Below are 72089 nucleotides of genomic sequence, written 5' to 3'. Positions count from 1 at the left end.
ATAGGGGTTCCTATTTGAAAACTCGGACTTTGTGTTCATTATCCTTTGATACCTATGTTGATTGTAGGGTTCATACACTTGTGGTTAAAAAAAATTCCCCGACTTTTCCAGGTTGTTTTTAAAAAAATTCCAGGTTACTCACTTCATTCAAAATTACGTTTAAATAACAATATTTTCAAAATAATTAAAATTATTAAAAGTAGCACCGCGTAAGAAATGAAACTTTAACTTTCAAATTTTTTTAAAAATCTTGGAATTTTTTTTCTTTTTAATCAAAAAATTTCAATTCTTTTAACATCTTGCTCAAAATTGTTTTCATTTGTTTAATATTTGTTGAAAACAAAGTATTTTCAACTTAATAACGAATAAATACCTTTGTGCTGAAAAATAAATGAATCAATTAACCAATGTTTTGAAGCGTGCTTCAAAACGTTGGGTAATTGATTCATAAAATTTACTTTCAACTTATTTTAGCATTTTGCTGAAATCATGCAGCAATATTTTAGCATCCGTTTTTGGTTTACAATACTTCTTTTCATTTTCTTATTAGTATTATTAGAATATAACACAAAACATTGAGTAAAATACAAAGCTATTTTTCAGTATAAATATGATTAACATGCTGCATCAATCGGCATACCATATATAATGCATAATAACAACATCTGTGGATCATAGGCCAATGCCAATAATCACCAGTTCATTCTTTTGCATATTGAAAGATATTAAAATAAAAAAAAAATTCTTTTCCAGAAAATAATTTTTTAAAATTCATAATTTATTGCCCATTTTATGCTACTTTCAATAGTTTAAATTGAGATAAACATTCAATCGTTTTTGGAAATTTACATCAACTTTCATCTTCCAAACAACCAAATGTGCCGACTAAGTGAAAAATTGAAGATAGAAAAGTAGATTTTTGAGTTTGTAGCATAAAAAAAGTTATAGATGATTAATAATCCTTAAAAAACTACAATTAAGACAAAATAGCTAGTTTTTAGCACATAAGCGTCTAAATCATTTAGGATAAAAAAAAATGTACTAAAGATAAAATTTTGTGTTTTTCGAAAAAAAATTATGAATTATTTGAGATAAAAAGGGGCAAATTTTGCATTGTTTCAATAGTTTGCATTACAATAAACATTCAATGCTATTTTCAGAAACTTAAGGCACATAAAAAGTCTTGTTTCTTCTATCTTGTGAATGACCAAATATGGTGCTATGCCAAAAATTAAGGAATAATTTTTTGAATTTGTAGCATAAAAACAATTTAAAAATGATAAATCTTCATTAAACTACAATTGAGTTGAAAATTTTTAGCACATTGGTGGGATAAGATAAAGTTATAAGAGAACAAAATTTCTCCATTTCCCAGGAATATTATTTTAAAAAATCCAAAAAAAAAATCTATAATATATTTTGCATTATTTTTATTAGTTTTCAGCACAAAAAAAAAAAAAAAAATTCTGCCTTGTTTTTGGAAACTTAAGGCATTTAAGTATTGTGTCTACTTCCATCTTGTGAATAACCAAAAACGGCGGCTACGTTTCACACTTAAGTTGAAAAGACTTTAAAATCAAAGAACGATTTTTCCCGATCGAACCTCTCATCCTCAGGCTTGTGCTTCCAAAGCAGTAAATTGTCTTCTCCCGTGTTGAATTTATGCATAATTCCTGTTCACCCGAGGAATTTTTTTCTAGGGAACTACTGATGGGCAAAAATGGCGACTGCAGAAGTTTTTTTTGTTGGATCGCCTCTTTTTTCATTGCCGTCATTTTGCTTCAAAATTTTTACAAATTTTTTCAGGAAACATCGATAAAAACTAAGATTAGATTTCATGGAATGAAATTCCCTGTGAAAAAAATTTTTGAGGGGCAAAATTGGAAAATTCCGTGACATTTTTAACTATGTCATTTTTCCTGACAATTCCAGGTTTTCCTGGAGCGTACGAACCCTGTGATTGATACCTTTCTTTCTTTCCATAGATTTATAATAGCCAGATAATAAAGAGTGTTTAGTTCTTTTACTTAAGACTGCACTTCATGCCAATTATATCGAAAAGTAACAAAAACCACACTCCCACTAATATGAAAATATATTAATTTCTCATAGCCAGGGAAATGACATTTACCCTCTCCTCACCCTTCTAAATGACTAGTCGAACATGAGAGCATTTTTTTTCCAGCACAGAGCTACAAAAATAATAATAATAATAATAATAATAATAGAAACAATAGTGAAAAAAAGAAAAGTACTTTCTGTGTCTTTTTTAAGATCTAAGTGAGACAAAAAAGTTAAGTCTTTTTAATGGTTTTTAAGAATTATATGAACACTTCCTCTTCTCAAAGTTTTTTTTAATTGTTTTAAATTTAAGAACTGTTAGCTTACTCTCTTCAAGCTTTTGCAGCCTGCAGCAAAATTATTTCAATTTTTGAACAGAACATGATTCACCCCTCTATATAGGACACATTCTGCTGATATTGGGTAAAACTAATCAGAAAACAAACTTCTACTAAAACAAATACTAATTTTTAAATCAATATAATTTATTTTTTATCTTCCAAGTGAGTACTTTTATGTTCATTAAATGCAATCACGCTACAGAACTGTTTGGGACAGTAAGGGCATGTAAAACTTTTTTGTTGTAAATGGTTGCGTCTGTGTACAGACAGCAAGCTCATGCTGATGAAGACTTGAGCGCAAAAGTCACATCTATAGACCGATGTATTGTTGACACGCTGTGCACATTGATTTTTTCCAACGCAATTTCTGCCACATCTACATGCGTTTTCATCCTCTGTAGCGTTATTGTTCATGTGAGCACAAGTCCCTTTTTCCGACACTTCTTTGCAAGGGCACTGACGACAGGAATAGCCACTTCCAGCTTTTTTCTTGCGAGCGAGCAGCCGGCAACCTACAGGAATAAAAGTTTGAGCATCATGTTTTACGATTTATTATTTAACCGGTATGCTACTGCCCTGAAGTCAGGGCTAAAGCAGAAATACATTCAATCAGGGTTAGAAATAGGGTTCAATTTCTAGGGGGGAATGTCCCCCTTTACTTTAGATTCCAGGGGGGATTTTTTGAATTTGGGGGAAAATTTTTATAAGTTCTGACAATTTGTTTAGAATTTTTTAATAAATCATTTTTATATTTTATTTTCCATTTATTCATTTTTAAATTATAATTTTTTAGTGCAATATCAACCCTATTTTCAAAAAATTATTCAATAGTTTTGCAATTTTATTTTATTATTTCATTTTTAATAAAATATTTTACAACTAACATACACATACTCAATTATTTTTTTAAATATACCATTTTCTGGATCTAACCATCCGAATGACGTTCGGTTCCCATTGATTAGAATAATATTTTTACAGAACAAAGACTTTTTTAGACGATCAAAAAGTTAAAGTAAAAAATTGCCTATATACCTATTGAAAACGGACTGTCGTTTCCAGCAGTTTTCGGATCGCATTTCGACCGGCGGATCGGAATCGGTTGATGTCGGTGGATCGGAACCGGAACGATTGGAATCAGTTGATGTCGGCGGATCGGAATCGGTTGATGTCGGCGGATCGGAATTCGTTGATGCCGGCAAATCGGAATTCGCCGATGTAACTTGCATTGCTTTGAATTGACGGACGCTTTATTAAATTTTTTCCATCTTTCCAAAATGAAAATGGATTTTGAAATTTTTTTTATCTTCTCCGCTTTCCCGGTCTGGGGTTCGGTATCGAACTTAAGAATTTACGGGGGAAAATCCCGCATGGACCTTTGGATTGCGCGGGATTTGCCTATTTTATGCGCGTTTCGCGCAATCCCGCGCTCTATTTCAAACCCTGCATTCAATGTATCGACAGCCCAATTATGGTATCCAGAGACTGCAGTTTGTCCTTGTTATGGACTCATGAGTCTGCCTCCAGTTTGGCTATTGACTATTCCAGAATGGTGAGTCCATAACAAGGACAAAACTTGTGCCTCTGAAGGTCACAGGGATCACGGCGACTAATTCACAAAATATATGACATTTTTCAAAAAAATATAGGATGAAAAACAAAGTTTATAGTGCAGTCATATTAGACATTAAAATCGCAAAGTGTGATTTAGTTCTGATTTTTTAACATGTTGTTTGGGTCAGTTAGAGTAGTGTAAACCTAAGTTTGCAGTTTTCGAAAACCTGTGCTCGTTCTGTAATTTGCGAAAAACTGCGAAATTTCCAGACTTTTTTTAGTTTTTGATTTCTAACTCCTAAACTATGCAACTTGTGAAATAAATGTGAGTACATTACCAGTTTTAAAGTACAATAAATTCTGAACAATTTAAGCTAAAATAGCGCTATGTAAGACCAATAGTTTAGAATATATCGTACTTCAAAAATTGGCCATTTTTCGTGAAAAATGAAAAAAATATGCTTTGATCCAGTGGTTGGAAAAAACTACATTTTTTTTGTAGTGAGCTACAACTACTTGAGTACAAATGTAGTTAACTACAACTACTTTTGAAATGTAGTTGCTACATCACTACTTTTTAAAAATAAATAAATAAAAAACACACATACACACCGTTTGAGATTGAATGAAAAAATTCAAAAAATTGTTTGGATTGATATATTTTCTCATTTGAACATGGAATATTACTATAAATTATTTACTCTTTTTTTCCTTTACTGAGCCAATTCATCAATCCAAACAGTTTTTATGATTTTTACGAACATTCTCTGCAAGGAAGGATTTAAAAGTGGAAGGAATTCAACTTTCAAATTTTTAATCCTTTTCCGACAGTAAATATTTCATTCAAGTAGTGTAACTCGGCTACTTGAAATTGAGATAGATCCAGTCATATTTTGATTCAAATGTTACATAGACATACATACATAAAATTGAGTTAGATAGTGAAAAGCATATTTCAAACAAGAGAAAAACTTTAATTTTCATTATAGGAGTTAATTTTGAAGGAACTTATATTTCATAGTAGGTAATAAATTGCTTTTGAGCTTCAAACTAGGGGTCCGGACCTGGACACCATTTCTTTTCTTACGCCCCTGATAAAATGAAATAAATGCATTTTTGAATTTTACCGAATGTTGTGTGTTTAGCGTTAAGGGAAGTTCCGCTGCTTAAGTTTAGCCTTGCTCTGAATTGAATAATAACGCAGACGATTTATACAAAATTAGTTCGTGGGCCGTAGGTTGGAGAGTCCTGGTGTAATTAAAGATGTGGGTAACTATTTCCATAAAACTGATGACCTAATGACAAAGCTGAAACTCCGCAACAGAAAAAAGAATACTTTAACGGAAAGCATGCATTTTAGAGATGGTATGAAATGGTAATGTAGGAGAATACAACTTTTACCTTTTTAAACAATCATATGATTGCAACACTCCTTTTAAAGAAGTAAACATAAATCGCAACTTGAATCCAAAAGCAAGCTTGGGGGACATTTCCATTTCCCAACTGTTTGAAAAGACAGGGGAGTTATCAAATGAAAAAAAAAGAAAATCCAAAAGACCATCTACGATTTATCCCGAAAGAATACAGATGGTACTACAATCTACTTATTAATGAAAATCCATGCGATTGAGGCAAATTCAAGTTTTTATTTTATTACTTTAATTGACCAGCTTAAATAAAACTGGTTTAATTTTTTTTTGTTTTAGTCAAATATTTCAAGTTATATATGCTAAGATATTTTGGTTTTGTTCTGAAATGCGTTACAATGATTGAATTTATTTACATCTTGCCTCATTCATTTCTTAAATAATTTACAGATTTAAAAAAAAAAATGTTTGTTGATGAAGGGGTTATGTACACAAAATGTATTAAAATATATATTATGGATATTGGTAAGAAACTATAACTTGGTATATTAAAAAATATTCGTCATTTGACAATTTTCATATGCTCACTTAACGACAAAACCAGAAAACAAAAAAGTTGCAAAAATAAAACTTTGAACAAAATTACTCTAAATTAGGATTTTGCTACATAACCCCTTCATCTCCCAAGCCCTTTAATTATAAAAAACCCTTTTTTGTGCATGTATAATGATCACCTTTGTGGAAACAAGTGTTAAAAATGTTACTTAAAAACTAAGCAAACCCTTATTGAAAGTGTTTTAGAATTGGAAAAAAAAGTGAAGTTTTTTTTCTTATAATTTTAGTTTCATTTACTAATAATTCAAATTTACATTTGTTAAATCAAATTGAAAACATTTAACTATTAATTACTTTATTAAACCTGTTATTTTATTATAAACTAATGCTTAATTATGATATTTTAAACTATTCTGGTTATGAGGTCACTCCGGCTATGATGACACTTTGTTGACAATCCCAAAGGTGACGCGATAACGAGGTTCAACTGTTATAGACTTTTTATCTACATGGTCATTGAAAAAACAATCTCATTTTGCCAGATTCATTTTCCTCTGTCCCAATAAATTTTTTCTGATTTCATTTACAGCCGATTTTTTATCCTCTTAAGTCAATATTTCTACTTTTCCTTGACATTTGGACACACCTAGCTTTTTATACAATTTCAGAGATTAAAACTTTATGCATCAAAATGAGACTGCTAATTTGAACTTAGGAGACAATTCCAAAACAGGTTAAAACCAAAATTTTCAATCTTTTTTCACAATTCAAAAAGATTGCATGTTTCAACAGGTAGGTACTGTAAATGAAATAGAAACTGACAATTAAAAACAGCAAGAAAAAGCGTAGAAAAAAGGCAAACACCGAAAAACAGGGTTATTTTTTGAGTTCTGCAAAAAATTAATATTAGACAAGTTTGAAATATTTTGAAATAATTCAAAATGCAGGACATTTTTTGCACTTGTTAAAAAATATATAGGAAATATGCCATACCATATACAGTATACTCTTGATAACTGAACTTTGATATCTCAAAAACCTTGATGTGACGAAAAGTTATTTTTCCCTTTGATATTTTGCGTATTTATCAAATGTTATTTTTCATTCTTTTGTCAAAGAGTTTTTAACCAAAACCTTGTTATGTCGAATATCTTTTGAAATCAAACGTAATTTTTCCGGAAAAACTGCAGTTTATTGTCTTGAAGCAACTCGAGAAATATTTCTAAATATATATTTCTCACACACTTCATTATTTCTCTCAGGGTTTCGGAATGATTTGGAGAAGCTTTTCTACTGTCACTTTCATTCTAGAGCCTGGAGGTGTCCAAAAATGTAGGTACTGAGAAGCCCAAAAAACCTTTCGCCTCCTTCTCATGCTATTTTGTTGGACCTTTTGATCCTATTTTCAACTCCCTAAAAAGGGGAGTTGAATTTTAAAAAAAAATCTTTAGAGGCACCTTGAATAGTGCAATCCTTTGTCTAACTTCTTTTGTTCCGGGGTGCTAGAAACTCATTTCAAACGTTCTGCAACTTTGGCAATCCAAATTTTTGATAAATTTAGTCATAGTAAATCACTACATTTTGCTACTTCACAAGAGCATTTTTTTTTAATTATTTTTTTTATATATATATTTATGGTTCATTTAAAAATTTAAAAGTTTTGTTATTGTATTAAGACTTTTTTTCAACTTTCATTATAAGTTTTCACTTATTTTTAACTATTGTGACTAATTTTTAGAATATTATTTTATTATGATTATGACCTTGTTATCTTGAAATGACCTTGTTATCTCTAATTTTTTTTACCGTCCCTTCGACTTTGTGATATCGAGACTATACTATACAGTAAAACCCCTCCTAACGGACACCCCTCAAGTGCGGAGACCCCTCTTATATGGACATTTTTTAATTCCCCAATTCCAATGCAAATAACATTATTAAACCCCTGTCCTGCGGACACCCCTCTATTACGGACAAAAAAATTTGTCCCGTTAGTGTCCGCATTAGCAGGGTTTTACTGTATATAGTTTTTTCTTTCAAAAGAAGTTTCATTTAATTTTTTTTTTTCAAATTAACAATTGAAAGCAATATTGATTTTGAATTTAAGAAAATTCTTTTTGCAAAATGTAATAATGAACTTTAGTCTCTTATTGAATAAAGAAAGGCATTTGTGAGAAAAACTGGTCTACCAACTGTTAAGAGTAGTAAATGATTTAAAGTACTTGCTCTACTGAACTGAAGGACAATTTCACTAGTGAATTTTATAAAGACAGATGATTATTTGAAAGAAAAAAAAAAGACCTTCAACTTAATCTGAGCATGGCTTGTGCTTTTAGTTGCGAATGAACAGAAAACCACAGAAAGATCTTTAAATGCAAGTAAACATAAATATTCAAAAAAATGTTTTTAACTAAAAATTTATTTTTCATGGGACGGAGAAGTTCAGGGAATACATGGTCTGAAAAGAAAATCAAAATTTTAAAGTATCAGTGTCCCAAAAGCAAAAGTAAATAAACGATAAACAAAATAATCAATAGATTTACAGGGGAAAGAGAAACATTACCTTTGTGAGCAGTCAAATGTTTCCTAACTTGACTGCAATCATTGGTGCTAAAACCACACAGTACACATTGGTATTGTTTTAGTTTGATAAGTTTATTGAGATGAAAATTATCTGAAAAATACATAACACAAAATTAAAAAAATAATAAGAAGAAACATGTTAAATAATAATATATTCAAAAAAAAAAAAATCAGGCTAAAGTATATAATGCATTTCAATATTCATTAAACTTTAATCTATCTAAACTTTCTAGATTTCATCAACATGTGTTCAAATGCCTTTTTTTAACGTTTTCCCACATACATCCAGACGAACCCCGATTTAACGAACCTCTATTTAATGAATTTTGTGATTTAACGAATTTTTCTTTTTCCCCGACTAAAATGAAGGCAAAAAACCCCTATTTACCGAATAATAAACCCCTGATTCAAACTAATTATTTTAATAGCCATTTTTTTTCTTTGTCAATTTGAGGTAGAAAATATTGGAATGTTTTCCAAACATTATATCTATATTGTCCGAAATTGCAAAAGACTTTTCTTGGAATCAATCAGTAAGTTTTGACGGACGAGGGGGCAACCAACGAATATTGATTTTGATGCAGAAAAGCGATAGTGAAACTCCCATTAAAACTGTTACTTTTCAAATGCTTTATATGGCCTGGAAACTGAAAACATATGCCATGCAACAGGCTGCAAATGACAGTATTTTCTACTCTCCATAAACTCGAAAGAGAACTATTTCGAGTCAAGTTTCAAGGATAATGTCAAACATCAAACATTATTACTCAGTGTTAGTAGTTTAAAATTCCAAATTAGGTAGAATGTAATAAGTTGTAAAATGCTGAATAAAAAGTTTCTAATTCAGTTTCACTTTTTAATTATGGATATTTTTGCGCAGTTAGTTATTAGGGGTTCCAGATAAGGTAAGTGCAGTTTTTTAATTTTTTTTCACAGCCCGATATCACGAATAACCCCGATTTAACGTATAATCCCAATGCATTCGTTAAATTGGGGTTCGACTGTATATATGTCATCATTACAATTTTTCTTTCTCGTAAACAACATATTTCCTAAGAATATAAACCCAATTCTGATTTTAAAAAGAGTTGAAAATTGCTCATTTTTGAGTGTTTGATTACAATGTTACACATTTTTTATACCATTTTTTTCACATTTCTTGGACTAAAAAAATATTTTTTCAAAAATATCAAAAAGTTAGGTTTATATAAAGTATAATTGAAGAAAGAATATTGACACAAATTTTCAGAACGATTGGTCCATAACTCTCTAAGCTAGCATGCCCACCAGTTGAAAAAAAAGTTGTTTCGAGAAAACGTGTTTGAAAAAAAATGCTATGAACGTTTTTGAATTTCCACAGTCACTAAGTGCTCATAGCATCAGAACTAATTGTAGTTTTTCACTGAAAGTTTGGCAACATATTCTTGAATAGTTTTACTAACATTTTGTGGCATTAAACAGTAAAAAGGATTTTTTGACCCGTCTAAACTGGTTACCTTTAAACACTTACATGACAAGATTTTTCTTTTTTTTTTTTCATGCAAATCATTTTTTTAATAAATATGAAATCAAAAACTTTCTTTTCCCAAAGCAAAAATTAACTCTTAGCAAATAAAATGAAATTATTATTCATATACATACAAAATTCATAACCTTACAGAAAATTCACTAAAGCTACCATTCATCATAAATATCTATATTAAATTATAAGGTAGGTTGAGAAAATATTTTTTTAATCATTATTATTTTTTTAATGTTTTTAAAAACTCATTATACTATAGTCAAAACTAAAAAAATTTTAATTTACATTCTAATCCTACACTAATTTCTATTATAAGAACACAATTTTATTTAATTGCATGCTTTTTGTGATAAAAATAAAGTTATGTTTAAAAAATATTCAGCAAACATGAAGATTGAAAAATAAAATTAAAGTATACATAGGATATGTTTCACCCATATTACACATCTACAAGAAAATATCAAATTTGTCAGCAAAAGATAGAAACATAATATGAAATAAAAATTACACATGTATAATGAAAATTCAACAGAAATAAATTAGAGTAAAACAACTAAAATCCAATGCTGTAATTGGCTTTTTCTTTATTTTAAATCATCAATATGTAATAATATATGCATTCACACAAAACAGAACTTTGATAACAGAATACAGTTTTAAAAGAATGGGAATGCTTAAAAATTTTAAATATATTAATTCAAATTTCACAAAATTATTTAATGTAATAAAAAAAGGAAATACAACTCAAGATGTAATGAACTAAAAATAGTAATAAATAATCACATAAATGATAAACTATAAAAATAAAATTTTCACCAGAATAAATTATGCAGCTTTGTTTCAATTCATGTTTAAAATGGTGGTGCTCATTTTGAGAACCACTCTTCCAAGTATGGCTCTTTGGGGGGAAGGGGCTTCAAGCAGCCCCCAAAGTTGACTCGAGTGGTCTGTTGTATTATTCAATGCTATAAATGACCACTAAATCGAAAATTACGGTCAGCCACGATGTCACAAATGTGTAATAAAATATTTAGAAATTGGTTTCTGGAAAACAGGTGTAATTAATAAAACAAGTACTCTTCGTTCCTTTTTCATGTTATTTAGATTTTTGAAAAAATACCTCGAAATTTTGAATATGTTCTGACTCGCAAGAATCATTTTTATACGAGATGCGACTCTTGCATAAAACAAGGGTGAGCACCCCTGTTTTAGAACATAATTTAATGAGTGCAAAGAAAATCATAATAAAAAGACTACGTCTGTTCCAAGATCACTCTGAAATAAACAAAAATATTTATACAGACTTAAAACAAATAACAAAAGTATTTTCAATTCATTTACTTTTTTTTTTTTTTTGGAAACATTTTCATTGGGTCTGTCTGGATAATTCACTAAATCTGACCACAAGCGGAGATAAATTGACTAGATGACAATGGATTTGGAAATACACCAGGCACTATTTAAATAAGTTTTCTTTGATGGCATAATAGTGGTCAGGTGTTAATTTGTCATATCTTTTTCTCTCACAAAAACAAAATTAGACGGACTCTTTCAGCACTTCTTATTTTCATCAAATTGCGTTTACCATTATTTCAACTTGCAATAGAAGTTTACAGAGCATTTAGCCTAAAACTTTTGTTTATTACTATTAAACTCCACTTCTGGGTGACAGTAATGATAATATACTTACATGCAACGTGAAAATCTCAAGTATAGTATACTACAGTTAGGACTTTCACTGCTGTTGAGATCAGTCCCAAGCTTCTATTTTTAATTTATTGTCAAACCTTCGTTAACCAGTTTTGTTTCAACATTTTCTTTTTTATTTGATTACATAAATATACTGTGCTTTCAATAAAAGAGACCATTGAAGTACTAATTATTACAAATGAAATGAGCAATGTATACTTTCTGCATTCATCGGTTGGGTGGCATAGTGGTAAAGAGCTGGTCTCACATGCCTTTAATCCTGGGATGTGAACCACGGCAGAGTAGCAAAAAATTTTCAGCCCCCATGCTGCATAGTTATGTGGCATGTTAAAGATCCCTTGAGTATGTATTTGGCTCAGGCACTCTCCGCCAAATTAAATCCCAAGTACAATTTTGCATCGTGAGAACCTATCTGGTGGGAAACTAGAAATTATCGACAAAATTCCTTTGCCATTGATATCTGTGCCTTAATGGTGGCACATGAAAGACTGGGTGCCATATAGGAAGACTGCAATAGGTGTGCAAAATACTAAGATCTCCTTTATGCAGCAGTTCAATTGCAAAGAAATGGGAAAAAAACTTTCTTCAAGCGAAAAAAAATAGCAACCAATCACTTTAAATACCTGAAAAATATAAAATTTTGGTTAAAATATTTTTAGAAGAAATTATAACAAACAAGTACGAGGGGGGAACCCAAAAGTTACCGGATTTTTGTTCTAAAATATTTATTCACAAAATTTCTTTTGTCTCTTTTAAAGTGTTCACCCTTAGATGAAATACACTTGTTAATTCTTTTTTTCCACTATTAGAAGCTCCCCTGGAACTCTTTAGCTTTCACCATGTTCAGTGCCCGTTGCAAAGCGGTTTTTACAGCGTCTACATCATCAAAACGCTTCGATTTCAGAATTTTTTTCATCCTCGAGAACAGAAAAAGATCACAAGGGCCTAGGTCTGGCGAACACAGGGGTCGAGGAACGACTGGCCACCCCTGAGAGGCCAAGTAGCGGTTAATAGTGAAGGCTAAATGTACGGGAGCGTTACCATGGTGATGGAACCATTCTTCCGATCGCTCGCGCGAGCTCCAATTCACTCTTGTTTCTTCTAAAGTTTCGTCAATCGTAAAACGACGACTCTCGTTGATTTTTTGGCGGATTTTTTCAACGTTTTCATCATTTCGAGACGTTGAAGGGCGCTCAGAACAAGGATGATCTTCAACACTCATGCTACCACGTTTAAAGCGCCCAAACCAATCGAAAACTTGTGTACAGCTCATAGCATTGTCTTTGAAAGCTTGCTGAAGCATTTGGTAAGCTATTCTATTGCCGACTTTTCAAGCATTAAGCAAAATTTCAAGCTTACCGTTTGTTCTTTCAAATTTGCTAGAGACGTACCTAGTAGCACTTTGGCCGAGTACCGAGTACTCGGGCTTTCACTACTCAGCCGAGTTACCAAGTAACAATTATGTTTTAAGAAGAACCACCGACACACATGTGATGAATTTTGAACTTATTGGAATAGTAGTATAGACCTCCTGGTCCATATAATAGTTTTTAAAACTAAATTCCTGCTAAAATTTAATAACGCATTACATAAACAATTTTGTTTGTGTCAAAAATTTTACAAAAAAATTATTTTTAAAATTAAAAATAAATAAATAAAAGGTATGATTAATCAAGTTGGAATTAAAACAAATAACAGTAAAATCCCTCTAATGCAGACATTAACAGGACAATTTTTTTTGTCTGCAATAGAGAGGTGTCCGTAGAACAGGGGTTTAATAATGTTATTTGCATTGAAACTCGGGAATTAAAAATTGTCCGCATAAGAGGGGTGTCTGTTAGGAGGGGTTTCACTGTATACCAATCATAGTTCTAGTCCGCCAAACATAAATAATTTTTAAAAGCAAATAAAACAAATGGAACACTGCAGACACGTGTTTCTGCTCCCTCCCCTCCCGTAACAAGGATTGTCTTTTTCAGTGCATAACATGTGAGTTAAAGAATGTAAAGACATTTGACAAAAAAATCCGACTTTTGTCGGATGCCTTTAAATCCACGAGCTCCCATTTTGTGCATTGAAAAAGGAATTCCTTGTAATGCCAAAACACCTGTCTGCAGTGTTCCTGCACTGTGCTTTTAACGTTGTTTTGTTTCCTTTTATTTTTAAGCAAAGGTATTTTTATATTTTTTATAACTAATTTTTGTTTGTAGCAAAAATCCATTTTTAATATAAAAATTCCATATTTTCTATATTTACCTTTTTTGCATAATTTCTAATAATAAGTTTTATTTACTTTGGGGACATTAAAATAAAGATTTATTCTATTGAAGCATTACAAACTGCATTACTCTCAAAATTTAAATTTGACTTATAAATTTTAATTGTAAATGATTGCAGAATATAATACTTGCTCTTTTTTTAGACATTTTAGTATCTGTCTTGGACAAAATTTAAATTTTTTGCAACTACTCGGTATTGGCCGAGTATCTGATTAGAATTTGGCCGAGTACCGAGTACTCGGCAAATTGGCCGAGTACCGAGTAGTTACTGAGTACTCGGTACGTCTCTAAAATTGCCATAACGAGTTCGCAGGCGGAAAGCAACAACACCTGAGAAAACCAACACTACGATCAGATATAATCAACTAAACTGACGCCACTTGCACAGCTGGTTTGTGAAAGTCTCTACTTGAGCCATCTAGCTGGAGAACACTCTACTACATCTAGGATTTGCATCGCACCATTAATCTGGTTTCTTTTGGGTCCCCCCTCAAAAAAAATACACATACACACAATTTTGAAGAAAAGAAACACTAAGAGAGAATATGCACAAATAGGAAATCACAAATCAGTTTTTGGAACAACTTTTGAAGCAGGATTGTATGTTTCCATTAACTTCAAAAATGTAACAGGAGAGTAAAAGGCATTTTGCAGCATTATTGGAAAATTTGTAACTAAGAGATGCTTTCAAAATCAGTTATGAATGCTCAGTTAAAAATAAAGATAAAAATCAATTACGAATATTCAGATAAAAATAAAGGTCAAATTTGAATGTAAATATAAAATGGAAGATATAAAGCAATTACAATACATGGCCATGAGAAACACAAATACTAAAAGTCAAATTTATACAGTAAAAAATTAGCCAGGAACAAACTTTTGAAAACAAAAATTGATATGAGTGGTACTGATGTTTCGAAGCGAAATGACCCTTACTTGTACGATTAGAACAAAAAACAACATGAATAAAGCCCAATTCGTCAGAAAATACAACAAATAGCTATTTCAAGGTGAAAATCGAATCCTTTCACACGGGTGCCCATCCCCCCCCCAAGGGCGATGGTGCACCCCCCCTCAAATACTGAAGAGTACCTATCCCCAAATGAGATCAAAAAGCCTATCAAATCCCCCCCCCCCCCACCTAAAAATTTCAATGGTGCAGTCTGCACCCTGGTGGCACCCCTGCCTTTCATGAGTGCTAAAAGTGATCAATACAAAAAATAATGACTATACAAAATTTTTTATTTTATTTATGTTATTAATGTAATCACATTTTAGCACAAAGCATTTGATTATTTTCTGACAATTTGAGCTTTTTTTTTAGGTTATTAAGCTCAAAGCAATTTTGATCATTTTCCATTTGACCCTCATGTAAGGTTGTGTTGCATCACAATGTAGAAATTTTCATAGCCCAGCCCTAATATATACACCTTGTATTATTTACATAGATGCATGCCTTAGATTTATTGTGGATTTTTTTAACTTAACATGATACGTAGTTTCCATGTTCATAAAAACCTTATACATAATTAACTAATTAAACATTGATAATGTTTGCATTGGAATTTAACAGAATTAAGATGTAATTTTTACAAACTAAAAATATGTTTCCTTTTTTAAAACACTTCATTTTATTTTTTACTCCAGAGACAACAGAAAGGCAGGCTGCTAATAATGCTGTGATCTCAATCACAACTCCATGTTATACCTAAAACAAAAAATATAAGAATATCAAAAACAGAAGAATAGCTTTCATATTTTACATGATGATGTGTAATAGGAAAAATTTTAATAGTAATCAAAAGTAACATTACAATATCAGGGTAGCGACAGGAACTATGAAAAAAAGTTCCCTGACTTTTCACTGATTAAATTGACTAAATTTCCCTGATTTATGTTACAAATGATAATGGTTTTCTTTCTTTGCTCTACTTGAAATCCATTGTATGTTTGTATAAAATGCAGTATTTTAAACGTTTTAAGTTGTGTAAAGTTGTTGAACTAAAGAAATATTTTAAAAAGATATTACTCCTTTAATAAAATGGTTTTAAAAAAAACATATCAAGTCAATTTTTTGGGGGGAAAAAAAACCTACAAAACAGTACATTAAATTTTTCTACAATGGAAAGATTATAGAAAATTTAAAATATATATATATAGATACTTTACTTCCAGAAACCACTTAGCATAAGAATTTTAAGAAACTATTAAAACATATGTGTAAAACATATGTGTATTTATGATAGAACTAAAAAATAATTGAAATTATTTTAAACTAAGTTTTCAAACAGTATAATAATTGTTGCAAGAATAACAAGTAATAGTGAAAGAAGAAATAATGTAGTTATTCTTATATAACTAATTGACATATTTATGCAAAACAGATGAAACCATTTGACATCCATTCATAGGGAGCTTTTCTTTAATCAAGAACATAGGTTTTAATGAATGAATACAGCATTTTAACAATAAAAAATAAAGATATTTACTTAAGCACACAAGTAAGCTCTATTTCAAATGATTTCGGTATGTAACGAAAAAAATCTTATATTGCTTTTGTAACAAACAACTTTGAAATGCAAGGAAAAAAAAGAAAAAAAAACAATTAGTTAATTTCAAAATATATAAAAGAAGAATACAACTTGGTTATAAAATTAAAGAATCACTTAAGTCTGAAGAAAAGAAAACCTTCATAATCTGCGGTGACAACAAATAATATAACGGCAAAAAACAAAGTTTTTTTTTTATTGAAAGTTCAATTTCAGCAATTTAAATAAAAATGCAAAGAAGTAATAACTTTTGAGCTTTTATAGTATTAATTCAAAAACCAAAGATTTCTTCTTGAAATCGTGATTACAATACGCGAAGTAATTATACTTCGAGACAATGGAATAAAGGCAAAGGAGCTAAGACATTAATGAAGGCTTCCTCTTTGCCTGTATGGTTGTTCATTGAAAGCGTAAAAGGAAATTTCAAACTAGGTAAAATTAACAACCTAACACACACAGAAGCAATCTTAGGAAGTTCACTCTGTGGTTAAGAAGTAAGATTCAATACTTTGGCGTTGAGGAAAAAAGATGCACAAATATGCGACAGTGTATAATCGCACCTCATTAATTTTACTTTTTTTAAACAGATAAATGGCGGAAAATGCGCAGGGAATTAGAGTACTTAATTTTGTAAAGCAAAAAAAAATTTTTTTTTCTTTCTGCGGTGACAACATATAGTATAACAGCAAAAAACCAAGTTTTTTTAATTGAAAGCTCAATTTTAGCAATTAAATTAAAAACGCGAAGAAGTAATAACTTTTAAGCTTTTATAGTATTAATTCAAAAACCAAAGATTTCTTCTTGAAATCGTGATTACAATACGCTAATTACTTCAAGACAATGGAATCAAGGCAAAGGAGTTAAGGCATTAATGAAGGCTTCCTCTTTGCCTGTATGGTTGTTTATTTTACGTAGCATTGAAAGCGTGAAAGGAAATTTCAAGCTAGGTAAAATAAACAACCTAACAGATACAGAAGCAATCTTAGGAAGTTCATCCTGTGGTTAATAAGTAAGATTCAATACTTTGACGCAGGGGCGGCAAATAGGGGGGTCAAGAGGGGGCGGTTGCACCCTCAAATGTTTTGAGCAGAATGATAGAAAATATGTGAATTTAATTTATTTAAGTCGGAAATCCATGTTCATTAAAAAAAAGTCTCGCTGGTTCTCAGTAGCTATTTGATGAAACTCGACACATTCGTTGACTAGAAAAAGTGTTTTTCGTTATTGGGATGATGACTTAGAAATTCATGAAATATTTTCCGGCCTTTTCTGAACATAAAAAATTGATAGAGAATCATTGTTAATTTTAACTAAAGAAGACATTTCTTCAAATAGGCTAAATATTTCATACTTGTGTGCCCAGTGTAACGATGGTATGTCCAATATGAGAGGCTCGTGCAAAGTGGTGTTGCTGCATGATTTTCAGAAGAAAATTCTTTCATATTTTACAATCACTTTTACGCTCATTTTTTAAGTGTATATTTATTTAATGAGTGTTCATCGCTTTCGTCTGCTAAAAACACGTTTCAGCTGCTCAATACATTATATATTTTCATAGAACCTTATTAAAAATGCATGTGATTATTGAATTAAAAAAAAACATATCAACAAATACCTTTTTTGGGGCTCTATAATTATGCAAACTCGAAGTGACACAAGTTGGTCTTTAAAAGTTAAAACTATAAATACATTTCTCTATAACTTCAAAGCAGCGATTTGACGACTGGAAGAATTATTGCAGAACAATTATTTCATTGGTGAAAAAGCTCATGCCCTTTAGTATGTTTGACTTCGTTTGAATTTTTATTCAATTTTTTTGTACTGAGGAAAGTTTTTGAAAAATACTTTACTCTATTAAAACATCTTCAATCCGTTACCCTTAATTTTCGGACTATTCAAGTCACAGTTCAATCTAACAATTAATCTGTGCACCATACTACCATACTTCAATCGACAATTGAAACTGAAAATAAGATTTTACATATAGATATATATTTCAACCAAGCGTGAAACTTTTCAAAAAAATTCTTCCTCCGAGCCAATTTTAAAAAGGTGAAAAAAAAAAAAAAATCCACATGATGATGTCAAGTCAAACATTGATTTTTTAATATTTTGTATGAAGTAATAGATTCAGTTTCGAATGAAATTAACACAAGATTTGATGATAATTATTTTTCTGTATGGTTGGCCCTATATTATCTGGATTGGATTTTGAAGACGAAAAAAAAAATGTTTCAATTATGAGTATTCAATTTTTAGCATAAGGCAAGAAAAATTACAAGCACTATACCGACAGACCGGTTATCACATCCAGAGACTGCAGTTTGGCCCTTGTTATGAACTCATCATTCTGGAATAGTGAATAACAGAGCTGGAGGCAGATGCCATCTCCTTGAAGCTGAGAGCGCCGATGAGACTAGATTATTCAATGATGAAAAATTAAGCCCCTTACAATTTTTGAAGTTGCCTGGGTGGTTTTGAAGAGCTAGATGTAAAAAATGTTTTCATAAATAACTTTGTTACTTCAATTATTTTTTAACTAATCCTATCAGCTCAGCCAGTGGAGAAAGATTTTTTTTTATCTCTCAGGAGGTTAGAGAATTATTTTCGAAGCATAATGGGCAAAAAATTCAAGCGAAGTCATATATGCTAAAAGGCATGAGCTTTTTCACCATCTTTTCTATTTAGCTGTACTAGCAAAACAGCACGACACTGGGCACTTATTAGTAACACGATTCCCTATTCTTCCGAATTTCAAAAATCTTACATTAAAACTTTTCCAAAAGGTATAAAAACTTTAGTATCGAGATGTTTTGTATGATAACTTGTTAGAAAGTTAATCAAAATTTTTAATAGTTTCTAAACACTAATTTTTATTCATATTAAACCGATTTTATGACCACTTCCTGTTAGCTAATTTGCGTTTGGGACCGCACTGTGGTAATACCTATTTAAGAAACTCGACCCCCCAAATGAAATGCTGAAATGCCACCCCTGCTTTGACGTTTAGAAAAAGAGATGCACAAATATGTGGCAGTGTATAATCGCACCTCATTAATTTCACTTTTTTTTTTTTTTTTGAACAGATAATTGGCGAAAAATGCGTAGGGAATTAGAGTACTTAATTTTGTAAAGCAAAAAAAAAAATTTTTTTCTTCATAAAATCAATTTTCCCTGATTTTTTGTTATTTTTTTTTTCAAAATTCCCTGACTTTTCCCTGATTAATAAAGTTCCCTGACTTTTCCCTGATTTGTCGCCACCCTGAATATAGTTGTGACACATTTTTATTCTTCAAAATCTTCCTTTGGAAAATAAAACTGGAAGATTATAAAGCACAATGTAAACAGGTTGTCTGTCAGCTACTAATAAATAAGCATTATATAAACACAATTTCAGTTATGTTTCAGTTGAAAACAGCAGAAAATCAAACTTAAGCTCATAAAGTAATATAATCCAAAATCCATCATCATGTGAGAAAAAAGTACAGTAAATATGGTTATTACAGTACAGTAAATATGGTGTGGCCTCTTGCCATGCAATTATCAGTAGTAACAACTTACAAGAAGTTGCACAGTATTCTTACAAACAAATCAGATGTGCCCCTATGGGGAGTTAAATAATTTTCGCACATTCTCCCCATATTTTGTTTAACCCGTAACAGGAAACGTGTGATCTCACAAACCACACACTCAAAAGTTCATCTAACCACCCCTAGTAATTGGCAGGTCACCAGTGATAGGCACTTCCAACAAAAATGTCCTAAAATAAGATTCATATTAGGGATGCACCAGATAACCGGTAGCTATCCGGCTGGTTTTTTTACTATCCGGTATCCAACAATATTCAATCCGACCTCTCCCCTCCGGACAGGATATCAGGTGATGATTATCCGGTGTATATGAAGGGAGTTTAATTTAAAATTTTTGGGAAACCTTTTGAATGATGTAATAACTTTTCATGTTTCCTTCATTAATTTCTGCTTCTAAAGCAAAATTAGTTTATGCTATCAATTTTGTACTGGACATGGAAGCTTTCTGCACATTTTGATTTTTCACAATTCCCAATTAAAATCTGATTTTCTTCAGCTTAAAAAAAAAGATTAAAAAAAATTCGTTAAAATGTTGTACAGAAAAAGAACTACAAATCTTTATGGATCACATGTGGTAAATATGTTTAAAAAGAACTTGTTTGTTTAAAAAGGCTTCTTACAATAAATAGTGTGAGATGTTTTATACAATCGTTACAGCTTGTTATAAATAATGCCATTCTATCACAAAGAGCACAGTAGTTAATAGTCGACATTTTTGCAAAATCCTGAGAAATTGTTGGCCATATTTCTCACTCATCTGCAGCTAACTCTTGAAAAAAAGGTGAACAGCAAAAATTAAAATTGCCTGTTCGTAAACTAATACAAGATGTTTCCAGGAGTTGGAATGCCACGTATTATATGCTGCAAAGATTGCATGAGAAAAGGCAAGCTTTGACTGCTTATTCTGCAGAAATGGACATTTGCATTCCCACATATACAGCCAATGGGCTATGATTGAAAGAATCCTTCAACCTTTTGAAGAGACAAATAAGCAAGGAAGGATGAAGAAGTTATGTCCTTTGTGATACCAGCTGTGGCTACCCTCAACTCACATTTGTCGAAAAGACAAAAAGTTGAGGGAATACAAATGATAACCTTTTAAAGTTGCAATTGCAAACAGATTTTGAAATGATGAAAAAATAAAATGCAGAAAAACTTGTGTTTCTAATGAAAAATCTGAAATTCATGGACCAACAGAAGTCCTGCATTAATTAATAAGCTTATTAAGCATGTATTTCATGAAACTCTAACCACTATATTTGATTTTGATCCTAACTTGAGCTCACTGACAATTCGCTAATGCTGAATAGCAGTAGCGATACATGCAATATACTGACAAACTGGTTATCGCATCCAGGAATTGCAGTTCATCCTCATTATGGACTCATCAGTCTGAATTAGTGAATAACAGAGCTGGAGGAGAATTCCATCAAAATAGTAGCTACCCATTTGTTGGCACTTTATTTCCTGAAATTAAAATAACATTTTAAGTTTACTGTTTAAGTTAATTAATTTGTTTCAAAAAGTAAACATGTTCGGCATAACCCTTGATAATATATTTAATATGTTAATTATCATCTTTGAAGGCTATGTACCTGTATTTGTTAGAATTTATATTTAAGGTTAATTTTGCTTCTTTTTAAAATATTTATCTTTATTTTTTTGAATTAAGCTTTTAGATGATTATTAAGATATAAGTTCAATAATCTGTTTCTAAAAAAGTGAACTTGTTTAGCATAATTTTAAATTGTATTTATTTGTTAATTTGGATCTTTTAAGACTGTGTACCAGATTTTTTGGAATTAAAGAAAATTTGTAAGTTTATTATTTAAGTGCAAGTTTACTAATTTGTTTTAAAAAAGGAAAAATGTTTAGCATTAATAATATGTTTCAGATGTTATTTCACATCTTTCAGAATACATAACTATTTTTTGGAGCAAAAGTAAAATATTAAGTTGATTATTTAAGTATAAGTTTATGAAAATTTTTTTAAAAAAGTGCAGATGGCCTGCTTTAAGGCTCTTCTAAACCTCTCCGTAAAATCAGATTCGACGAAAACACGAAATCTGTGGCAACACAGGGGGTGTATCTGGGAGGGGCTAACTCGATTTTTTTGCACTGCTAATTGGTCAGATTTCATGATGGACAACGTCAATCATTGAGTTGTTGAAAGGACAGTCGTAAATCTAAGCTGTCCCCATCGGTACTCCTTTACGGTCGGACGAGGGCAGAGAGCGAGCTAAGAAGGATTCTGTTCCAAAACATGTCCCCCACCCCTCCGGCCTGTTTCCCACCACGACAACAGATCGGGTAGAAGGGTGTAGTATGAGGATGAAGAAAAAAGAATCCAATTCTCCTATTCTATTCTACCACCCTTCTCACTTTTACTTGAAAACTTTGGAACCGCGGGACAATTCTACACATTTACTCTTCGAATCGAATTCTGTATTTGTTTTGCAATTCATGGGCGGCATAATCTTCGTTTTTTTTTATTTGTTTTATATTTATTCGTTCAGTTCATTCATTTATGTATTTTTCAATATATAATTGAGGGGGAGAGGGCGAGCGGAACACTGATGATCTTTATAACTTTATCGATAAAAGATTGCTTTGCTTTTTACAGAAATTTCTGAAACTATTCTTGAAAAGAAAAGCAAATTAATCATAGAAAAATGTCGAAGAATTTCTGCAGATGTCGGTGTGAGCATAAAATAAAAACATTTGGTAGTTGTGTAGTTAGGTTTGCTGATAGCTAGTTTGATGAATGTTACAATTAATAAAAAGGCATAAATAGTAAATCTTTCGAAAACAATCGCGCCCTGTACAAGGATTTTCTGTGCAGTTTTTAATTAGAAAATTATGCTTTTGTTTTGTCTATGAATTTTCTGCGCATCAAAAGAGGAAATAAAGAAACTGACGAATCTGCATGTTGGCACGATAGAAAACAGGAAAAGAAAAAAAATGCTGTTGTCTTGTTAGTGATCAGAAGGATACCATATTACCAGTGGCGCACATGAATTTTTTAAAGGGAGGGTCCAAGGTCGAAAGTCTCATTCCATTATTACGCCGTCAAACATATTGACTTGATTTTATCGATTCCCGAGAACAAAAAACAGTAAAAAATAAACTAATGAATAAATAATTAGCATTAAGTAAAGAAATAACCAGAAATTAAATAATTTACGCTTTTATTTTTCTCATAATAAAAAAATGAATTCAAGTTCAAAGGATCTCATTTCAATTTGTAATCACAAAACTAAAAACATACTTATTACTGTGTATTCATTTATAATCCCCATTCTTCTTCTCATAGGCTAAGTGCACAATATTTTAAAAAATCTCTTAACATGCGGGTTTTATTTTTTCACTTATTAAAACAGAAGTTATTGTAACCTTTGTTTGAAATTATTTCACGCACAAAATATAGAATCGTAATCGATCGGGGAAAAAAGCAAGACCTATGGGAGGGGTCCTGACCCCCTGGACCCTAGTGTGCGCCACTGATAAATACCCACTAAGGTTTTCATTATTTATACACGTGTACTAAATAATTAGAATGAAATGACACCTCTCAGTAATGCTAAAAGCAAATTATTGCAGAGCTCAGTATTTTTGACAGTTGCATGCAGAATCAACGCTTGATTTAAATCTGAGAAAAGCCATGTTACTGCGTACAAAAGCCCTTTATCACGCTCTGAATGCAAATTGGGAATTTTACTGTTGTTTTTCTTGGATAAAAGCCTACTTCAATTCAAACTTTCGTCGATGTGCCTATTCATCAACATTTTAAGATAATTTCAATTCATTGAGCGTATTGTTAAAAGAATAAAAATTATATGTTCACAAATTTTACCAATGCATATAATAAAACGTAAGTAATTGAACTCTAATGGTTTAAATATACTTCGAAAGAATGAATGAAGTGTAAGAAAGCGTACAGTGGTTCAAAATAGTCAGCAAGTGGTATTTAGGAATTTCCGTATCATAAAAATTTGATTTCTTGATCTTGAGGCAAAGAATGTTTTTTTCTTTCAGTTTGACACTCTCTGTTATTTAAACATTTTGTTCACATAGTAGGAAATAAATAAAATTCCTTATGAAAATAGAGTGGCGTTAAACAATATGAGTAGCACAGTATACAAATGAAAAACGTTATCTATCATGAAAGCGTCTCGAAAAATATTTACGTGTACCAACAACTACGCTGTTGTAAAAAGATTGCCATCAATCATGAAACGAGAAAAAAAAAATCCTAAAAAAAGGAAGGAACATGGTTTTGTTAATATTTTCGAAAAATATTTTCGTTTAGAGTTGAAAACTGTCATATGACAAAAAGAAAAAAAAATGCATCGATTCAATGAATCAAATGTATGATCATGTTCAATATCGAGAATTATAGGAAAAAATAGATTGCAAAAGACACAAAATTAAATAAGCATTATTCGAAAGGAGAGACAGTGAGGCACTCAATTTATGTGCCGAATTAATTATCACTATGAGGAACTTTCTTGTTCCCAGTCTCATTCGCTGTACGCAAAAGAGAAGACTTGTTTATCCAAAGTGGGAAACAAAGTGCAAAAGGTGAGAAAAAATTATACATGAAATCAAATGAATTGATATCGTTCCATCTTCAGTATTGGAGGCAAACAAAATAATATGAAAATTCAAAAAAAAAAAAAAAAATGAGCAAGGAAAAATAGTACTGTGGCCCTAAATTACTGTGACAGTATCACCATACTAAACTTTCTTGTTCGCAGCCTCATTTCTTTTCATGCAGTCACGATGATTGACAAATTCGGATTGCAAAAATAAACTTTATGTAACATGAAAAGATTTCGGAAAATGCATTGTAAATTGTGAATAGAGTTCTTTGATTGTGAGCATGCGCAAATGATCAAGACGAAAGTTCAACTAATGATACTTCTTGAAATATGGAGAATGTTTTTGATATGAAGTGCTGCTGGCGTCATTGCTTTCTGGATTCTTTGAAAAAAATACTTTCAATTAGTGTTTTAAAGAGCCATTTGGGCGGAAAAAAGCATCACTTTATACATGAAATTGAATGAAGCAAATATGATCTTGTTCCATCTTGAGTATTGGAGGCAAACAAAATAATATGAAAATTCAAAAAAAAAAAAAAAAAGAGCGAGGAAAGAGTACTGTAGCCCTAAATTACTGTGATAGTATCACCACACTGACCTTTCTTGTTCGTAGTTTCATTTCTTTTTCATGCAGTCACGATAATTGACAAATTCGCCCTGCAAAATTCGTATTGCTTTCTTGATTCTTAGAAAAAATATACTTTCAATTGGGGTTTTAAAGAGCCATTTGGGAGGAAAAAAAAGCACCAATTTATTCATAAAATTGAAGGAACCGAATATGATCCTGTTCCATGTTGAGTGTTGGAGGCAAACAAAATAATATGAAAATTAAAAAAAAAAATGATCGGAGAAAAAAGGTTGTGAGGTACAAGGGCGGATTCAGGGGAGGGTCAAAGGGTCAGCCGACCCCCTGTGAGAAGAATGTCATTATGATTATTATTAAACTTCAATTCTTTACATCCGAAAAAATAGTACATGGAATCAATGTCAACATTTTTTTTTTTTTGCTCGGTTCTGTAAGGTAGTTCTTTTTAGCGCGTCATAATTCAAAGAATTGACTGGATTTGTTTACTGAGGCATTGCTATTTTGATTTCTTTGTTCATTTTCAAAAGCGCAAATTTCTCTAATGAGCTTAACTTTTTCCCCAGTTCTCCTCCCCCTCAAACCACATGTTGTGCGTGTTATGGGTGCTTTTTATTACTATTTATAGATGTTATCTCATATAACCAAAGCTTACGGTGACATGACCAGCATATCTGCCGAAAGAAATGTGACTTTTGATGAAAGTTTGAGGGAATATGATCCATGGCTCAGGCTGTGGCATTGAAAATTTAGGGGGAGGGGAGGTAATTTGAATGGGTTTTGACTTGGGGGGGAGGGGAGTGCTTCGTAGCATATGAGGCGGTACGCTCTCCTGCATGGAATGATGGGCAACCCTGATTAACTGCTACTTTTTTACGTAGGAATAATAACGATATCCATTGAAACTTGACCCCCCTTACAAAAATTTCTGGATCCGCCCCTGTTGATGTACTAAATCATACTTGCTGATGACAGTATCACCGTACTGAGCTTTCATGTTCGCAGTCTCATTTCTTTTTCATGCAGTCACGATGATTGACAAATTCGCATTGCAAAAATAAACTTTATGTAACCTGAAAAGAGTTTGGAAAATGCATTGTAAATTGTGAATAGAGTTCTTTGATTGTGAGCATGCGCAAATGATCAAGACGAAAGTTCAACTGATGATACTTCTTGTACTAGCGAGAATTATTTTGATATGAAGTGCTGCAGGCGTCATTGCTTTGTTGATTCTTTGAAAAAATACTTCCACTTGAGGTTTTAAATAGCTATCTGGCCGAAAAGCATCATTTTATACATGAAATTGATTGAATCAAATATGATCCTGTTCCACCTTGAGTATTGGAGGAAAACAAAATAATATGAAAATTTCAAAAACATTGATCGTAGAAAAAAGGTTGTGAGGTACTAAATTACTTGCTGATGGCTGTATCACCACACTCAACTTTCCTTGTTCGCAGTCTCATTTCTTTTTCACGCAGTTGCGAAGATAGACAAATTCGCTTTGCAAAAATCGACTTTATGTAACATCAAAAGAGTTCGGAAAATGCATTGTAAATTGTGAATAGAGTTCTTTGATTGTGAGCCTGCGCAAATGATCAAGACGAAAATAAAAGTAATGATAATTATTGAAATATGTACAATCTTTAAAGGAGAAGCATTTTGATACGAGGTGCTGACTTTGCTGATTCTTCGAAAAAATACTTTCACCTGTGACTCTAAAGTCACAGGGGAGAAAAAAATGCATGAAATTGTGTATGTATATATATATATATATTGGATTAATCAAATGTGATCCCTTTCCATTTTGAGTATAGGAGGAACACAAAATAATATGAAAATTTAAAAAAACAATTATCTGGGAAAAAGATAGATACTGGCTGATGAGAGTATTACCATAGTGAACTTTCTTGTTCGCAGTCTCCTTCTTTCCTTTTTTTTCACACAATTATAATGACTGATAAATTGATATTGTAAATAAAAAAAATAATAAAAAGAAAAACCTTTATCTAAAATGAAACATTAAAGAGTTCGAAAAAACCATTGTGAATTAAGAGAGTAGATCCATGGTCGCGCCGTCCTTATGTGCGAGGTCGTGAGGCGCACTACGGCGCCAGAGTCAAAACGGCGCCTTTCACTACCAATCAAAAATGTTCCAAATGGGGGGAATCTCTCCAATCAAAGAAGGAAAAAAAAGAACTTTTCATTATATCCAGTATCCAACAGGGCCCGCTCAGCCCAAAGTGATGCCCAGGCCCTGGCAAAATTTGGTGCCCCCTCTCATAGGAATATCTGCAATTTTTTTGTGTGGAAGTTTTCAAAAACGGGAAGAAATAAAGAAATTTACCCCCATTTTGGTGCTCCTAAAATTGTGGTGCCCAGGTCCATGGATTTACCAGACCGTGAGTTCATCAGGCCCTGATTATATATCCTATGGTGGCGGAGAAATTACACTGCTCACTGAAACAAGCAATCCTCTCGCTGCCTATCTAAAATGAAAAATTATTGCCATGTTGTGTGTCTAAACATGCTTTTCAAGAGTGCAATCTTTTACACTGAAATCACGTGATGCTAGTTAATGCATACATCAGCATTTTTCTTCTTCGTGTGGAGGCGTGAATGCTGTTTAGGGTTAATAGTACACGAAGCTGAACATATGAGGCGCGAGAAATTTTCTATTCTTCATTTTGGATCTTGAGGAGAATATGTTGTACTATAATTTGTGCAATATGTCTCTTTGTGATTTTAAATTATTGCTCGCGGAAATTCGACTATTTCATTTTATCATACATAAAAATTATGGTAAGTGTATTTGCATATATTTTACTTGTGCGTAATATTTGTATCTTGTAGACTACAATTTTGGCTAACTTTTTAGTTCCAAAAAGTAACGACTTGACCATAATTACTCGATTCCTCTCCCCCTCCTTTTTTTAATTATTTGTGTGTCAGAAAAAGAGCTTTGGACAATGTATTTGTTTTAGATATCATATTCAATGCCTTCCGTATTTTAGAATTGTTAATATTTAAAATATTTTCTTTTTCCTAAACGCATTAGCATATCAGAGGAGCTACTGAACTCGAAATAAGTTCGAGATATGAAGTGAAACTGTAATCACACACGTGCACTGTAATCCAAAATTAAATACACATTTTTTTCAAAATCAATTAAATGACAAACGTATTTTTTTCTACGTCATATTGGTCTACAAAACGTCAATCCAGCTGTTAACTATATTTTCGCCGAACGCCACTGCATAAAGGCGCTCAAAAGACATTTGCACAACGGCGTTGATCAGGCTTGGCGCGGACCTGAGTAGAGCTCTTTGATCTTGGTTATGCGCAAATGATTAAGACAAAAGTTCAAGCAATGACAATTCTTGAAATATGTATATGAATCTTCAAACGAGAAGACTCACATTTTTTCCCATTATAAGATGCAGTAATTTACACAGATTCTTTAAACAAAATAACTTCTACACTCAAACGGTGTACTTATATTAAAACAGCATTGAAAAATATATCACCTAAATAATTTCAAAAACTTATCGAGGAACTCGAAAAAAGAAAAAAAAATGCGTTTTCTTTTTAGAACGGATGTCACCTTCGAGTCACATAGATACAAGACCAACACAAAAAACGACAAAGAATGAATGGTCATTAGTAGGGATCCAGTTTATTGCCTGGCGAGGCCTGTGGCGAGGCAGAGGGGAAAAGCGGAGAAGCAGCCAAAGACCCTGGGGGAGAAGAGAAAGTGGTCCCTCAAAGTGGGGTGTGGGGGGGAAATGGGTGTGGTCTGGTGGAAGGCGTGTTTTTCGCAGTTTTTCTCAATTTTTCGAAAATAAGGCTTTACTCCGTGGAGAATATCAATAGAACAAATTGTCTCAGAAACAAACTCAAAATATGTTTTTAAAGAGAAATGTTCAATCTCTTGCGCTCCTTTTTCCGTTTTTCCATATCATTTTTCAAACGTGTGAAAATAGTCGTTTAAAGTTTTAAAATGTTATTAAAAAAATTTCAAAATAACTACAGAAAAAATAAAAAAGAGCATCTCTAGTTCTAAGTCATAGCCATCGTTTAAAACAAACCGCATGAAAATATTCCAGTAATTTCTCGTGTTATGCTTTGTATAGGTAGCAGATTTTCCCGTAGAGAAAGCATTAGTGTCGAAAACCAAGATGGACGGTATAGAAGAGCCTTAATATCTTCTTTTTCTAATTGTATGTTAAAAAAATTTTACATCTGTACTTTTCTTAATAAAAAGGATTTCAAAGCAAAATTTTGTTTATGTCATTAAAAAACTGGAAACAAGAAAAGGTATAACTTTATAACAAGGTTATTTTGTTCCTAGTATTTTCTTTCTACGTCATGCAAGTCTAATTGCAATTATGACTTATTGTAAAGATAAATGTGAATAATAAAATCATTCAATAATAATATGCTTTTTAAAGAAATGATCTGTGAATCAAGTTTGATTTATTATTTTGATGCAGCATTACATAAAAGTATGAAAAAGCAATCAAACTAAAAGCAACTGTAAAGCTGAATATTTGAATCCAGCAAATGAAGAGATGCAGGATATCCGGAATCCGGCAAAATTACTATCCGATGCATCCTTAATTCATATCCAATCTTTTAAAAGTAGAAGGCTATATACCAACTGAATATACATTTACTTTAAAGATTATAACTTCATGTTACTAAATCTCAGTGCATAGGAAACAGAATTGTGGCTTTTGTTAAATCAGACATTTTTGTTACAAAAGCTTCTTCTCTAGCTTAAGGGAAGCATTTACATCAATCCACTAAAATCAGACTTAAAATATATTTAAAATTCTGGTTGTCAAAAATTTTGTTTAGGTGAAAAATGTTATTATGTGGGTAGTAGTATATTTTTGTCCTTTTTTAGATTTTTGAAGTATGACAGATACCATTTAGTGGTGCTTCAGTTTTGCCAGTCTCCAGTAATCGGCCCCATGTGCCAATAGTCACTAAAGTGTTTTGCAACGTGTTACTAGTTACTCTTCTGATATTTTTGCAGCAACAATATTATACGGGTTGTACTATTGATTTGAATCCTGCTGAATCTACTGTTTTTTTTTTTAAGAGAAACAATACCAAATCAATATGTTTGGCCATCACAGTCAGATATTGCAACTGTAGAGAAAAGTTTCCTTTTTTTATGGTGCCTTAGAATCTTCGGGTAATGTTCCTTTTTCTGTGCAAACAGCTAAAATTCATAAAATCAAAACAGCGTACTGACTGATGAAACAGAAATAATATCAATATTTTTTTCCTTGTAACACTCCAAATTTGTTTTTACTTCTCTAAAATACTTTTTCAACATCAAGATGTGTGATTTAACATGATTAACTGAATTATTCCTTGAAATACTATGTGAGATACTAACAGTTAAGCTGCTGTGAATCTCTTCCGGTAATGTGATATAGTCATTTTTCTAGTATTAATATGTTCTGTACAGATTAAATAACTAAAATAAAATAATTAATAAAAGATTCTTTTTTTTTATTACGAATAGTAATATTTTTTCTTTGGCATATGATTTTCCTCGAAAAATTTTAAGGCTCTAGTAAAGTTCCTCGGAAAAGGTTATTTCAGTTAAAAAGTCGGAAAAAAAAATCCACAAATAAAAGGTCAAAGAACATCTAAGGGAAATAACAGGAATGTATCCGAATTGCACGATTGTTTAAAACAGCGCGATCTGAGACCTCAAGTCCCCTGTTAATGTCCCTTTTCTCCTACCTATTGGGAAACGTGAAAATGTATAACGTAACTAATTTGTTCATTTACATGGAACACTCCCATTTCCAGACAGCTGATTGACTAAATTCAGGTTCCGTAAAAAACGTGTTAAAGAATCGCATACGACATTTTAAAAACATACAGAATAGAGCCAGAAAAGCAGGAACATCTTGAAAAGTAAATAAGAGACCACGACTGAGAAACCGATCGATAAAAAATACCAGGTTCCTTGAGGACAAGCTAAAATAAAGGTCGCACGCTGAAATAAATCACCACAATTTCAATGAAAATGAAAAATTAACACCATGATAAACACCAAATCCGTCAGCATCTGTGTTCTCAGCTCCCCCAGAACACTATTTTGTTTTCCTATCGCTCGTTTGTGGTGCTGTCGTTCGCCATTTTCCTAAAAGTAAATTCATAACGAAAGCAAAAGAATTATAGGGAAAATGTAAAACCGTTCCTTTATGAAAGCAATAGATGTAAATGCTTTAAAAATTGATTTACAAAGATAAGCTCTCAATCTTTTGTTTAAATAATGATTTTTAAAAAAAAAGGCCTCAGTACATTCGAACTCGTGTACTGCGCTGAAGTGAAGAGTTGACTCCATATATGAAGCGCAGCGCCACCTATAGCCATAAACGTATTTTTTTTTAAAGTTTCTTTCATCAAAAATATGATAGAAATTTACTGTTTTAATGAAGTGTGCAAATTATGAATGATATGCCATTCCTCTTTATGTTTGTCTTGCTTGTTTATGTAATAGTACCTCAGTGAATGGGAATATATAAAGCTTTAAAATGATTATTCAAGAACCAGTTCAGGTATATCATAGTTTTCATTACATTTCTTGTATTATGACCGTGTTATCTATATTCCAAATGTAATTTTACTGCAGCAGATGCACTTTTACACTGTATTTTTCATTATTATGCTTTAAGTTTTTGAAAAAATATTTTAAGTCGACTACTAGAGAAACTTAACTACAGATTGATGTAGTGACAGTGTTTTTGTTTATGTTGAGTAAATGAACTTCTTACCTTAAAAATTTTGAAACCAAACAAAATGTAGCTTTTAAAATTGTTGTTAGTGCCGAAACGTTGTTACTTTGTTAATCTTATTCCAGTGACATATGCATATTTTACATGAAGTGTCTTTGTGTAACCAGATGAGTAATTTAATATTTCTTTGTGCTGGTGTAATAAAATGATTTTGTGCTAGTCATCAGTTCTTAATTCTTTTTGGTCAGGGAGCATTAATAACATTATGGCAATATTTGAAGTTCCAAGCACACTTGATATTACAACACTCCTTACCTTCAAACAATAGTTTGAAGGTAATGAATCTCAGCTGCAATGAAAGGCCGGCTCGGTTATTGACTGTTCTAGGCTGATGAGTTCATAAGAATTACGAAACTGCAGTCTCAGTCTCTGAGTGTCATAACCAGGCTGTTGGCATGTTGCATGTGTAGTTCTACCTTAGCCCCTGTCTTAAGAGCGGTAACTTGCTGCTTATTACCTTAACTTATGCCAAAAACTTATGAGCTAAATACTTCCCTTGCTTACAGACTCTCACTGGAGTCATAAATTAATTTTATTCACTAGTCTGTAGGTAATGAATCTTGGCTACAACGAGAAGATAAGCCTTCGACTTGTTTACTGAATATTGGATGTCATAATCTGACTGACAATATAATTAGGCTTGCCAGACATCCCGGTTTGATCGGGACAGTCCCGGTTTTCAGCCAAAATCCCAGCGTCCCGGCTAGTTTGTTTCATGTCCCGGAAAAAGATAAATTTGATTAGATGACCAAAAAAGTCTAAAAATAATTAAAGATTATTTTGAAAAATTATTTTGTCATTTGAAACATGGACTTGTTGATCTTTATTATATTAATTTTACTGCTATGAAATATAACGTTTAAATTTATCTGCTTGGGTCATTCATTGTTATCCCTGGTTTAGGCTCATAATTAGTCATTATTCATAGCATTGAGAAGGAACTACCCTCTAAAACACGCTAAAAACCAAAACCAAGGAAGGGTGTGTTCCCTTCAAGCGTGTTTGGGATCCGAAATTTCCAAAAAAAATTGGGCTGGCAACACATTTTAAAGCGTAGAAACTGTTTCAAAAAAAAAAAAAAACTTTCAAAAAAATGTTTCTTTTGAATTTTGTTTGCATATTTCAAAAAGTTTTACGGGGGGGGGGCAGGGGAGGGGTCGAGTTCTTTGTAGTTTCGGAAAATTTCTCTGGTTTCTTTTTGAATGCTCACGACGAGGGGGGGAGGGGTCCTGGTTGAACATTTTAGAATTCTGGCAAGCCTAATATAATGCATGTAGCAAAAAAGAAGTCTTCCTAAAAATGTTGCCTGTTTTATTTTTATACTTGCATTTAGTTGTATGCGCTTGCGCAAACACTTCATATTTTTATCTTACTGCGGTACTCAGTATTACATTTTTTTCTTTTTTTTATTTTACTTTTTAGGCAGCTGTTTGGCATGCTTTAAATCACTATGCGTTTGAAGATGCAATTTTCATTGGTGAGAGACTATTTGCTGAAGGTTTGTATCATGTTCATTATTTCCCAAAAGTGTATTTATCTTGATCCCTTTACTAAATTTTTGATTCAGATTTTTAATAGTTTAAGTATTTATTTTATTCAGACACACCGCATCTCTTCTATTCAAATTTTTGGGTCACCTATGTTTTTATGCATAAAATTAAATTGTAAACAATAAATTCTGAAAGTTTACACATTTAGAATGTTTGAATTTTGCTTCTGAATTTTAATTACGATAAAATTATTTATCACTACTGAAGAGACTAAAATAGCAGAAAATCACTTGGAATAAATTATAATTTGTAATAGGGCTGTTTGATTTAAACCATAGTTTTTCCGCAAATGTTTTCAGTATAAAGTTCCTTCTTTTTTTGTTACTTAAAACCAAAATTTGAGACACTTTTCCTTTCAAAATCAGTCTTGAGAATCTGCAACTTTCACCCCTGCATAGTTAAGATTTTTATATTGTGCTGTATTTATTACGTTGTGTTTTCATTGCTGGACTAAGTTTTTGATATATTTTTTCATACTTTAATTTTAATCTTCCTTTTTTTAAACCTTTAGTGGATTCAGATGACACGTTGCACCTTTTAGCTACTTGTTATTATCGTGCAGGAAGGACTGCGGCTGCATATTCCCTTTTAAAACGTAAAGGATGTCGAAGTCCTCAATGTCGTTTTTTATTTGCGAAATGCTGTTTTGATTTGAAAAAGTAAGTTCATTTTCAGTCGATGCTGTACAATCTTAGTAGTGTTTTGAAAACTGTAAGATTTCTGTGAAAAATTGAAGTGTATAACTTACATTTATTTAGTTAATTTTTTCTTGACTACCATCCTATAGTGGAAAAACAGTTTTTAATAAAACTAGTTGATTTTTTGAATCTTTGATTTAAATTAATTTCATTAATTTAGTCTTGACTAGCTGAATAATGATTTGATATTTAAATCATGCAAAACCTTGTAAACATGTGTCTAAGATATACAAAGTTTTAAAATGAAAATATTTGCTCCAATAACTAATCCTTTATTATACAAATAGATGTTTACTAGGTTTAGTGTAATCTTTCAGTCATTTTTTAGCAGACAGAGACCTAAAAATAAGTCCTTGATCAGTGGCGCACACAAGGGAGGGGTCCAGGGGGTCCGGACCCCTCCCAAAGGTCTTGCTTTTTTTCCCGCTTGATTACGATTCTGTGTATTTTGTACGTAAAATAAATTCAAACAAAGGTAACATTAATTTCAGTTCTAATAAGTGAAAAAAAAAATCCTCATGATAAAAGATTTTTGTTAAATATTGTGCACTTTTCCTATAACGAATTGCCTATTACAAGCAGAATGGTGATTATAAATGAATACACTAAAAAACCATGTTTTAGTTTTGTAATTACAGATTACACCAAATGAGATTCTATGAACTTCTAAATCATATGCTGCTTCTACAACGATCAATTTGATTTGTTGAACCCATTTTTTAATTATGAGAAAAGTTAATGCGTATATTATTTTGCTGTTTGGTAATTTATTTAAGTATATTTTATTAAATAACACAAACTGTTCATTCAATAGTTTATTTTTTACTGTTTTTCGTTCTTGAGAATCGAAAAAAACAAATCAATATGTTTGACGGCGTAATGGGGATATGATATAAGACTGAGGCTTTCGATCTTGGACCCTCTCCTTGCAAAATTCCTGTGTGCGCCACTGTCCTTGATAATATAATGTATCTAAAACATCTTATAAAAAATAGCTGATAACTTGAAGAATAATGCTTGCCATAATTTTCAGCAAATAAAATGATTTTTTTTTCTTTATTTTCTTGGACAAGCTTGCATTATGTGTGTGTAGTTTACAATTTCTGTTCAAAAATACAATTTAAATAAATTCTTCTATGTGTGGATATTTTTACATCAAATTGATATAATTTGTGTACAGGGCTCTTGTCAGTTTGGTCACTGGATCCCCATCACCACCACCACATTCACTAATCCTATTCTTAGCCGGGACCCCAAAGGATTAGTCCCCTAGTTTCCAACTAGGCTGACATGACCTTTCAGTAACCCTGTTCGTATCTACTATGTTTCTACATCTAGTGTAGTCCAAGCTTTTATTGTTTACTTTTTTACTTCATTATTGAAGAGATAGAAGAGAAAAGGAAAGCCACACACACACACACACATGTTGACCAGGAGACATATTCATGGGCATGTTGATTTTGAAGTGTTTCAATAAACTATGGCTTTTGTTTTCTACAAGATATTTTTTTTTTCATGAGAACAAACAATATTGAATAACATTGTTCTCTGGAGAATTCTAAAATTCATATCTCGAGAGTTCAGACTATAAATTTATAATTGTCAGTTTAGTTTCAAAAGCTCTTAAGTTATTATTTCTGGCTATTCCAGATTTTCAGAAGCTGAATTCTCCATTACTGGGAATGCTGTTGCAAAACCTAGAAGTCTGGATGAAATTGTAACTGAATTTGGTGATTTCTCTTCTTTTGCAATTCAACTCTTAGGCCATGTGTGTCATAAAACTTCAAGAGATACCAAAGCTGCAGAAGCTTACAGGTTAGTGCATGTTTTTTAATTTGAAAATGAAAATAAAATTGTTTATTTTTTAAAGTAAATAGCCATTTTCCTCACCATTAATTATTGATATTTTCAGGAAAAGCTTGAAGTTAAATCCGTTTCTGTGGTCTTCGTATGAATCTCTTTTAAGTTTAGGTACAAAATGTTTTTTATAACTCATTCTAGTGGAAAAGTCAAATGTTTGATTGATTATAAAACTTTGTATTTTTTTTCCTTAAATAGGTGAAAAGCCAGATCCTAGACAGATATTTAATATCAGCAATGTTGATCACCTATCACTATGTCATGGCACTAACCCTTTAGTAAATTTAGTAAATAAAACTTCTGTGCCAAATAATGTAAATTATATCAAAGAAACTCCTGTTGTATGCAATGATATCATGCAGGTAAGATTTTTTTCTTTAAATGTTTTAAAAACTGTTTTACTTGAATTAGTGTTTAGTATCAAATAAAAATATTACCAAGCATAAATTTAATGTCAGGCACGGAGTAGAGATGGGAATGGTCAGAGAAAAAAACTGGAAATTTTGAGGGGAAAACCTTTTTTTTTTTTTTTTTCTGGATAGGGTTATTTCCACTCAGAAAATGTTTGAAATTTCTTGCAAAAAAAGTGTTTTGATTTACAATGTTTACATTCCAATGCCTTTTTTATTCTTTTACTTTTAATATTTTTTTTAATGTTCAGTACCCCAGGTGAAAGCACTATGATGCAAGATAATTTAATTTCCCTGTCTTGCTTTTCTCCCTAAAACTAAATGTATACACAGGGCAGAATAATATCAATAACACAAATTAGTGGATATGTTTTAGTTACAATATTAATATATTTTCATATCATGTGTGTGTGTGCGTACATATGCAGGATTTGAAATAAGGCATGGGATTGTGCGAAACACAAGCTAAGTTGTGAAATCCCATTGCTGTTTAACGCATCAACTGCTAGGGACGAGATAACTCGTCCTCCAGAATTACACTGTATGCGCTAGGGACGAGATAACTCTTCCTCCGGCCCCACTACTGTGTTTGCTTTGAAAACATTTTCTGATGCAAGCAGGCGTGCGTGCGATCAAACGAGATACCTTATGTGTTGTCCCTTGCTTTGAAAAATATCACAGTGTGGAAAATCTCTAGAAAAAAAATATATAGAATTTGTTTTGTATGCTGTATTATTCATGAAAAAGTCCAATAAAACTTTTCCTTCAAATTGTTTCAAATAATTAGCTTAGCGCAGGGAGTCCATATATAGGCTGTCGACGACGCAGTCAATGTGTTAAAATACACTGTAGGAATTTCCTCTCTTAAATTTTAGTACGCAATCACTGCCAAAAGCTCAAAAAATGTGATAATACTTCAATATGGCAAAGGCATCCCTGAAGTAAAATTGTATATTCATGACAACAGTGCAGTAGCAGGAATTTCAAGCAAATGTTTTAATTTGCTACTTGATGGGCTATAATTCTCCAGTATATCAAATGAATAGTAATAGCCCAAGTTTTGCAATGAATAATCAAAGCTAATAAATTAGCAAAGTGTGAAGCGTAAATGGAAGATCTAAAATATCAATTCATTTCCTATGTATTATTCAACTCTTTAAATACTTGCTATAGATTATAAAAAATAAAAAATTGGTTTATCGTCAATTTTCAAATGTTGAAAAAATTTTTGTTTTAGGAATCTAGTCAACTTTCTAGTAAAATACAAATTGTTCCTGTGTCACCAATTCCATCAATCTACAGCAGTCAGTCTCCTTTAGCGTTCATCAGATCAACTCCAGATGTTGCTATCGAAGTTTATACACCTGAAAATAACTCTTGGGTTCCTTTTCCTACGTTAGCTAAGAAAAAGATTTCAAAAAATTGTAGAAATTTATTTGGTACTCAAGCTTCACATTCCCCTATCACACCCTGGTGAGTACATTAGTGTTTCATTTAATAGCTATTACATTGTTATTGGCAGCTAGAATCATCTTTAGAAACTGATGCAACTTAGATTTTTAAAATATGTATACATAAATTTATTTTATAATTGATGCTGTGATAATAAACTTTTAAAAATAATTTTAAATGTTTTTTCAGTGTTTAAAAATAAAGCTATTAAAATAAAAGTTTGACTAATTGGCTTTTAATCTAAGTATAGTGAGTTAAAATGTGATTTTATTGTTAAAATACTTTTATTCAAAATTCTTGTTAAAATGTTTTATAGTTTTGGCATCTTACCCCTGTCAACTCCAACTTCAAATCAAGACCATGAAGTTCCAGGTTCTGATAAATCCTGTTTGAAAAAGGTATTTGATCTTTTTTACCTTATTAATTTCAATTCACTCAAATTTAACACTAAGCTTTAAATAATATTTGGGGAATGAAAAATTCGAGCAGAAAGCTCTCATATTGTATTTCATTAATTTATTAGCTTTCTTTTTTCTTTGCTTAGTGCTAAATAATACTTTTATCAACTATTTTAAACTCAAAATTTAAACTTTTGTGAACATAATTATCTTTTCCAATTCATTTGTTTTTTTGAATAAGTTTTAGATCTGAACCTGCATATAAATCATCATCTAGATTTGATAAGCACAGCTTATCCAAATTTCAGATTTCATGTACTGCAACGTATGTTTTGGAAAACTTTATACTCTATTCCTCTTCTACATGGAAACCAATCATGTATAATTTTGGTGCATATTTGTTTTTTATTAGTACCGTCGAGCCCACTTAATGGAATATCAGATAATAGAATATCCCACTCAATGTAATAAAATTCCCGTTTACTACACCGTTGATATGTGTTATTTTTATCCCGGGTAATAGAATATCCCGCTTATTAGAATAATTTTTCCTGGCAAATTGCCTATTCCATTAAGCGGGCTCGACTGTAGTTAGTTTATTTTAAAACCAATAGTGTGCTATAAATAGTGAAATTTCTCTTCCCATAAAACATTTGAAAACTCTTTCAAGAGAGTTTTATTCCTATATTTTTCAGTTAATGGAAATGTTTCTTACTAATATCTTTTTACTTTCTTTTTTTTTTAACACTAAGGGGCTCTGCCCCCTGCTCGCTAATGCTCACCAACCCCCGAAGATTGCTTCACAATCTTATTTGATTCGCAAAAATTTAAATCGTCAGTTAGAAAGAAACTCCATTTAAATCAAAAAGCACCCCTTCCCCGGGTTTCAAAATAACTTGCACCGACTTGCTGAGGCTAAGGAACTCCTGAGCATCGCAAAACTGCTGTTTTGTACATTTGAAAAGTAGCTTTCATGTTCGTGGTCTCTAGTAATATATTTTGCTCTTTAGCTTGGGGCTTGAATTAAGTTGATCCTAAGATTTTCCGTAAGAATCGAAACCCTTAAAGTTTGAATAAGAAAGAGGAAACATGCGAATCGAAAAGACGTAACTATGGCAACGCCAAATAAAACATCAGTAATTTTAATGGAGATAATATTATTCAAACTTGATTTTTAACTGCTTGTAACTTTTTTTCCTTTGGAGATGGAAGCCAAGTTTTTCGACCATAAGTCGAGTAGGATCTGGAGTAAAAAAAGCCGCTCTTTTCAGTGGTGTCAAAATGAAAACTGTGGGACAATTCCTTCGCTTTTTACTGATAGATTTAATAAAGAAAGTAGTGCTTAAATTTTAGGTAAACCTAAAGCAGTTCGAGCTAAAAACGCAAATAACTCTCGCTGTATTTAAGTTAGGGCATTGAAATAAATCACGTAGATTGCGCGGACAATTCTACCCTCTCCAACGATATATAATAATATGTGTAAGTTATTTTTCACCCCTTTAAAAAGCAATAATAGGTAATTTACGTGAAATTTGAGCTTAAAAAATTAATTACAAAAAAAAAAACAAATTTAAATTTAAAAAAATAAAACCCCAGGTGCACACCCTCGGTGCTCAAAATAATTTTGTGCAAAATTTCAAGGCTGTAGGTGCTATGGGGTCTCCTGGACGTAGGTCCGCCACAGACTTCCTTCCAGAATTTCTTTGAAACCTTACTTTTATTTACTATAAAAAGATACTAATTTTTTCTTTTGTATTTATAGACACCAATGACTAGGAGAAGTCAAGAAGGAAATCCACCAAAATTTCAAATTTTTAGTCAATCTGGAAACAATAACAACAGCAATACAACTATACCTCAAACACCTCAAGCCAGGTAAGTTCAATTTTTAGAGCCAAATATTTAAAATTTGTAGCTAAACAGATATACACAGGCTTAAACATTAATGCCATTAGTAAATAATTTAAATATGGAATTGATTATTCATGAAATAGATGGTCAGAGTTCCCAATCCTTGAAAAGTCCTTGAATTTTATTTTGCTAACTAGGGACCCTGAAAAAGTATTGATTTCCCCATGAGCCCTTGAAAATATGAAATGTTGCGGTTTTTTATGTGGTAGTCCCAATTTATTTTTGCATTTTGAAATTTGATTGTATCTGCTTCTGTAAAACTCTCCGTTTTTCTTTTATATGTGATTCTACTCATTGTTCATCACTAATTTTTTGGCTCCCCCCTCCCCAATCTTTTTATTTTATGTTCTGTAGTAGAGGACTTGCACACTTGTCATTTTGTCGCACCCACTAGAAACTTTCAATCATGTGTTTAACTTAAAATTATAGTGATTTTAGAGAACAAAATTAGTTAAAAATATGAAAGATGACTGGGATTAGGAGAGAATATTGACAGTGTCTTAATAGCAAAATAATGCAGATTCCCCCCCCCCCCTATTTCGTCTTTTTTCTTTCTTTTTTTTTAAATCTATGATGATATTATTTAATTTAATAAATACATAACCTCTTCACCTTTTGCACTTGTACTTAGGCATTGTTCTCTCTTTTGTGCAATCTTAATTTGATTTAAGCTAACTTTTTTAATCAGATGAAATAGTAGTGTTCATGTAAAAGTTTTATTGGTGGCCATCGGCCATTTCCAAAAGTTGACAAGTCTATTTATTCCACTTTTACAACATTGTGCTAAAATTATGAACTCTTTGTGTTAAAGTACGGAAAAAATCAAGCAAAAGTAATGTTTCGAAACATGAAAACTGAACAGATGGTTTCAAGCATATCAATTGAAAAATATAGATGTTTGACCATGAAAAATTACAGGAGTAAGAAATTTTTGTGAATGGCACTATTTATGTAGTATTTCCTTAGTAATTTCTAAAGGATGAACAATTACTATATTTTAATCAAATAGTTTAAAATGTTATCAATAAAGATTATTTTCAATTAATAACAGGGTTCGCGTTTACGCGCTATAGCGGGTTTTTTACGCAAATTCGCGGAAAGGGGACGCAACTTCCGCGAAAATTCGGGTCCTAGGGACCCAGAAAACCCAAAAGATAAGAAAAAAAAATTGTGGAAAATGCTGAAGATCCATTTAGTAATTGCTTTTAAGCTTCAATAACCAGGAGAATCAACAGAAAGGAATTAAAATGACCCTATCTCTTTATCAGCTATTCAAACAAACCCCTATTGTTGACCAGTCAATGGAGTTTTATTAGTGATAAGACTGGAACTTACAGTGACCTCCTGGACTGAGCTCAGGGAGCAAAATATTGCAGATTCATAAATAGTCCATTGTACTGTAAACTGTACAAGCTCTCCCTCAACTTTTATCTTTCCTGAAAACAGCAATGAAGACTAAAAGTAAGAGTGTGGTTTCAATGTAACCTTCAGGATTAATACAAGACAACTGTACAGTAAAAGCATATATCTATTTGGCACTCGTGTAACCAGAATTATTTTTTGAAAATCATGCATCCCCAATAACAGGATAGGAGAAAAAAAAATGGCGAACATTTTCCCGATCGCGCTGAACACAAAGTTCTGAACTTCACACATTTTTCTTCTTAAATTGCTTATGAATACTTGAACTTTATACAAAAGCACTTTAAGCTTGTCCTCTTTCTAGTAATTCATCTCTTTCTGATGGGTTTTTTTTACTTGGACTTGCAAAAGTCAGGTATTAATCGATTTTAAAAATAGCACGGAAGCCAAAACAGATATTTTGAAAGAGTCAAAATTAAGTCAAATGTACTGATTTAAGATGAGCAGTTTTCACACTCCTGTGAGAGAATGGTTCGGTTTTTGCGATCGCGATTTTTGCGTTGGGTTCATTCGCTTGCGATTTTTTTTCTTCTATTTCTATGTAATTCCCAATGATACTTGATGATAGTTCATGCTGGATAGGGGGAAGGGGGCTTTTTGGTATTTTCATCTAGAAAAAATTCCAGGAAAATAAAGGTAAAGGAAGTGCTTTCTGCTTGATCAATCAGAGGACTTGTTTAGTATTTTCTGGTAAAATCCAACTTTAATTTTTTTTAAAGTAAATTTTGAGTGTGATTATCTCATTGTAACTGATCAAATAGTTTCTCACATAACTAAGTCTTGCAAGTGTATTATTTGAAAATAATTTTACAATGATAATCATAAAAAATAAAACCAATTTAGTTTATTTCATAACTTTTTTAAATCACTATGTGGATAGTTTTTTTCCCAAGTATTAACCTTTTTATATTATTCATTTTTATGGTAAGATTTTCTGTTTAAAATTTAAGGGACTCATTTTTTCCACCAAAGAACCCAAATCTGTTTCATTAATGGGTCCCTGGGACTCAGGTTACGGATAGTTGAGCGCAAACACTGAATAATAAAAAGTGTGAAACAGAAAAAAATTTGGTGTGATTAAATATTTATTTGCGTTAAAGTGAAATTTCATATTTATAGATTTAAAAATTGACTTGATATTTAAACATATGCACTTTTTCCTAAAAGCAATTTGAAGCAATTCTTATCTGAATGTAATTATTGAACAGTGATGTTCCAGCAGAAGAGTAGCAGAGAGTGCCGCCAGTCTTACCCTTTCGTAGGTCGTTTTTGGTTTGTGAATTGAGCCGAGGGACTGCAAAAACCAACCAGAAAACATTTTTTGATTATTTTTCTTTCTCTTTTACCCTCTCACCAGTCTTACATAATATAGACGAACGCGCGAACAGCGTTCGCAGAAAATTTTTGGCTCTGCAGAAATTTTTTTTCAAACTGCTACCGTTGATTTAAAAAAATATATGTATATATATTTTATTTTTTTTAAAGGGAATTTTTAAGAAAATCCCAGAATTTATTTCTGTTAAAGCCTTTCTCCAAAAGCGTTTTAAAGCACATGTGTAAAAAAAATAATGGTTTTGGCAGTGGTTCAGTTGGTGAAAAATAAGCAAACTATATGTTATTGTAAAAAAAAATTAAATGATGTAATGATTTAAAGCACTTTTTTTTTGTCTCTTTCATATTTGAATATAAATTTAATTTTTTATTCAAGGGTGAGTGAGGCAAAATAATTATTTGCAGAAAATTTTCCAGTTAGGATTTGTGTTCGCAGAAAGCTTTTCATTTTATCTAAGTCTGCCTCTCACGCTCATGAAAGTTCTCTTAAATTTAATTCTAAATGTCATTTTCTGGACATAATTTTGCATTTAACACCATGTAAATGATCAATAGGTTGAAATGTTCAGGAAATTGGCACAACTTATCTAGAATCTGGTAGTTTAGTGATTTTTCCCCAATTTTGCAGATTTTCCCAGTTGTTCACCATCTTGAAGTTGTAAGCAAGGAAATGGCCCTGCATTTAAAGGTTCACTGGGATTATTTAATTAAAAAATGCTTTCTCATGCCTAAAATATATAAACTTACAGTCCTTGAATTTTTAGAAAAGGTCCTTGAAAAGTCCTTGAATGAGAGTGGAAACCCTGATGATTTGTCTAGTGAAACTTGTAATGTCATCTAAAGGCCCAAAATATTTATAACTCTATAGTCAAGTGACTTTACGGAGAATCTTCATTACTGTTTTTGAGCGACTGAAATTTATTTGATGTTAAAACAGAGTTGTCACTACGATTTCAACTGTATTTACAATAGCAGATTACAAAACATCTATACAAAACCATAACACAGTTAAACCTCTTCGAGCTGCCATCCCCTCTTAATGGCTAATTTTCTATGGCACAGTTTTTTTAGCCATTAGACTTCATGTTAAAAACAACCCCATTAAATGGCCTTTGAGTCGGTGCCTCCATCCCATTTTTCAGGAAAATCTATTCACTTTCTGTTTCTAACCTACAGCCTTTCAGTTTAAGGAGGAGAAGTCTTAATGGCTGTTAACAAAATCCAGTGAGTTTGAGGTAAAATTGTCAGTCTCATTTATTTTATTAGTTGAACAGTGCGTGTGTGTGATCGATCTGGGTTGGAAACAACAGTCTCAAAGATCATTTTTATGAATCTCGAAGAACGTATTGAGGTGCTGAGCAATATTTGCATGGAAAATTAGCAAGGGTAGCATGAAAAATTCTTTCCAGACAAAAGAGCAGTGGAGTGCTTTGATAATTACATTTCCAACTGAGAGAAAAGTTAATGAGTCTGGTTAATGAGTCTGCAAAAATAAGCATTTTTCAGTCAAATCTAAATCAATTAAAGTTTAATTTAAATTAACAAATCAGCTGGCTGTGTGCATTATTAACATTTTAAGAACAAAAAAATTTTTGTGCATTTCAGTCACTAGTTCGAACTTGGACGATCAATTTACCAATACGTCTTGTATTCATCAGCAAGTTAAGTTTTCAACTGAAGTGATTTTAAAGATAATAGATAAAGTCGATGCAAATTCGAAATTTGGGTGCAAGGTTTGAAATTAACATCCTAAATCGAAAAATGACTTTGAAAACAATTGCTGGAGAGTAAAAACTTAAGTCACAAATGGTATCCTTTCTTCAAAAAATTTAAACAATAATTAAGTAAAATACTATTTTCCCTTCATTAAAGTCTCAAACTTCAATTTATGTGTTACACTTGCTTATATTATATATAGAAGTTACATTGCAAAATGTAACAAAAACCTTTTAATAGGGCCTCATACTGGTGAGAGTACTTACTAGTGATCTGTCACTGTACTTACTAATGATGGTAGCGTTTCTTAGTTTTTATTTTTGTAATTGAGTCAAAACAATCAGGTTTAATAAATCAAATTATGTTGCAAATGTTAAGAAAAAGTAAAAAACTGGAATTATTTTATTAATATAAAAATCCCAGGGAAAAATTAATGTAGCTTAGAGTAGTTGTAGAAATTATGTTTGTGATTAAAGTTATTTTTCTTGAAAAGGTTTGATTGTTATTTTTATCAATTTAATCACTGAAATAATAAAAGATTTTTTAAAAACTACTTTTGGAGCTAAAAGTAAGTATTATAGCACTTGAAACTTTGTTGTTTATTACAGGGCCAGATTTAGGGGAGGGCAGGTGGGGCTACTGCCCCGGGGCCTCCACAACAAAGGGGCCCCCACAATAAAATTTTTACAAAATATCCTTACTTTCAAGGGTCGTAAATATCAGATATATACATATATATTAAAATATTCGAATATATATCAAAGTATCGGATATTTTCGAAAATATGATGATCTTTTCGAACCCTGATTAGGGGCCTCCACATTTCCAAATCCGGCCCTGGTTTATTATCTTAATAGTGGTGGAATTAGCAAGAAAATGCAACACACTTTAATCACGCATCTTCTTAAACTAATATTAATTGTATAAACTTTTTTTTTTTCAACAACAACAAAAAACATGATTTTCATCTATTACATTCATGAGTGATATTTATTTTATATTTTTTTGTTTTTAGTTTGTCTCAAGTGGCTCCACAATTTGATTCAGTTGTAAGAAGAAGTAAACGAATCTTCAGCCATTCTAATTCTGTCAAGGAAAATAATAAAAGTTCTTCCAGAAACAGACTAATATCAACAAAAACTCCTTCTAAAAAAACTAAAGCGCATTCAACACGAACATCTATGTGTGAACCGAAAGAAAGTGAACTGAATGAAATTAATAAGTCTGATATTCAGTGCGAAAATAAGTTATCTAATTCTGTATCTATAATGCAAGCAGCTTTGAGCATGCAAAAAGCCTCAGCAGGTAGAGTATAAGTTTAAGATAATTGTGTGCATTGTTCTCTGTCGTTACAAATTTTAAATGCTTGAATATAAAATACTTGTTGAATACAGCACCTTTTTTTTTTTTGCTGTATTCAAATTTTCGTTTTGCTGGGGGGAGGGGGGGTTCCATGTTTCTAACATTAAATTTTGTTTCATACTGCAATGTGTGTCCCACATTGTTTGAATGAGAAACAAGTAGAAAATTCCAAATTTCTCCCCAGACATATTATAAATGAACATTACTTTAAAATTTTTCATTCTAATTGATACTGGATCATTTTGAAATAGGGCCCTTTTCCTTCTCTGTCAAACCATTTGCGAAATTTCTATGCAAAAACAGTTTGAGGAAGGAGTTATTACATCTATCCAAAGCAACATGATTCTGTGCTGGCACCAGAATAAGTCTATATATTTGAGTAATCAAAAGGGCTTACACTAGAAACAAATCATCAGCTTTCAGTGCTATCAGTTCAAACTAAGGCAATTAAAATTTATTGCTTTTATAATGCCTCAATTTATTAATTTTATGTTACACCTTATTAGTTTGCAAGTGAAATGTTCAGTATATAGTGAAATTAATTGCCTCAGTATCTGGCTGAATAAGTAAATATCTAAATATTTGATTTGTAGTCAATAGTCATAGATCCTTCAACAATACAACTGCAATAGTCGTCACCCTCATATTTTATTGAAATGGTACTAGCTGCGTTGCCCAGCATTGCACGGGCTAACTTAAAAATGGATGTTTTTGTAATACTGTGACATCAGTTGCTATAGCACTAAGGACTAAATAAATGAGTGTGATGCAGGGTTTGTTGAACATCAGTAAAGCATATTTTTGGCAAAAATCTCATTAACGTTAATATAGTTGTCACACAAACCATGAGTATCTTCATTTAACACAACATATAAAATTATATGCATTATTAACTATAACCTGTGAAAATGAATTACATCGAATAGACTGCATGTATCCATAATATTCGTAGCTTCTACATAAAATGACACATTGTTGGTTGATTATACATGAAGTTAAAGCATCTGGACCTATTAAGTACCAATAATTGCATTTCTTTAATATCTAGTCATCAGTTTCCAATTAAGCTTAATCATTAAAAGCATTTTTTTTTTTCCATTTAATGAAATCTAAACAATATTAGTTTAATGTGTTCTTTAAACAACAAAATGTCTTTCAATAGTAAAAAAAAGGAAAGAAAAACAGAGTTATTATAATTCGAAAACTCACCCGTGTGAAGGGAAAAGCTGAACAAAATAAACATGATGAGTCAAACATCCCAAATTATCCAAGATATGAGGCTGGTTATGATAAACTTTAATTTCATTTTTTTAAGAGAAACTTGGCAATCAAAAATGAAAAAGGCTGACGATAAATAAAGGTTATGCTGGAATAGAGCAACTGGTTAAATTCATTGGTTGTTTTGATGACGTCATCACTACTGAAACAATTACAGTAAAACCCCTCCTAACAGACACTCCTCTTATGCGTACAATTTTTAATTCCCCGATTCCAAGGCAAATAACATTATTAAACCCCTATCCTGCAGACACCCCTCTATTGTGAACAAAAAAAAATTGTCCCCTTAGCATCCGCATTTGAGCAATTTTACTGTATTTAAATGTTATTTGCCAACACATATATAGAGAGGCAACAGAAAGAAATGAAAATCATTGCTTAGAATAAAAGATAAACAAAGCTAATTTTTAAAATAGGATTTTTTAAACAAAAAAAAAAGATGCTTTAAAAATTAGCTTTAGGATTGATATTTCAGAATAAAAAAGAAATGAAGCTAATTTTTACAGTAAAATTCTAGACAAAAAAGTTGTTTCAAAATTTGGATAGCAGCCAAAAAAACTCTGCTTTTTAAAACAATTATTAGAATTTTATTTGCTATCAAATATGCAAAATAGCAACAGGAAAGAAATAAAAATTCCTGTGGACGTGATGTTAATTGACGTTTTAATTAATATCTCCGCTAATTGAAGTCGTACAGTTACGAGATTGGTCTTATTGTTTCCTTTGGAAAATTTCAAATCAATCGGTACCTCATTTGACTCTGGACTCTCAGCGATTCTCGAGAAGATCAAGCCTCAGACAGAAAGACAGACTTGAAGGGATTTTAATAGTATGGATTCAGTAAGGGAATTCATCAAAATCTACTTTACATTTTTTTTTTAAATCTTCAAATGCACAATAAATTACATATGTATTTGATTGATAACTACTACTAAAATTGATGATAAAACTTAAATTAATCATTTAACTAATCGTTGATAATTCATTTATTTAATTTTCAAGCGTAAAAGTATTTAGTCGCCATATAGTTGTTTACTGTTCATTTTTTTATGTATTTAAATTTGGCCATCAATATATATTTTTTCTCATGTTTTTTGCAGAAGGTTTGATGCAGTTGCTTCAAGAAATGGGTAAAGCCCAGTATTATTTGAGCCAGTATCGATGCAAAGAAGCAATTGAAATTTTGAACAGTCTTCCTCCCCGTCATTTTGATACAGGATGGGTTCTTACTACTTCAGGAAGAGCTCATTTTGAACTAGCCGAGTACAGTGAGGTATATCATTGTTTTCAAACCACTCGTTTCGATACTAAAACTGTTTTCTCAATAAAATTATCAATTGTGGTTCATATATGCAAGGAATAGTGAAAATATTTTTTCTTTTTTTTTTAAATTTATCTAGGCAATTTCAATGTTTGAAGAAGTCAGGCGTTTGGAACCTCATAGAATCCAAGGAATGGAATATTACAGCACAGCTCTATGGCATCTTCAAAAAGAGGTTCCTTTATCTGCATTGGCCCAAGAATTGACGGAATTTGATATCAAAAGTCCACAAGTAAATACTTGTTTCATGTATTTTATTTTCCATTTGAAACATAAAAGGCTATTAAGTTCAGTATTTGACTCAGTGTAAAAGGCAAAAATATTAGTTTTCACACTTTTTTTTTTCTAATGTAGACATGGTGTGCTGCTGGAAATTGTTTCAGTCTTCAAAAAGAACATGAAACTGCCATTAAATATCTCCAGCGAGCTGTTCAAGTTGATGACAGTTTTGCATATGCTTATACTCTCTTGGGACATGAGTATGTTATGACTGAAGAAATGGACAAAGCCATGACTTGTTTTCGAAATGCTATAAGGATAGATCCTAGACATTATAATGCATTGTAAGAAGTTTTTTTTTTTTTAATTTTATGCTTCTATTCCTAGCTATGTTGTACTATTTTTTAAGTGTTTGTAAACAAAAATTTGTTTTTAGTTTTGTTAAAATTGATTCTATGAATTTTTACAGAAAGCAACATTTTGCTTTTAAGCATTGTCAAAGGTCTATCAATTTAGTCATTATTATGTATCTGTGCTTCGTAAATTGCAGTGGAGCATCAATTACCTGAACCTGTTGGTTAAGCAATAGTCTGGATCAATTTGAGATTCTCTTGGCATTTTTTTTTAAATTTATATTTATGTATTTTCTGGAATAGCAAATATGTTTTTATTGTATTAAGCAATGGATAAATAGTATGTTAAATAGTGTATATTCAGTTTTCCCTTTTACATTTTATCCAGACTCAGAGGTGGCAGCTGTTAGTGCTGGCTTGTTTTTCTTTCTTTCCCCTTTTTATCAATTTCTTTTTCATCAGAGACGACATTCTTTCCTATGGCATTATCTTATAAATTCTTCTTAAATGTGTTAGTCAAGTAAAATAAGTGTTTTCTGGTAGCTGCATCCTGTCCATAGCTCTTACCAAGCATTTGAAAGCTTCATTAAATGATGGACCTGGATCACTTTCAGCGCATTCATTTTCTTTTTTGTAGAGCTCAGAAGAACAATTAAGTTGTGATACAGTAAAACCTGTCTACAACGATACTGTTGGGACCTAAAACAATATCGTAATAGACAGTTTGATTATTCATGCTGACATTTTGCTGGGGCCAAAAAAAAAAAAAAAAAATATTGTTATAGACAGTATTGTTCCACACAGGTTTCACTGTATAACTGAAAATCTTTGCCATTGCCGTTATTTAAAAGGCTAAATATGAGGCTCAATGGCAATGATGCATTTTGTCACTTCAAGCCTTCAACCTCTCCTTGTTTAAAGAAACAATTTTAGAAATATATTTTTACATCCATGAATTTGTGCCTAAGTTTGAAACTGAAGAATAGGTATTTCAAAATGTCACTGCAGTATTTTAGACTGTTACTTTACTCTTTACTGCTACTTTAGGGTTTTTTGAGCAATCACATTGCTTATTGTTCTCACTTGATGGTTTTGATGTTCCTATCCCCCCGCCTCCCTCTGCAGCACCACCCTTGACCGGCCCCTCCCAACGCTGCTCCTCTAGCAAAAACAGTCTCCAGGTTGCGTCCATATCCTACATGCATACATACACACACACGCGCATACATACACACACTCATGCATGCACACCGACACACACATACACATACATACACACACCTACACATACATACTAGAGACGTACCGAGTACTTGATAACTACTCGGTACTCTGCCTACTCGGCCAATTTGCCGAGTACTCGGTACTAGACCAAATTTTGATCAGATACTCGGCCAATATCGAGTAGTTGCAAAAAATTGAATATTGTCCAAGACGGATATTAAAATTTATAAAAAACTCAAGCATATATAATATTCTGCAATCATTTATACAATTCAAATTTACAAGTCAAATTTAAATTTTGAGAATAATGAAGTTTGTAATGCTTCAATAGAATAAATCTTTATTTTAATGTCCCCAAAGTTAATAAAACTTATTTATTAAAAATTGTGCAAAAATTTTTATATTAAAAATGGATTTTTGCTACAAACAAAAATTAGTTATAAGAAATATAAAAATACATTTACTCTTAAAAAATAAAAGGAAATAAAACAACGTTAAAAGCACAGTGCATTAACAGTGCAGACACATGTTTTAGCGTTACAAGGAATTCCTTTTTCAATGCACAAAATGTGAGCTCATGGATTTAAAGGCATTTGACAAAAGTCTGATTTTTTTTTGTCAAATGTCTTTACATTCTTTAGCTCACATTTTATGCACTGAAAAAGACGTTCCTTGTAACACAGAAACACGTGTCTGCAGTGTTCCTCCACATTTGTTTTATTTCCTTTTAAAAATTATTTATGTTTGGCAGACTAGAACTTTAATAGATTGGTATCATTTGTTTTAATTCACACTTGCTTAATCATACCTTTTATTTATTTATTTTTAATTTTAAAAATATTTTTTTTTTTTTTTGTAAAATTTTTGACAAACAAAATTTTTTATGTAATGCATTAATTAAATTTCAGCTGGAATTAAGTTTTAAAAACTATTATATGGACAAGGAGGTCTATACTACTAGTCCAATAAGTTCAAAATTCATCACATGTGTGTCAGTGGTTCTTCTTAAAACATAATTAGTACTCAGGAACTCGACCGAGTAGTGAAAGGCGAATACTCTGTACTCGTCCAAGTAGTGAAAGGCCAAGTACTCGGTTCTGGGCTACTCAGCCAAAGTGCTACGCGGTAGGTCTCTAATACATATGCATACATACACACACTCATGCATGAACACATACACACACACACATACATACTCAAGCATTCACACATACACACACATACACTCATGCATGCATACCTACACACACACATGCTCATGCATGCACACCTAAACACACACACGCGTACATACACATACCTATACACTCACACATTCATGCCTGCACAAACTCGTGATTGCACAAAACGTAATTTGTAAGAAGTCAAAATTAATTAATTTACTTTTTTTAAATATCTTGTAATGAATGAACAAGTATAGAAACTATTTACTATGCAGGTATGGAGTTGGTATGATCTATTACAAGCAAGAAAAATTTCAGCTAGCAGAAGCGCATTATAGACAAGCAGCTAAAATAAATCCTCAGAGCTCTGTACTTAAGTGCCATATAGGAGTGGTAAGAAGTTGAATTTACCTTTTTGCATTAATAACTATATTTCATTGTAAATTTTTACATTGTTTGTTTCTTAATTGCTTAGGTTTTGCATTCCCAGAAACGAATGCAAGAAGCTTTAAAAACATTAAATGAAGCAATTGAAATGGATCCTAAAAATCCTTTATGTAAATTTCATCGAGCTTCAGTATATTTCTCTATTGATAAACATGAAGAAGCATTAAAAGATTTAGAAGAACTAAAAGAAATTGTTCCCAAAGAATCCTTAGTCTACTTCCTGATTGGAAAGGTACAAATTTTCTTTTAGTGTATTGAGAGCATGTCATGTAAACACTCCTTTTCGCAATAATATTAAATTTAAATACTTTTCACATTATAACTACACTAACTCAAAACCAGGGTTCGTGATTTTTTTTTATTTTTTAAAAAAAAATAAAAAAGTCTGATTTTTTTAATTTAAATCAGATTTTTTTCAAAAATTTGTAGATATTAATTACTTTACATTTATAAACATAATATATTTTATACAATAGATGATTCCATTCAATTTACATTTGAAATTAAGATAAGTTTTCTAACAATTCAATAATATTTTAGAATTAATAAATACATTATAATGCTTAGATAAGATGTGATTTTGTTTTATGTGTTGCTTAAAGATAAGGTTTCCATTATCATGTATGTTTTTTGTGTAAATGTATGTTTTGTGTGTTGAACAATTACTTTTTTGAACTTTATTAGTTAGTCATAGTGTATAAGAAAAACTCTAAATTTTTATTTGTTCTAAACTGTAATTTTGGAGTAAAAGCAATAGAGTGAAAATTTGTTACACACACAGAAAGAGGGATCTATGTAGTTTTGCCTGTTGAAGTTAAGATAGTAAAATGCAGTGTAAAGTAAGAAAAAACGTCAAAAAGCAAAAATTGCCGATTACAGCATACACGTGTTTCGGCCTTCAGGGAACGCCGTTTTCAATGGAAAAAGTAATGAGCTTATGGATGAAAAGACATCCTAAAAATTTCATCCATCCACATCTTTTCATCCATAAGCTCCAAAAGGAACGCCTTTTTGCATTGAAAAAGGCGTTTCCTGAAACGCCAAAACACGTGTCTGCTGTGATCTGCAATTTGTGCTTTTTTAATGTTGTTTTTTCTTACTTTACTGTTCAGCACAAAGGTATAATGCAGTGTAGTTAAATTTAGAGCAATATATTCTAAAAATGCAAAATTAATTTATAAAAGTAAAATCAACTGATTTTAATTAATGACTTTGTTAAAAAAATCACTTAGTTCAAGTCAATTGATTTAAATCAACGAACCTTGCTCAGAACCCTCATTGATTTATATTTAAAAAAAAAAACTTAATGACATTCACATTAACAGTTTATTTCTTGACGAGGAGAAATTATTTCTGATAATTTTAATATAGAGTGAAATTAAATAAATTAGCTTTTAAAAAAAAAAAAAAAATATTTACTATATTACACTTGCATTAAGTGAACATCAAAACAAGTAACTGAGTTATCAACCAAACCAAACCCAATTCCACAACAGCCAATGAAGGCCAAGGTCTACTATGCCCTTCTCAGTTTTCCTGATCAAAGGGCTTTGGGGTGCAAGGCAGTTGTTTCGGTTAGGTGGCCAGTGGAACATAGAACTGATAGGGTTTAGTTCCCAAGAGTTATTGAATTGAACTGTTAACAGCATAATATGTTTTATATGAAATTAAACTGTTTAATAACTCTAGTGTTAGTTTAATGGGAAATTCATGTCTTGAAGTATTTATTTTTTTAAATTTATTAATCCCTAAATTATTTGATTTGTGTTTTATACATCCACTAGTGGTACCCGCATGGCTTTGCCCGTAGTTGAAAATTAAAAGGTCATTTTGTTCACCTGTGTACTTACATATAATGGATGATGAATTTCTCCCCAATTTGCTATATTCATTTGCTTGCCGATGTTACAGTTACACGTCATGATAATTTCGTAATTTATTCGTCCACGTTGTGTTAATTTGCTCGGTAAAATTTTCTTAAAATTGGAATAAAAAAAAGAACAAAACTGAATTTTCAAAAAATTGCTTTGAGGTGCATGCCCTCATGCTACAAACTAATTTTGTACCAAATTTCATGAAAATTGGCCGAAAGGTCTAAGCGCTGTGCGTGTCATAGAGATCCTAACAGAGAGAGATCCAGACAGACTTTCAGTTTTAGTATTAGTAAAGACTAGTCTAAACGGCATTTGAATTTAAGCAAATTGCAATCAAGATTGCAATCTGGTTCAGAATTAAATCACATGAGCATAAAGATTTATGAGAGGGTTTCCATGGGTCAGGGAAAACCTGGAATCATCAAGTGATTTTTTGTGATCAAAAAATTCAAGAAAAATCATTAATTGTATCTGGAAACCACCATATTTCTTAATAGCAAAATGCAGTATGGGACCCTAAATCCAGAATACTGAAGACCGCAACCGTTCCAGATTTCGGAATTTTCCGCATTTGAGATTCTGACTCAAAAAATTGAAAACTCTCCTGTCATTTTTTTCTTCGTTTTGCTAATGTTTATGCAACTTTTCTTTAATTTTTTGATAAATCTAAATGAAAGTACTTTATTATGCTGAAACAAAAGTCGGAGACAATTTGCAGCAGCGTCTAGTATGCCGATGTTGCCTTTTGTTATTATGCAATGGGGCTATTGATGCAATAAATAAATCATATTTTTTACAGAAAAAAAATGTATTTTCGCTCATTAGGCTTTGTATTGCATACTTAAGAGAAGATTTTTAAAAAGTAATCTTTAACTGAAAACAGATGTTAAAGGATGCTGCATAATTATATCAAAATGTTTATTTAAGCATAACGTGCCTTGTGTTACGCACAAGGCAGCAGGAAAATAAAATACCCCCCCTCCCCCACCCCTTTCACAAACATACAGAAGAACTCCAAACAAGAAAACACTATCAGTTACTTGACGCTATCCAACTCGAGAATGGAGAATTAATTTCATGCCTTGGATAAATGTCTTTCTCTACCTAAAACATGCTATATTATGTGATGTTAGTGTGTTATTGCCCACGATGCTATATTCAATGAAATATTTCAACATGAACCCATTGTGATCCCATCTTGAAACTTATACAGCCATTTTAAAGCAACGTGTAAACATTTTTCAAAAAAAAATTTGAAGTAATTTAAGGTGGTGCATTTTGAGAAATTTAAAATTTTAATTTAACTAAAATTATTTTTTTAGAACTAATCATGTTGTATATCATAGGAAAGGTCATTCAAAAGGCTGTCAACTGGCACTTGTTTCAGCTCTTTATCTTAATTTAAAAAGATTCTACTTTTAAAATTGGGTCATATGTCTATATAAACATTACCTCTGTACCAAATTTCATCAAAATCTGAGAGGGTGAGGTAAAATCAGTGTTGATTTGACGTGGAATGACTCAAATATAAAAACATTTAGGAGATTTCTGTGTGACATGGCTCCAGATTTAAGTTTTTTTTTTTTTTTTTCTTTTTGACATGCAGAACTGAAAAGGTTCAGTTTTCCTTAAACATTTTTTGTCTATAGATTTTTATGAATTTTTTAATGAAGATTCAGTAGTATTGAATATGCTTCTTGTTTTGCAAATTCAATGAATTTGTCTAATTTTAACCTCAAGTTTCTGCAATACATCTGTGTAAAGCAAAACAGTGCATTTATTATTATTTGAATATTAGAACATGCAGGCTTTATATAGCATGGAGCTTTCCTAGTGAGAAAATGTTGTTACAGGCAGGAAGTTAAACAGCCTTTTTCCGCATCAATGTACTATCGATTGAGGGGTTTTCAGATTTTATGTTATCAATCTTTTCCACTCAAATTTTGCAAGTTTGAATGGGTAAAAAATGTCCATCTTTTTCCCCAAATGTAATAAATATCTGAATTACTTCAAATTTTTAAATCATAAGTTTTATTCAAACATGTTTCTTTCTCTTTTATTCAGGTTCATAAAAAATTAGGAAATACGCACTTGACTCTTATGAATTTCTCTTGGGCCACTGATCTTGATCCTCGAGGTGCTAATAATCAAATTAAAGGTGCTATAGATAAACAGTACACAAATGATGAAGAAGACATAATTGGAAGTAATGAACAAAGTATAGTATTATGCATAAAATTATTTTAACTATGTGAGTCGCCTCAGAGCAACAGTAAGATATTTCGCTGTTGATCTGAGGTGACAATGTGTGGTTGATCAAGGTAGGAACTTTCAATTTTTTCGCAGCATTATTAAGCTTTAAATAACTCAGCCCCTGAAAAATTAGGCTGGAAGTGGGGAATTTTTAACTAAAAATTTATGTTTTAGTATTTCTTACTGTTTGTTCTACTTCCCTTGATGACTGTTTACGGTGTTAGAAAATGGTAACTATAGTTGGGACAAGCCAAACCTGGCAGCGTTGAGAAGGCTGTGTAGATGCTAATTACAGCATTACAACGCTGCTAGGTTAGATTTACTCCAACTATAGTTTATCTTTGGGAAAACACTTCTTTCAAACTAATAAAATCTTTACTTTTCATTTTAAAATGTCTAGCAGTCCTCACTCAACTCCACAAAACATTTGATAAGAAGGCAAAGGGCAAGATATTATTATGCAGTAAAGTACCTTATCTTAGTGAAAAATCGTGACTTTGGTGCCCAAAATTATTTATTTTTACTTTTTATTAGAATAGTACCCATGGGCACCCTGGTATTAGGTCAAAAAAAATATTTTTCTGACTATTCTGCAAATTTCAAAATTGAATTGCAGTACCAGAAGTGCTTTTTGCTTTTTTTTTTTTTTTTCTTTTTTTGAACATAAAATGATGCCTAACTTTTTCATATTTTAAAATTCTGTAAAATTCATGAGTTTAATTCTGTAAATTAGGAATTCCACCCTCCCAAAAATTTAAAATTTTAAGTGAAGGGAATTTTAGTGGCAGCAAGAAAACAAGACTTTTAATAAGGTTTTATTAGGTCTAAAAGCAGTTGCTTCATAATATTACCTGTAGCTCCAACATTTTATAAAATTTAGGGCTGTCCCTGACGACTTAAAATGAGACTACTATTATTTTTTACCAGCAAAAGCAGTTATTTTACCCAAAATATAGCCCGAGACAACTAATTTCTAATCAAATGTATAAAAGGGTGATTATTTTAGATAAAAAAGGACTAAAATGCTTAAAAGCTTCTTTTTTGCTAGGGTGAAAAAACTGTTTTAAAAAATTAAAATTTGCCTACAAGTTTACTTCCTACTTTACAAAAATAAATAAATAATATTGAATCTTTTACTGCATTTATATTTTAAAAAGTAGGAAACAGAAATGTTATCACATATTCACAATCAAAAATGTAATATTCATATTTTTGCATGAAAAATTCACATGTTGCGATTAGAGTTTTTGTAAAAAGTTAGTTTTTGCGAGAGTGATTTTTGCAAAAAGGTTTGTTTCTGCTACCACTATTTTTATTAACTGTTGTTTGTATTCTAAATGAATGGCAACAAAATTTTGCTTTTTAATTTTTTGTAGTCTTATTACATACAGTTTTGGAAACTATATTTCTTTTTTCGCAGTCGGTTTTTTACTGTTTTTAATTTTCTATCTGACTATGAGAAACTAGAAAATCGCCTGTCAAGGCAAGACAGGTGAAAATTGCTTCTACATTTTAAATGAAGCCATTGCCAGTTGGATGATATTTTGATAGTTGAAATTTTAACCCTAACTCCAGTGTATTAACCCTAAACACTGCATTTCCGCTCTACGAAAATAGAAAGACCCAGATGTAGGTAATTTTTTTGTGTTTCTGGCTTTGATTTTGGTTGATTTTCTGCTTATGTGGAGCCTGCCCCTTAATCCGCCAACCACGGACTTTTGCCAAATTTTGGATTGCTGCCGAAACTTTTGACATTGCCAATGTAAAAGCGTTGATCAATCTCTTTGGTGGATGTTTAAAAAAGTTAGAAACTTTCATTGATATAAATACTGTGTATACTCTCTTAAATTGAAGCAGCAGCTTTAGCCAAAAAATTTTTAAAGCTGATGAATTCTACTTTTTCGGGAGATGAAAGTTCTAAAACGTTTTCCTTAACTACACTCAAGAATCTGGATACTTTCCCGATTTTAGTTGAACCTTGTTAGTTTAGAGTTTAGTTAACTCTAGTTAGATGTTTAGTAGACCTTTTCTACTAAACATTAAAGAAATTAATACTAACACATTCTGGCAAAATTTTATAGTGTCAGAACGTTAATGAAAGACTTTTATTACAGTAGAAGCTCAACTGTGAAAAATGCATAGTTTTTTGCATAGTTCATCCCTTAGAAATTAGCTAGTTAAAAAAGTGTGTCAGAAATAATGCTACAAAAAATACAATGGAAAATTTTGTTGATTTTAATTCAATTAAAAGCAATAAACATATAAAAACAAATTACTGAAAATAATCCCTTTCAGAATTTGAATTTTCAAAAAAAAAAAAAAAAAGAATGTTCCAAAAATATTAAAAATAGAGCACATTTCCAAGCATTTTTAAACAAGTTCGTTTCAGCTTGTTTTCCTTCTCTTTATATTTTCTTAAATATATTGTAGACTAAAAAAAACATTGTATGTGTCGCACCCGTTGCAGCTGCTGTAATTATAGACTTTTCCCTAGTAAGTGCTGCAGCTCTTATGCCTGAAAATATGGTACTTAATTTTTTAGTGTGCAACTCCATATTGAATCCTTTTATGTACTTAACTAGTGGCACCCGCACATCCAAACAAACAGTTTATACAACACTAGTGGCACCCGCACGACTTTGCCTATAGTAGAAAATTAAAAGGTCTTTTGGTTTGCCTGTTTATTTACAAATAATATATGATGAATTTCTTGCGAATTGGCTTGCCCATGTTACGGTTCCACATTATGATAACTTGGTAATTTACTCTTCCATCTTATGGTAATTTTTCTCGGGAAAATGTTCTTAAAATTGGAATAGAAATAAAACAAAATTGAATTATCAAAAAATCACTTCAAGGTGCACAACCCCCTGCTACAGGCTAATTGTGTGCCAAATTTCATGAAAATGAAATTTCATGCCGAGCGGCCTAGGCGCTATGCGTGTCACAGAGATCCTGACAGACAGAGAGACTTTCAACTTTATTATTAGTAAAGATAATTGAGTTTGTGACACCCCTGCTTTGTTTTAAGAATTTCCGTCTTAGGAATTTTAGCAACCTTCACCCCCTGACTGAACATTGTACAGAGCAGCAAGAACTGATTTTAATAACATGTACATGAAAATGTCTCACTTTTAGCAGAAATTTAACTCTTCCTGTTTCTTTTGAAGGAGATGATAGAGCAAGTGTCAGCTCTGGCGTAGTCGATCATGAATCTTCTCACGACAGTCCTATGGTTGATGGCCCTGAATTTGAAGACATCAGTGATGAGAGCTTTTGATATTAAATAATATATTCATTTATTAAATGTATTGGTTATTTGTTACCTTTTGTCAGAAATGTTGTGGTCTGCTTTGAAAAGAACCTGGTTGAGAGGAATAAAGCATTGTTTTGCTTATAAAAAAGGGAGAAATGCAAATATTAGTTATTAAAGACTGGCAACGCTACCATTTTGTAATGTTTTATTGTTGAATTATGCATAAATTTTATTTCTTTTGACTAGGTTCATATATATGTTGTGATATAAAAGAAGTTGCTTAGAGTGTAAGATACGTTGTAGTAATACTTTTTTGTACAGCATCTGTTATTTTTGTTTCACTTAACAGCTCTTTTATTTTATAGTTCATTGTGCAAAAAATAAATTCAGCACAAAAATTGTGTTTTTATGGTTTTAATCAAACATGAGATAAAAATTTAAAACTTATGTGTGTTCAAATGTTGTTTACATAATTTTACTGTAACTTAATTTCATTCAATAAATCAAAAACTTACTTCTAATGTTTTGTCTGTACATAATATAAAAAGAATACATTAAACCTTCTTCTGAAATCCTTTTATACAGATTATTTTAACACAGATTTGGAATTTCTTTGTGAGCAGAAATATTCATTTTGTTATTTTTTATTTTTATTTATTTATTTTTATTTCCTTGAATTTAACCTTCTGAATTCTCATTTTCGAGTGTGGGATAACTTATTTATTCCCAAAAGATAATGCTTTTACTTTATCTTTACAAATAAGCTGCATTTTTACCACCATTTGACGTTGACATTCATTTATTTTGTTCTAAAATAATTCTTTTGTTTACTTGATAAATAAGATATTTTTACTTGATCAGATTCGATGTAAACGCAAGCTGCCTACAAATTAGCGCTTTATGTAGCTAAAAGTAGAATTATTCAATAAATTTTAAAAATTGCGTATTTGCATTCTAAATTTTCAATGACCATATCATATGCATTTTAATGCCTCTCTATTTGAAAATTAATCTCTTAGATTTTATATTTTAATTAAATTGCTTTCAAATGAAAAACTTTCTGAAAAGTATATGAACAATAGTAAAAATAATAAGGGAGAAAATCTGTTTTGTAATTTACAAATTAGATAGTATTGTCATTATTTCATTGGTTCAAAATTGACCTCAAACCTATTGCATATGCATTTTGAGGTATTTTAACATCAATGTTTAACTTTTGGTTCGGTTTTCTTATTCATGGCTTTATTTTTCATTTGTATTACACTTATCATCCTTTCTGGGGATTTCTGAAAAATGTAGAGTTTTTTTATGCTAGTTTTTAAATCTCCCTTCAAATTCCACCCCTTTTTTTTCTTTCCCCACTGTTCGTATTAATTAATCGTAATGTTGAAATTATTTACTACTTTTTTTTTTTTTTTTTTTTTTTAATATTTAGCTTTGTTTTTCAAATATGGTTTTTACACTTTTCAAATAACTTCAATGTTATATATTTGATGTTTCTTTAACCTTACTAGTTTATTGATGTGTATGCTCATTATTTAATGTGCAAAAAATTTTACCGTTGAAACAAAAGTATAATCTCCAGCGCTTCTTCGTTTTTTTTTTTTTAATTCTGCCCCCAAAACATACTTGCCAACTCTACCGTTTTTAACGGGAGACTCTCTTTTTTTGCCTCCATCTCCCGATTTCCCGTTTTTTACAATTTTCTCCTGTTTTTGCCATTTTTTCAGTCAATCATCAAAAAGTTTCACTTTCTTCTCAATAGATGGCGCCCTTTTGTAGTCTACCATGTTAGGGAATAAGAAGTTTTGCAATTAATAACTCATTTAATAAAAATTAATTTTTTAGCAGCTTTCCACATTTCATGTTCAACGAAGCACGTGCTTTGCCGAAAATTGCAGCAGATTTCAATCTTTTTGCATCTTGAAATTATTTCAATTATTTTGAATGTTTGAAGTTATTTTAACATGTGCTACCCTATACCTACTTATTTTATATTATATTTTCATTATATATTGGTTTCCTTTTTTTTCGGATTTTAGTAATTAGATTTTTATAGTTACTTTTCTGGTAGAGACTGAAGAATGTACGAAACTTTAAGCAAATTCACTCCTTATTATTTAGTTTTTCCTTTGCAGTATATTTTTCTTGCTGCTACCAATTTGCTTACATCTGCAAAAAATCCCCATTTCACTTTAAATTTAGTATTCATGTTAATTAAAAGCATAATTTAATAATTCTGTAGCGAGGATATGTCGATGGTGAATCACCTATATACCTCTAGTAAAATCTCCTGTTTTTTCTCTTTCGAAGGTTGGCAAGTATGGAAAAAGAATCAAACTTGCAATAATTTTATGCTTAGAAATATTTTCAATAATTTATGTATTCATGAAACTGCAGTTTAACTTATTATATGAAATCTAAAATATACAACTTTGACATTTTTATTTTTTCTCGAAATAAAGTTTTAACAGTGTTTCTTGATTTAATTCAGGATCTGTGCTTAGAGGGTTTGCCATCCTTCTAAAATAGGTTTTAACGAAATGCTCATAATTATCAAAACACTCTACATAAAGTTGTTTGCATAGCCTAAAGCTGAAATGCCTAAATTCTTTGGTTGCATAATTTTCTTAAATTTCATGTAGCTGCTATATTTTCTTTATTTAGTTTTACAATTCCACTATCCTTTTTTTTTTTTTTAATTGCATTTAGGTGTTTTTTAAGCATTTTGATTTTCAATATAAAAATACTTTTTTGTTTTTCAACATTCAACCATTTCAGAATGTAACAGGATCTTCAACTCGAAAGTTTTAAGGTAAGAAAATAGAACTTGATAAATGTTATAAAGTAAATTGCTCTAAGTTTAATATTGTTTTGCAATACCATAAAAATCTGTACTTAATTATTGAATAAAATATCTTGCTCATTTTTATCATAACACAAACGTTTTGCTCTTTAAAAGAATGGCTAAAATAAATGTTTACTTACAAATGTTGTTTTCATTTCTAAAATAGAATTTTCCCCCGAAGATTTTGATTTAATCTTGTGTTTAAATAAAAAAATGTTTCTTATGTGCAAAAAGTTGTCAGACTGGTGATTTATTCAAACAAAAATCATTTATACAATATTAAATCATATTTTGGCTGTTTTAAAACTTTTTAATCTACGCTAAATAGAGAAAAAATGATTTCGGGAAATAGCTTAGTTTTTGCATAAATAAAAAATTAATTCAATGTGTAACAAATGTGTATTTTCAAACAAAATACATTATGACCTTTATTCATAGTTCTCGACTTCTGGCTGTAAATGTAAGGATGCAACAAATATGAACAACTTGTTCTGTCCATTAAGAGTTTCATTGGCTTGCAATGCTAACTCCTCTTTTTTCCAGGTTGATAATAAAAACCTGCTTAACTGAAAACACTTGATATATCAGAGAAAAAAAATTCTGCTCCATTTTTCATCAAAATCTTGCATATACAAGACTGCCTAAGGGAGGATTTTAAGGGTTAAACTTCTAGTATTGGAATAAAAATAAAAAAAAAACAAAATGAAGAAAATGTACATTTGATTTAAATCAACTCTTGAATGTGTAAAGTTCATGCAAAATAGAGCTTTTTTTTTTTGGATGAGTTTGTGTGGGCAATTGATATTGTGGAGAAACCATTGTATGCTTTTGTAACACGGTTTTAGCCGGGAGTGGATACATGGGGAGGGCATGACCCCCTCTCTAAACCAACAGCAATAGTATCCATTCACATTGTCTTCAAACACTTAATAAAATCTAAATGGTATCAGTAGCCTTTTTACAATTCATTAATCAACTTTGGGTCGTTCTACTCCTGATTCCATTCTCTCTGGATATATTCTGCCGTGGGCAGGTAAAGCGCAGCAACCTTTTTTTTTTTTTGTCATCTATTATATGTTAGTTTTATTGCACAAGCTTGCTTATTTCCTTTCTGTTGAAAAAAAAGCACGAAAAAACGTCTAATTCCAGCATTTTCCCATCGTTAGCATTGAATCCAAACCACGTTTTTTTTTTTTTTTTTTTCAAATATCTCAAACTTATTTCTGCAGATACTGCCATTTACTTGCCCATGGCAGTATTGTTCATAATGAATGAATGTGTCACAAGCAGAAGCGTGCACAGAAATTTTGCATCCTGTCACAAATGACTTTTACGCCCCCCCCCCCTCCATATTGTTTATTTGTATATTTCACTCCTCATTTCAAAAATATTGGGCCCCATGCAGGCCCGGGCCAACAGGTATCCTCCCTCCCCTGTGCACGTCCCTGGTCATAAAATGAGGCGGCAGAAATGAAGTGTAAACTGTAGCATTGCTTGCATAAACTGCGGGATTATAAAATAAAAATTGTCCTTTTTTTTAACGGTTTATCACTAAATAACACCGCCTTAACAATCTGAGGAAAAAGATGACCTTTTTGCATGTTTGAATTTTTTATCAATAATCCTTACCTCAAAAGGGTATATGTTTTATTTCTTACATGCGTTAAGACCTTTTTGTGCCTTAGTTGACGTAAATGACGTAACAGAGTCCATTTATTTAAAAACAAGTGATTAATGTGTCTTTTGCAGAGTCCGGGGACTTAAAGTATGTTCATTAGGAGACCTTTTTGTCCATGTGTACCGATTTTACGGTTATTTTTTACCCTCATTTTGGGTCTTCGTTTGCTGGACTATGGTGGAAGGGAAAAAAGAATGCTGAGGCCAGTTCCCAGGGTTTCATAAAGGAAGGGTTTTGGTATTAATGTTTTTTCATTTTTACCTGCATTGTCAGGAAAATACAACAGCATGCAAAATCGTTAATTTCTGTTTAATGATCAGATGAGGGGCTTTCCTTTGTGGGGGGAGGGGGGTGTTCCGAATTCCCAGAAGTCTTGGTTTTATATAATGTTACTAATTTTATTGTATCATGTCAGGATCATTGTGAAACTTCACCTCCCAGAAGGTAAATTCTGAATGCGCTAGTTAGCTCAATATTTATTCATTCTACTGCTTGTGTTAGATTCAAACCGAACCACATTCTCTGTTTACTAATTCTTTTAGGATATATGTCTTCAGATTTTGCATTCTAAGATAATGTGTAGAAAACAAAATTAAATTGGAAGGGGTTCATTGCAGATACAAATTACATCACCAAACACAATCTCTTCATAGACATGCAATATTCTTCTCTTTTTGTGAAACGCTCAAGTCATAACCTTCTTTTAAGAAGCACTATTAAATGAAGTCAATGCTTTGTATTGACAGCGCATTCAGCGGTTCCTCCATTGCTGTTTTTCCAAAAGAAGATTTTATTTGTTTAAGAGTGGACAATTGTAAATTACCGATTCAAAGGGAATTTTTAAAAAAATGCTGCACACAAATTTTAAAATTTAAATTAATTTTAAGTCAAATGTGCATTTTTCTTTAGTTAACTTTATATTATTTTTTCCTCACTGGTAGGGGTTTAATCCCTAAAATCCTCCTTTTGGATACAGCTCTGATGAACTCCTGCACATATTTTTGTCTTTCTTCATTTCTCGCCCCCTTTACCACCACCTGCATTCCAGTTTCAAGTAATCAAATCTCTCTAATGACCCATACTATTTCAAGTAAAAAAGAAGAAAGAATCAGATCGAGTCAATCTTTGAGGAGTCTTCATAAATAGGAGAGGGGGGAAAATTGTCAGTTTTTTTTCAAAAGATCACGAACTTTGAAATTAAATGTCTCGGCACCTATTATAGCTACAAAAAAAAAAAAAAAGCTTTTTGAAGATAATTTTACGCTTTTTAATTTACTAATTGACATTTTTGCTCGAAAGTAAATAGTTTTTTAGCTATAAGACAAAAACTGGTAAAAAGCACCTAAAATCCAAGATGGCGGCCCGAGCCCCCCACCCCCCCCACCCCCACCCCCTTTCTATCGGGGATTCTAGTATGTTAATCAGGAGGAGCCATTTCTGTCTGTACGTGTGTACTAATTTTCAAAAACTGCATCTTTTTTTGTTCTTTTCACCCTTATTTTGGTCTTTTTTTATTATTGGACTTTTTTTTTTTTTGTGCTCATTGATTTATTTATCATAAGTTTTTTTTTTATACTGAAGCAACAGCTGATCATAGCTATGGACGAGACGAGATCATTTTAAAACTGGCAAAGCCTACTATTCGAACACAAAATTTCTTTTAAAAAAAATGAACATAACACACTAAAATTACTGTTTTAAACGTGTTTAAAACTTTCTATGAGGAAAGTAAGTCGAGATCGTCTTGTTTGCTTAAAGAGAAAAAAATAACTTTCCTTTCACGGGTAAAATTTCCATTGATGATCGCAGGGGATAAATTAAAAATTTTGGAAGGGCAAAAATTCTCAATGGAACTCTAAATTTTGCCGAATGTAAAATATTTTTATACGCACACATAAGTACATCGAATGAAAAGGAACGTTCAGAATTGAACTTTTAAGCCCCAAATTTACTGAAACGTCAGACTAAATTTTGGCCGAAAAAAAGGGAAATTTTTTTGGAGGTCACTGTGTGACCTCCCGTGAGCCTCTGGATGAGCAAGATAGAGAAGTTTATTTTTTGCGTTTGTTTAACTGTTTTAGATTCTTAGACGATTCTTCTGATATCGTGCAGCTACTGCTATTTTATGCTTAGACTATTGCATATAAAGACGAATAAAAGGCAAAAGTCTTCTGCAGCATGGTGAAGAAAACATATGAAAAAAAGATTGTTCGATTTTGATTAGTTGAGCGCTCTACTTTCTTTTTTTTTTTAAATCCTTTTTGACGATTGGACAGTGGCCGTCGCTTATTTGAATTACGTTTGTTCTAAGCAGTTTTTGATTCCTTAAAGCGGCTAATTCAACAATGCTGGATTTTGTTCTGTTTTTGATTCATTTAAGCTGTTGATTCAATTAACCGGCGTCCACTGTATTTTAAAATGTGATTGTTGGCCATGGCCATATTTTGTAACGTTTGAGGCTTTTCCAAAATTGAAGCTCCAAAGATGTAACGGGGCGCGATACTTCGGAACAAGCCCGGATCTACGTTCCGGGGGGAGGGGGGCAAGTCCTTAGACCCCTTTTACACGATTCCCGCTTTCGGACATCGGACGGCAGACATGTGACGTCACAAGTCAGAGGAAAATCGTTGCTCATTTACACGAAGGCGGAAAGCGGGAAGCGTATGCAAATTTCGTAACCTGTTCGATGTTTTGACAGGGCGTCTGCACCTGTTTGTTTATATTTGCTTCCGTTGAATCTTCTGTTATTTCCTACTATTTTTTTTAATTGTTAAAGAATTGAAGTGTTTTCCGTAAATGTTCAAGGTTTATTTTTTAGAAAACATGTCTTGGATAGCGCTTTTTTTAATCTTTTTTTTTGAGCCACGCTAAAAATAGAAGTAAAAAATTCTAAATTTGCCAAACAGTGCTTTCCCGTGTTTCGCGGTAATGGTTTACCGATGTTTTTTTTTTTAAAATCTGTGTGCATATTCAATACATAACATGTGCACAATTAAGCCAGGCTAAAAAAATAAATAGAAGATAATTCTGGGTTCAACGAACAAGCATTCCCTCCCGCCCCCCCCCCCCTGAAATTCAAAGATTAATTTAAAAAATAGAATGGTCTATGTTCTAGGATCTTATCACATCATGCTGCTGTTGTATGCATGAAAAAATGAAATTGCACAAGGATTTCATAAATAAAATAATTTTTAGAATACTGAAACATATATTTATTTATTTGCTTATTTTAATCAATTTCAAAAATGAGGTTTTTGGCTTGTGCAAATTATTCTCATACAGTGATGTTCCCATCTATTTTTCTGAGGGTATACTCCCAGTAATCCATTACGCACAATATTTGTATGCGATCAAATTGTTACCTCAGAGCAACAGTAGGATATCTTAATGTTATTTCGGGGATTAGATGTCTTAGTGTTGCTCTGAGGCAACGATAGATGTAATATGTGTTTATATGGAAATTTTTGAAACTTGAAGGTATACGCTATATGTCTAAAAAATATTTGAGAATATACGGCATACATGGAATGTACCCTATGGGAACACCACTGTTCTCAGTGTGCAAAAGTTTTTCTTTCTGATAGCCGCTCGGAAAACAACAGTTGATAATTTTTGCTGTGTTATTGCTATTACATTTTCAGAACTCGATGAGGAGCATTTTTTCATTTAGTGATACAGTGAAACCTGTGTATGTTGACCCCTTTATTTTCTTGAAACATCATTAAAAAGTGTTGAATTATATAATTCATAGTACAGCTCGAGTTCAATAATGAAAACTCTTAAGTATGGCCACCCCTTCTGTGTCCACATTTTCACTGAACGAAGGGGTGGCTTCTCGGAGAGGTTTCACTGTATAATAAAATGCTTGTAGTGATGTATCAAAATGTCTATTTTTTTAGAACTGATTTGCATGTTATTGTGGAATAATACTAACAGTGGTGTTGAAATATTTTTTCGGGGGGGGGGGGGGGGAGGCTACATTTAACACATGTGCAAATCTACGTGTATGCAGGCCCGCACCAAGCCTGATTGGCGCCATTGTGCAAATGTCTTTTGAGCGCCTTTATGCATTAATGTTCAAGAAAATTCTAGTTAACTCCTGGGGTGAGGATTTATAGACAAATGCAGTATTGAAAAAATACGTTTGGCATTTATTTGATGTATCAAAAGGAAAGTAATGTATATATATTTCATTTTGAACACAGTGTACATTTTTACCTTTGAGCAGGAGTTGATGCCCGTATTCCACTCATTTGAATGAGACTCTGCTTCTGCAAAAGCTGGCATCGATAAAAAATAATAGATTTGTCCATTTCCGGCTGTAAAACGGATGTTTGTCTTTCCATACAATCCGTGGCCAGACAGTAAATGTTACGCACATCTAAATAATATACATATGAGCAAACTATTTTTTATGTATGATAACACGAAGCAGAGGAATTACCACAAATTAAAAATCGCAAAAAGACGCCAAATTTTGCAAAGATCTGTTGCAAGTTATGGAGCTGTATAAGGAAAACTCCTTATGGGGCGTTCTCCCCATAGGTAGACGAATACCCTCCTATGTGTATTCCTAAGCATTGCACGACCTCTGCACAGTGGCATAACTAAGGTGGGACGGAGGGGTTGGTCCGCCCCGGGCAGCATTTTGCTGGGGGGTGGCAATTTCATGCTCTTGATGTGAAAAAAGTTCAACATTTGCTAATAGGGAAATCATGCTTCTGATCAATTACTGGAGGCAAAAAAAAAAAAAAAAAAAAAACTTTTCGTTATAATATGAAATTAGCACTTGATTTTAAGAAAGTTACTCAAAAACTACCTTATTAAGAAAAAAACTATTTTTTTGAGGAAAGTTACAACAAGAGTAAGAAAAGAGAGGTCTGGGCAATTAATTGCTTATCTTTGGGGTAGCATTATCTGTTTCAGAAATTGCTTTAATTGGTCACTTATTACAAAACTTTTATTCAGACCAGAATTAATTTTATGTTTATCTTATAAAAGTACTTACTCACAACTCAAATAATAACTGCGACTAATCTTACTGCTTTATATCAGTAAAATTCCTATAAACAGCGAGTTTCAAACTGAGACATTCATTTAAGCAGAAGGTTTTTAATTAGTGAATTGATGTCTAAGTAAACCTTTCACATTCACATGGAAAGTAATGATTTTCAATACACAACTTTTCCTTCTCATGAATCAGTATGGTTAATCGAACTTATAGGGCTCATTAATCTTATCACCCTGTATCAGTGAAAAAGAAAACCATCCAAATTCTGTAATATGGCAGTATTGGATCTAGGAAAGCGGCAATTTCCGAGTTTTTCAACATTAAGACAGGCACCCCAGCACGGATCCAAAAGGATGTCATTACCCCCTTTGAAAGGACCAAAGAAACCATAAAATTGCATACCTAGATCTTTAAATTAGGAAAATTTCCTGTGCAGAATGCCGGCCTCTAAGCTCCTGCCTAGTGTCACCAAAAGGTTAAAATGCATTCTTAGGGCTAATTTAGAAATTTTTTCTGAATAGAGCATATTCTTTATTTTTCTTCGTAATTAAGTTCTTATTTTTCCTTTAAATACTTTTGACTGTTTCTCAACCAAAGGGCAGCAAATTGAGGAATTGTCCTGGGCGGCAGAAAATGTAGCTACGCCACTGCCTCTGCGCAAGATTTGATAAACTGTATTTGTGTAAGGAACCCCCCTCCCTCCCATGGTTGTGCACCGTGGGGTGAAACTCCTCATGTAAATTCTCAAGTATCAAAGGACCTTTGTGACAAATTTGGCAAAAATCTGGCCTTAATTGTGGATTTGTATAAACTACATAGCACACACAATCACTAACATACATCATATTTTGTTTAGATATATAGATTTTACTTTTATTGTTTATTTAACTTTTTCCATGATTTAATTGAAAAATAATCAGTTTAAATTTTGAACGAAACCAAAATTTAAAAGTTACCTGAAAAAATCCAGGTGCTCCTTTAAAAATCCAGTTGGGGTTTTTACAAATGCTAGTTTTACCAACCGCCTTGTCTGGTGGTCAAAGAAGTGACTATGGGTGGGAAGTTACTGGGGGTGGGGTCATGATGCAGTCTGGACCATAGAAATGTTCAGAAGTGTATCTTTACGGTTTTTTTAAGCAATCATGATTGCTTATTGCTTTCATTCGACTGTTTTGATGTCCTATGATTTTATTTTCCCACCAGCACCCTCTGCAGCATCACCGTCGACCGGCTCTTCACGATGCTGCTCCCCTAGCCAAAACCGTCTCCATTTTGCATCCATGTCCTACACACACACATACATACACAACTACATGCACACACAAATACCCACACACTCATGCCTGCACACAGACATATACACACACGCATACATACACACATATACCCACATTCATGCCTGGACACAAACACACACCCCTACATACACACTAGTGATTGCGAAAAACATAATTTGAATTTAAGATGTCAAAATTCAAATTATTATTATTTTTTGACTCTCGCTACTTGCAAGCACGAAAGGAAATGAATATAGAAACAACAAACACAAAGATAAATATTTTACCCTCAGCTAAAGTTGATTAGCAAAACCAGAGGTTTAATTGTGAAGGATGTGAGAGGAAACTATTTTAAAGATTGAAATTTTAGTCAGATGAAAGATGTTTATGGTCATTTTTTATTCAATGATGGCAAGGAAAAAAAACCCCTTGAAGATACCCCCTCCTGTATATAAACAGAAAAGTCAGATAAATATAGCTTAAAATGAACATGCGTAACATGCATTGAGATAGTTTTCCTTTCGTCCACCCACCTTTCACTATAGTTTGACGCTCGCAAGTAATGCCTATCCTTTTCCAATGTTGATGTAACTTTGGAAAGAAAGATATCGAACAAAATTTTTGCATTTAATATTCTTATTATGTAGCCAACTAATGAATAATAACTTTCTTTTCAACTCCTGTTGAATGCTCATGGAAAATATTTATCAGGAAATTAAAGAAAAAGTTGTAATTAACTTGTACACATTGTATTTATTTTTATCATTATCATTAAATGTAAAATTTATACCTGTGTGTGTTTTTTCCGTAAACTCGAATTTTTTTTAAAAGACCGCATAAACCAAAAACTAGGGATGCACTGAATACTGAACATTAAGTTTAAATTCTGTCCTTATCTTCAGCTGAATACTGAATATTTTGCCAAAATCTGTTGTTGTTTCAACATTTAGTACAATTGTTGATTAAAAATAGGAGTGGAACAGAGCTTCAGCCCAGCCAAATCATGAACTGATTCAGCACATAACAATTTGTCATGAATATTTTTTTTACAATAACTAGTACACATAGTATTATGTCCCATAATAAGTTACGAACAATTATGCCCTAGAATAAAACACAGTAAATTTAAAAGAATCCATTGCACTATAAGCGGTCCCATAATTGAGAATATGTACCTACTTGGAAGTTCCTATGAAAAAAGTGACTTTACAACATTTGATTGATAATTATTTTAAGATTTCTTCATTTGTTATGAAATGAAGCTATTACAATATTGCGTAAAACATTGTTTAAACACTTCTAGCTACTAATGAAAACAATGTCATTATTTTTATTACATAATAATCTAAGTAATATCACAAAGTATTTGTATGATAAACAATCACAATGGTACTTACTTGAAAAGGTTTCAGGTGTAACATTGAAAATCTAGTAAATCTTCTCATTGCCTCCATAAGCAAGAATAAAATTATAATATCTTCTTTTTGCCAGCAAGATAATTCTTATGACAGAATATACAGAAATGATTCTGCCGATAAGAATTACCCAACTAATTCGTATAGATGCTACGCTGCAGTTCCTAGCATGTTAAAAATCGCTTTTTTTTTTTTTCCCCAGTGCATGATGGTCCTTCATAAAAAAGAGGCACATTCATTTC

At 31.8% G+C, this 72089-nt stretch overlaps 1 protein-coding gene across 1 annotated transcript; it reads left to right on the top strand.

The window, feature by feature from the left end:
- Window positions 1-31750: 31750 nt before the first annotated feature.
- LOC129226680 (cell division cycle protein 27 homolog) lies at window positions 31751-60139 on the top strand. Its single transcript, XM_054861311.1, has 17 exons — window positions 31751-31882; window positions 33542-33617; window positions 34181-34328; window positions 36018-36182; window positions 36280-36338; window positions 36426-36589; window positions 37875-38110; window positions 38406-38487; window positions 40250-40362; window positions 45884-46173; window positions 48609-48781; window positions 48909-49061; window positions 49184-49392; window positions 52064-52181; window positions 52264-52467; window positions 56174-56315; window positions 59533-60139. Exons 1-17 carry the CDS (start codon window positions 31859-31861, stop codon window positions 59640-59642), a joined length of 2466 nt encoding a protein of 821 aa, XP_054717286.1. The 5' UTR covers window positions 31751-31858; the 3' UTR covers window positions 59643-60139.
- Window positions 60140-72089: the final 11950 nt, after the last annotated feature.

Source organism: Uloborus diversus, chromosome 1 (genome assembly GCF_026930045.1).
Source record: "Uloborus diversus isolate 005 chromosome 1, Udiv.v.3.1, whole genome shotgun sequence".
Lineage (NCBI taxonomy): Eukaryota > Metazoa > Arthropoda > Arachnida > Araneae > Uloboridae > Uloborus > Uloborus diversus.
The sequence above is the reverse complement of the archived record's forward strand: the minus strand, read 5'-3'. Positions and strand labels throughout refer to the sequence as shown.

Excerpts from the sequence above, each read along its gene's own strand:
- LOC129226680 (XM_054861311.1), top strand. The coding sequence starts at position 31,859 with ATGATTATTCAAGAACCAGTTCAG. Across the intron at positions 34,329-36,017 it reads TGCTGTTTTGATTTGAAAAA|ATTTTCAGAAGCTGAATTCT; the intron begins GTAAGTTCATTT and ends TGGCTATTCCAG. Across the intron at positions 52,182-52,263 it reads TTAAGTGCCATATAGGAGTG|GTTTTGCATTCCCAGAAACG; the intron begins GTAAGAAGTTGA and ends TTAATTGCTTAG.